The 60948-nt window shown below is 38.5% G+C and overlaps 1 protein-coding gene and 2 non-coding genes across 7 annotated transcripts; all 3 read left to right on the top strand.

Moving 5' to 3' along the window:
* The first annotated feature begins 24970 nt into the window (after positions 1-24970).
* On the top strand, positions 24971-25042 carry TRNAD-GUC (transfer RNA aspartic acid (anticodon GUC)). The gene has a single exon. It is a non-coding gene; the product is annotated as a tRNA-Asp (tRNA).
* A 647-nt stretch (positions 25043-25689) lies between these two features.
* On the top strand, positions 25690-25761 carry TRNAW-CCA (transfer RNA tryptophan (anticodon CCA)). Its single transcript has one exon. It is a non-coding gene; the product is annotated as a tRNA-Trp (tRNA).
* A 7222-nt stretch (positions 25762-32983) lies between these two features.
* On the top strand, positions 32984-60395 carry TMPO (thymopoietin). Of its 5 annotated transcripts, XM_024579162.4 has the most exons (9): positions 33139-33576; positions 40366-40492; positions 43393-43551; positions 48819-48916; positions 55515-55634; positions 55734-55829; positions 56249-56359; positions 57370-57458; positions 58174-60395. In XM_024579162.4, exons 1-9 carry the CDS (start codon positions 33298-33300, stop codon positions 58454-58456), a joined length of 1362 nt encoding a protein of 453 aa, XP_024434930.2. In that variant the 5' UTR covers positions 33139-33297; the 3' UTR covers positions 58457-60395. The 5 variants fall into 5 exon arrangements, with proteins under 5 accessions (XP_045042784.2, XP_024434932.2, XP_024434930.2 ...); XM_045186850.3 differs by lacking the exon at positions 55515-55634; XM_024579163.4 differs by lacking the exons at positions 55515-55634; positions 55734-55829.
* The last annotated feature ends 553 nt before the right edge of the window (positions 60396-60948 follow it).

Genomic DNA, 60948 nt, shown 5'->3' on the forward strand with positions numbered 1-60948 from the left:
GTTTCACAAAAAAACTGCACCAGACATGGTGCATAAGTGGGCATGTTGTTGTGATGAAGCGGCCGTTCACCAGTTGCCCATAGCTATGGCCTTCTCAATCATCTGAATATTTTCTGTGAAAGAATGCTCAAGCTTAATGAAAAATTTGATGCAAATTCGTTGCTCTACTTGCTCATTTTAAATGTGACAGCCACACACTACAGGTGCTCACTCAACAGCATCTACCGCCCCCACTGTCTAGTACAGTGAAGTCATCATTGTTCATGCATGTGCATTCCAGTCCACTCTCCTTGGCTGCCAGGTTACATTCATGCTGCACAAACTGTTCTTGTTATATTAACAATGGCTGGACTTTTTCAGGACAGACTTTATATACATAGAAAATCCACAGCTATCACCTAATATCTATATGGATTAATTAAAATTTTCAGAAAGGTAGAAACAAGATTAACATAAAAATCTACAGCTTCCCTATAAGCAGCAAAAACTTATTTGAAAATATAATAAGGAAGAAAGCTATATTAAATTCCAACTAAACCTTGAATTACTTAGGAAAAAATCTTCAAAGTATGAAATTTATTAAAGATAACCATACAATTTTAATGGCCATAAAATATATTCCTAGATAAAAAGGTTCAATATCATACAGATGTTAATGCTCCCCAAATTAAATAATAAATGCAATGCAATTTTAATCAAAATCCCAACAGGATATTTTATAGAATTGGCGAGCTAATTCTAAAGTTCATCTATGAGATGTGTCGAAAAAGTCAAGATTTTTTAGAAAAAGAACAAAAAAACCCCTCACTTTACCAGATATCAAAATGTACTATTTCCCATGCATCTCACATTGCACTAAATACACCTTGTTTCCTACTCACTGGAATGCTATGATGTAGGTGTCACTGCATCCCGTTTACAGATGAGAAATCTGAGGGTCATAGCGTCTAAGTGGCTTGCCTGAGGTCAAGTAGTGGCAGAGCCAGTGTTGTAACAGACATTCCTGACTTCAAAGACCAAGTTCTTTGTCTTACATCATTTAGAGGCATTCTTCCCCTTCCTGTATTTCTACATTTTTTAACCTTTACACAAGGTAATAAAGAGATTAGGAGTGAAAGCTCTAGGGACAGGCTGCCTTGTTTGGTTTTCTGAACAAGCTACTTAATACCTACTTAAATGATCTGGGACAAGTTACTTATTTCTCCAAGCCTCAGTTTCCCCCTCCGTAAAATACGAATTTTAATAGGAACACCTACCTCAGAGATTCTGGGACTGATTAAACGAGATAGCATTTAACACAGGGCCTACCCGTTGGCTAGTGCAGAATAAACGTCAGCTGTGTTATTCCCAGTCCAGGACCCCTTGCTGGTACCAGAGCGGACTGTTTAGGAAACCATCCTAGAGTGTTTCTAGGGTCCACATCAAATTACAAAATGTCTCTGAAATTTTTTAAAGACATACTTTCTGACAGTGTCTAGAGTTTTTCCCCTCACCTTTATAAACTCCAAAATGATAAGGTTGAAAAGATGGAGAAATAAAGGCCATCATAACTCATAAAAATGTACAATAAAACGCAAAGTTGATCCGGCTATGACTCATCAGAAGCTATTTGCCTCAGTTCCTACTGCATTACCACAACTCACTCCCCATATTGCTCAGCCCTATGTATTTTTCACCCGCAATTCACACTTAGAGCACTAACTACAAAATGTTCTTTTGTACATCAACCCAGCAGCCAGCAGCTCCCACCCCAACCCCCACAAACCTGAAATTGGTTCAGATAACTAAGCTCTCCGTATTTCAGCACTGAGGGAAAAGGAACTCATCGTCCCACATAATTTCTGTGAGATATTTACTACTGTTCCCATTTTACTGCTGAGGGAGATGGGCCACTATTTAAATTTTACGCAGTCACAGAGTTGATACGGTGTGGAGATAGGAGTTGACCCAGATCACCCACAGTGCTGCTCCAGGTGGAAGGAGCCTGTTGCAAACGCAATGCTCCCCAAACTGGTCCCCAATCCAAATGCCACCCACAGCAGTTTTGCAATATCTTTCTACCTCCTGTGGGATTATTTCCTTAATTTTTTAAAAATCAGTGTACTTTTTGCTACCAAATGAAATTAGGGAATACCAGTCTAAATAGTAACGGCTGTTAAATCACAGGCTTTGTGACTTCATGCATATTTTGTAGGATACATTTTTAAGTATATTTTATTGATTTTGCTATTACAGTGGTCCCATTTTCCCCCTTTGATCCCCTCACCCAACACCCCCCATCCCTCCAGCAATCCCCCCTTAGTTCATGTCCAGGGGTCATGCATATAAGTTTTTTGGCTTCTCTATTTCCCATACTATTCTTAACCCCGCCCCTGCCTATTTCATATCTACCTATTACACTCCTTAATCCCTACAACTTTTCCCCCATTCTCCTCCTTCCCCCTCCCAATTGATAACCTTCCAAATGATCTCCATATCTGTGATTCTGTTCTTGTTCTGGTTGTTTGCTTAGTTTGTTTTTGTTTAATTTTTTTAATTCAGTTGTTGATAGTTGTGAGTTTGTTGTCATTTTAATTGCTCATAGTATTGATCTTCTTCTTTTTCTTAAATAAGTCCCTTTAACACTTCATGTAATAATGTCTTGGTGATGATAAATTCCTTTAGTTTTACCTTGTCTGTGAAGCACTTTATCTGCCTTTCCATTCTAACTGATGGCTTTGCTGGATACAATGATCTTGGTTTTAAGTCCTTGCTTTTCATCACATTGAATACTTCTTGCCAGTCCCTTCTTGCCTGCAAAGTTTCTTTTGAGAAATCAGCTGATAGTCTTATGGGAACTCCTTTGTAAGTAACTCTCTGCTTATCTCTTCCTGCTTTTAAGATGCTCTCTTTATCTTTCACCTTTGGCATTTTAATTATGATGTGTCTTTGTGTGGTCCTCTTTGGGTTCAACTTGTTTGGGACTCTCTTGCTTCCTGGACTTGATTATTTCCTTCAACAAAATTAAGGAAGTTTTCTTTCATTATTTTTTCAAATAAGTTTTCGATTTCTTGCTCTTCCTCTTTTCTTTCTAGCATCCCTATGATTAGGATGTTAACACTTTTGGAGATGTCCCAGAGTCTTCTTATACACTCCTCATTTTTCTGAATTCTTGTTTCTTCTTTCTATTCTGTTTGAATGTTTATTTCTTCCTTATATTCCAAATTGTTGATTTGAATCCCGGCTTCCTCCCCTTCACTGTTGGTTCCCTGTGGATTTTTCTTTATTTCACTTAGTATAGCCTTCATTTCTTCCCACATGTTTTTGCCATACTCGGTGAGTTCTGTGAGCATCCTGATCACCAGTGTTTTGAACTCTGCATGGGATAGGTTGACTATCTCTGTTTCATTTAGTTCTTGTTCTGAGGTTTTGTTCTGTTCTTTCATTTGGGTCATATTTCTTTGTCTCCTCAATTTGGCAGCCTCCCTGTATTTGTTTCTGTGTGTTAGGTAGAGCTCTGTTGACTCCCTGCCTTAGTACACCTGTTAGGTTGTATGGGGCGGCACCTTAGGTATTCACCTGGGCAGGGCAACTGGCTTCATCATTTTGTGGCTCTGTGTGGTAGGAGGGGTCAGAGAGGGGACAAGCCTGGCTTCTGGAGGTTTTCCCAGCACTCGCCCCATTTCCAGTCACTTCACCCTACTTCCAGTGGGTGACTGGCACCCTCCTAACTGTTGCCCTGGTGGTGATCCCCAGACTGGGTGGGTTTGCTTTTGTTCTAAGTCTGTGCAGGCCCTTTACATGGGCTGTCTTGAGAAACTGGCAGTTTCTTCCACCACCCCAACCCCCACTGATTTTTACAGCCAGAAGTTATGAGGCTTTATCTTCCCAGCGCTGGAGCCTTGAGCCGTGCAGTCTGGCCTGGTCTGGGGCTGGGATCACTCAGTCCCACAGTATCCCTCGGTCCGACAGTATCCCTCCCAATTTTTATTCACCACTTATGGATGTGGGACCATCCATTCCACCCCCACCATCGATGCATCTCTGCACCCCAACTCCACGATTCCACCCTTCCTACCCATCTGGATGAATATGGCTTCTTTAAAACCTTGGTTGTCAGACTTCCATACAGTTCGATTTTCTGGCAGTTCTGGGTGTTTTTGTTTTGAGGTTAGTTGTAATTCTTCTTGTGGTTGCACAAGGATGTGAAGTGTGTCTACCTACGCCTCCTTCTGGACCAGAAGTTTGTAGAATACACTTTTAAGTGCATTCATTTCCTAGTGCCGCCATAACAAAATACTACAGACTGGGTAGGTTAAAACAACAGAAATTAATTGTTTCACAGTTCAGGAAGCCAGAGTTCAAAATAAAGGTGTCAGAAGGGTTGGTTCCTTCTGGAGGAAAAACTGCTCCACACCCATCTCCTACTTTCTTGATATTCCTTGGCTTCTATACATGTCATTCCAATCTCTACCTCCATATTCACATGGCCATTTTTCTCTCTATGTCTCTGTGTCCAAACCTCCCTCTCCTTTCTCTTATAAAGATACTAGTCATTGGATTCAAGGCCCACCCTAAATCGAAAATCATTTCATCTCAAGATCTTTAATCACATCTGCAAGGACCCTATTTCCAAATAAGGTCACATTCTGAGGTTCTGGGTGGACATAAATTTTGAGAGGGACACTATTCAACCCACTACAACAAGTAAATAATGATTATAATTTTTTGGAAAGTTTACCCATGCACACCCTAAAATCATCTTGCATCTGGCTAGTGATTTGCAAACCACGCTGGGAGACAGTAGTGTACACATCTAGAGGCCCTTGGTCACCTCTCCTCATTTTGAAAGGGGCAAATTTTATAGTCCAGGTGGTTATATTTCCATTACTGCATTTGAGCCAATGTATGTTTTGGTAAATCAAGGAGTTGGTTCCTTAGACAGAGCCAATTCTTTGGTTTTGAGAACTTAGAAAATGTTATTAATAATAGATTGTTTCAAGTGCTCTTTCAAGAAGGTAGACGAGTTTGGCTGGGGTAGGGGGGAGGGGTAGGGGGAAAATGCAGACAACTGTACTTGAACAACAATAAAATAATTTTTTAAAAAAGAAGGTAGATGAACACAAGCTTTTGCATGACTCATATTTTCTGAAACCAGTAGCTGTGAGAGTACAGGTCTCTGAGGGGTTGTATTTGGGAATTTATTTGTCCCCTCTCTGTAGAGACAACCGTGGATTTGCAATTGAAAGAAGCCATTAGGTAATGCTGGGCATTGTGAAACTCCATTTTGAGCACAAAGGCAGGATTCCAGAGAGCACTGTAAACAAGAACCCCGAGTAGGCCCAAATTTTCAGTTCGCAGAAGGATGAAAAGGAGAAACTTATCCTCAGCAGCCTTTGTGTGACCTAGACTTCCATGTGAACCTCAGGGTGAATAAACTTGTTTTTCCATTGAGATGATATCCAATATTTACTCTTCTAAATGCATTAGATTTCTGCTTTTTCTAAAAAGTATGCACTGGACAGTGAAAATTAAAGATCTCAGGGAAGACATTTCTATTGATCGTTCTTCTTTTTAACTTAGATGCTTTTTTTTGCTCCAAAATATGAAAGATTACCATTTATCAAAAACATAAGAGGGAAAAGTGTGATAAAAAAAAAACTGATCAGATGGTGAAGATCAATTACTGCATGGGCTCCATGCAAAATATTATAAAAGATGCATAAGCGCAGATGCTGCGCTTGGAAACATCTCAGTAAGTGCAGTTCCATAAAGACATATGGTGTGTGAGCTTTCCTATCCATACCACCTTAGTGTTTACACTGACTTAAATAATTCACGGTGGTGTAACCTCTTACAGAAATGTGACGAAACACTTTAGATAAATTGGGCCATTGCCATGACAAATAATGAAATGAAAGAAATGACAACAGCAACAAAATAAATCATTTAGACAGACATTTTGAAGGTCTCAAAACCAAAAGTTTTAGTATTTCTTGGCAAAAACTCAAAGATGTTACTAACCTGTAACTTGTGTTTCCACCAAGAAATATAACTTAAAGACCCAAGCTTTCATGTATAACTGATTTCTGGCCTTCAAACAGTATGTTTTTTAATTTTTCAATTACAGTTTATATTCCATATTATTTTGTTTTCGTTTCAGGTGTAGCACATAATGGTTAGACAATCATACCCCTTACCAAGTGGTACCCCTGATATTTCAAGTACCCACCTAGCAACATACACAGTTATTGCAATATTATTCACTATATTCCTTACGCTGTACTTGGCAGCCCCATGACTAATTCATGACTACCAATTTGTACTTCTTAATCCCTTCACCTTTTTCACCCAGCCTCCAATTCAAACAGTGTTTGTCATTATATGACTCGATATCACCCAATACCATAGCGGACATATTGAACTTTGTAAAGCTTTTCTGCAGAATCTCTTCTAAGACTGACCACTCACCTCAGCAGAAAATGTGTTTCTTCACCAAGGCACATCATAATTACATTACCCAAGATGAAACAGAAGGAGAGAATCTTAGAAGCAGCAAGAGAAAAGGACACAGTTACCTACAAAGGGGTTCCCATAAGACTGTCAGCTGATTTCTCAAAAGAGGACTTACAGGCAAGAAGGGGCTGGCAAGAAGTATTCCAAGTCATGAAAGGCAAGTGCCTACATCCAAGATTACTGTATCCAGCAAAGCTATCATTTAGAATGGAAGGGCAGATAAAGTGCGTCTCAGGTAAGGTCAAGTTAAAGGAGTTCATCATCACCAAGCCCTTATTATATGAAATGTTAAAGGGACTTACCTAAGAAAAAGAACATCAAAAATAGGAACAGTAAAAATGACAGCAAACTCACACTTATTAACAACCACACCTAAAACAAAAACAAAAGCAAACTAAGCAAACAACTAGAACAGGAACAGAACCACAGAAATGGAGATCACGTGGAGGGTTATCAACAGGGGAGTGGGAGGGGGAGAGAGGGGGGGAAGGTACGGAGAATGAGTAGCATAAATGGTAGGTAGAAAATAGACAGGGGGAGGGTAAGAATAGTGTAGGAAATGTAGAAGCCAAAGAACTTATATGTATGACCCATGGACATGAACTATAGGGGGGGAATGTGGGAGGGAGGGGGTGGGCAGGATGGAGTGGAGTGAAGAGGGGGAAATGGGACAACTGTAATAGCATAATCAATAAATATATTTTTAAAAATGTGTTCCTTTACTTTTTAATCACTCTTAGGTTTTCACGACATGCATTGCCTGAATGAACAGGAAGGCCTTGGAGGGTCAAGGTGGAGCAACTCCAAATGAAAATGTATTGTTTTGCCAGAAACACATTTTTAACAGAGACAGGCAGCTTTCTGATATGCTTTTAGAGGGAAGGAAGTGGGGGTGGGGGAAGGGGAACAGGGACCAAAAGAGGAAAAGCTGGAGAATGAAAAAGAAACTATGGTATTATTTACTTCACTCCCCTTTCAGGAATTCAAAGTAGGTATCAGCGTACTAAAAGCTGTAAGGAAACATTGTAGGGTTGGTTAACATATCCTTCCTCCAACTGACTTGACTGCAGATCCCCTTCTTCATATAACAACCTTTAACATCCCAATTCTCCAGGATGTGTTTCAGAGAATGTGGTAGCCCAAGAGAGCTCCCAGGCAGACCCCAGTGATTCTCACCTGCCGGGATTCCCCCCCTTGTGTAGCCCCCTCCCACACTGACAGAGCTGATTCGTATACAGAAAATGCTACTGAAAAAACGATGGAGCGTGACTTTTGAGGCTAGGCCATCAAAGACACTGTGACTTTCCCTTTGTACTCTTTGGGGTAGCTCCCCCTGGGAAAAGCCAGCCACCAGGTCATGAGGGCACTCCGGCCGCCTGGGGAGGAAATGAGCGCTGTGTGAGTGAGCCCACGATGTCGACGCCAACCCTGCAGCCCAGTCAGGCCCCCAGACGGTCACTGCAGCCCCAGCTGACAGCTTGACTTCAACCTCAGGAGAGGCCCTGAGCCAGAACCACCCAGCTAAGCCAGTCCTGAATTTTAACCACAGAGACCATGGGAGATCATGAGTTCTTACTGTTATTTAAGTCACTAGGTTCAGAAGTAACTTGTTATGCAGTACAGGGACTATTAAAGCATTTGGTATCAGTCATTTTGGCTGTCATTTAACCATCATAAAGCTGTAGTATAAAATGTTTTTACACCTTTCTACTTCTCTAGACACAGTTACTTGGTTAAGCGATGGACTCATACCTAAAGCCAAGCCAATTAAGGTCGTTCTTCAGGATTTTTGTAACAGAAGCTACACAAAGATATTTATTTTCTGGTGGTGAAGCCAAGAGATATGAGACTCAGGACCTGCCAAAGAAATGCAAGATTGTAAGAAAAAAAATCTGGTAGCAATCAAGTCTCTGGATCCAGTGACCCCGATACCACCTGCCCCTCACTCTTTTCAGTGTGAGCCTTCCAGTAAGTTCTCCTTTTTGCCTAAATTGCTTTATGTTGTTTTTCTAAGCCTTGCTTCCAAAAGAATCTTGACTGATCCATCCCCACATAACTCCATGCATCCCTAGCACAGCACTGGTGATGCCGGGTTATTGGCAGCTACTTTGTACCCATGAGGACAGGCAGCCTTTGGATGAAGCTCACACCATGAAAGGCACAGTTAAAAAATGGAAATGAACTAAGTTCTGGGTAACATCAACAAGCTCCTAGATCAAACTAACCCTGAAGGCCATTCTACCTCTGGACTTTGCAGTGACATAAGCCAATAAACTCTTTAACAGGTTAGATAAGTTTGAGTACAGTTTTCTGATACTGAACACCTAACAGATGTGAACCAATACACAAGGGCTAACTAGCCAGAGTGCCACACACTAGGAACTGCATGGATAAGTGTCCCCAGTGAACACCTGAAACCACAGATAGTATATACACCACACACACACACACACATTACTTCTACATGCACATCTAAGATAAAGTTTAATTTATCAATTAGGCACAGTAAGAGATTAACGACAATAATGAAATAGAACAATTGTAACAATACACTATAATAAAAGTTATATGATTGTGGTCTCTCTCTCAAAATATCTTATTTTACTTACCCTTCTTCTTGTGACAATGTGAGATGATGACACGCCAGACCTGCGTCTGAATCTGGGTAGCCATCTCTCACCTGCGGTGAATGGCTTGCTGTCACTCGTTTCGGGGGTTCCCTTGCGGAAGGCTTTGTACGGCCTCAGTGCTTTCTGGCACAACACGTAGCCATCAGTCCAAACACGTTTTCTGTTCATGTCTCCACCCACAGTTAAGTGCCTTCTCCATCTTTTCGAAGCACTTATCACGCTCTGTGGCCCTAACTTTTGCAGTCTGAGGTGTGACAACAAAATTAGCACCAATTTGCTTTTCCTTCTTCACGATTTCATGGATAGAAGATTTCTCCTTACCATAGACTTTAGCAACCTCAGTATATAATTTTTTCTTTTTCCTTATTAAGTCAAGAATTTTCACTTTTCACTTAAAGGAAGCACTTTATGGCTTCTTTGGGGCATATGGCCAGCATCACTGCTCTAGTGCTTTGGAGCCATTATTAAGTAAAATAAGGGTGACTTGACCATGAGCACTGAGATGCCACAGCAGGCGAGCTGCTAACCAGGATGGGCACAAAGTGGCAAATGGCTGGGGAGCATGTACTGAGTAGAGACACAGGACGGCCCCAGATGGTGTGAGATGTCATCACGCTACTCTGAACAGTGTGCGGTTTAAAACTTATGAGTTGTTTATTTCTGGAGTTTTCCATTTAATGTTTTCAGACATTGGTTGATCTCAGGTGACTGAAACCCAGGAAAAGGGATCCATGGATAAGGGGACACTACTGTCTGGGACAGTTTTCTACCATAGGAAAGAGTTCCCCTCAGTCCCTCAGCCCTGACCCTCGGTGGGTATAAACCAAATGGTTTTAATGGGTGGACATAGAATTGGTAGAAATTTATAAAATGACTGAAACATATGTAAGTCTAAAGCTTAGCGGCATGAAATGCCTTGTAATGAGGTCTGCATTTAAAAATTGCCCTATCTTTTATGTTTTATTTAAGTGTGGTTTACTCACAAGCAAATAAAAATTTACTAGCTTAAGTTTAAATGTCAAGAACTGACAGAGGCTACTCCCCACTACACGGAATTTAGGAATTTCTTGGGGCTTTCCAGTTTATGAGATGAGAATTTTGGCAGGGGGTGAGGGGGACTTCGGAAAGGAGGGTCGCAGGTGTTCACATGAACTCTCCCCCACAGCCCTGCATTGGATCCCCCTCGGGCATGTTCCACCTCCACTGGTCACAGTCTTTTGTAAAGCCGGCCCCATGGAAGGCTGGACCTAGGCAGGGAGCACGGGAGGGGAGTGATTCTGTACCTGTGAGCCAACGACTGGGCAAAGCTGTGGGATCCCAAACAGACCCTTAATCCCACTGGGCCCTGGTGTCAACCCCTTCGCCAGTGCCCTCCAGCCCATCTTTTCATATCCTGCTGGGACCTTGACCTGCCAGCTATCTACGATCTCCCCCATCTTCTCCAGCCTCCTCTGTTCTCCCGACTCCTCCACGTTACCTATAGACATGCTCAAATCGCTTCCCACCCTTTGAGAGACAGAGAAAGAGAAAGAGAGAGAGAGAAAGGGAGAGAGACAGAGAGAAAAAAGAAAACCTTCCTGTACTGGACCCAATAGTATCCCCCCAAATTCATGTCTACCTGGAAACTCAGAATGTTACCTTATGTGGAAATAGAATCCTTGCATATACAATTAGTTAAATTAAGATGGGATCATACCGGATTTGGGTGAGCCCTTATCTAAGGATTGGTGTCCTTACAAGAGAAAACGGAGACCCAGAGGAGAGACAGGGAGAACACCGTGTGCCCAAAGAGGCAGAGATGGGGGGGTGTCTACAGGCCTGGAACGCCAAGGATTGCCGGCAACCACCAGAGGCTAGGGAGAAGCAAGGAAGAACCCTCCCCTGGGGCAGTCAGAGAGAGCGTGGCCCTGCGAGACCTTAATTTCAGACTTTTAGCCTCTACAACTATGCAAATAAATTTCTGCCAGTTTAAGTCACCCGGTCTGTGGCAATTTGTTGCGGAAGCCCTAGGAGACTAATACACTTCCCATTTTGTTAGTTTTCTTTTTGCTCATCTGAATTTTCTAATTTTTCTCCAATGAGCATGATTATTTGGACAAGAAGAGCTTAAAAACTCTAAACCCTTCCTTGATTCGGCGTCCCCTTGCTCCTTCCCTTTCCCGCCCGGCTTCTCTCAAAGTCTGTCTACACTCACTGTCTACTCTCCCTCCTGCCAAACCCTCCTCCAACCACCCACCGCCTTCCTCGCCCACCACGCCCGTGAAACTGCCCAGCAGAGGTCACCACTGGCCTCCATGCTGCCAAACTCCCCAGACTGTAGCCTTTCTTCCTGACTCTCTCCGCCACATCTGTCAAACACTCTTGCCTTCTTAGAAAGCTCTCCCACTAAGAAGTCTTTACAGCAATTAAACACTGTGGGTTAAATGTATGTACCTCACAACAGACATGGATGGGCCTTCAAACTTAATGTTTGGTGAGAAAAGCAAGAGATGGAAAGAGGTCTCCAATACATCATTTACACAAACTAAAAATATACACACAACCATCAATACATGTTTTTAAAATACATGCAAATGCATTAGAATGGAAATGGAAGCTGGGATGGAGGCAAAAACGGAAAGAATAAATAAGCAGAGCGATACCTTACAGAGGCTGATGAGCAGTTCACAGTGTGCCAAGAACTGGAGCATACGGTCAGCTCAACCCCCTACACCTGGGCCACCTCCCCATCCCCCGAGGGGGAAAAAAACCAGCCCCATTCCCTGGGCTTCTGTGATTCCACACTCACCCATTTTCTTCTTCCCTTTTTTCTTCCCATAAATATTGCAGTTCCTCAAGGTTCCTCAGGGTTTCTTCTGTTCTTGCTCAGTCTCCCTGGGTGATATCACCCAAAATTGAGTTGGCAAACTTCATCAGAAGATGATGTCTGCCATATGTTTCCAAATCCAGTATTCTCTCCTAAGTTCCACGCCCATAAATCCAACTTACTTACGTGCCAGGAGTATATGGTCATTAAAGTATCAGAGCTAGGAGAGGCTTCATGATCAAAATGCAGTGGCTTGGATTAGAATCCAGAGTCAGTCTTTCAAGGAATTAAGAGTGTGGCGTGATGCAAGACAAGGAGTAAGGCTCTCTTTTCCTTTTTCAGCTAGCCTTTAATTGCTTACATACTACCAGGCAAGCAGGGAAGCACCGGGCTTAGTTAACTTAAACAGTAGCTGCTCTGACAGATAAATCCTAAAATCTAAGACATATTATAATAATAAAGCTAATTTCTAGCCCACATCACATATCGATGCAAGTGTAACTGGTGGGGTAATTATCCTCCATCAGTGATAGGCACACAAGTTCCTCCCTATTGCTTCATTATCTTTAGCATTTGGCACCCAAGTTCAACCCTAGAAGTTTTTTCCAAGCCAGCCATGAAGAAGGAGAAACCAGCGTTGAAGATTGCCCTGGGGAGGTTTTTATGGAATAGGCCTGAAAGTGACAATCATCCCTGCCCACATCCCACTGGACAAAACTCAACCATGTGACCATATCTCACTGGAAAATATGGTCCAGGTATATGGGCCCAGAAAGAAGAGGAAATGCTTCAAGCAGCACATAGAAATCTCTCCCTCAGTGCTCTTCGTGCATCATCTCATTTACTCTTTCTAAAACCATTGTATTATCTCTATTTTACCAGTGAGAAAACTGAGACATGGAGAAAAGTTAACAACTAGCCCAAAATGCTCAATACCTTGAAGCATTCTCTCCTGACCAGGCTGACCAGTCAGGCTGCCAGACAGACCTGCAAGATCTGATTACCAAAATAAATCCTCCTACATCGCAACTTGCTGCTGAAGTCTTCAAAGACGGCACAAATGGCAGTTAGAAGGAAAGAGTGGACAGTCCAAGAGACCCAGTCACCAATCTCCTTTCAGAGTTCAGAGTCTGGACACAGCGGCGTACAAATACACGGTACAGAACTCTCTTCTTGCGTCATAGTGCCTGTGTGCTGTTTCGATGGTCTTAGTCTGGCAGCACACTCCTTATGCAAGATGCTCAGCTGCCCTTCCTTCCAAACCTACCGAAGAAAGATAAATGACTCACCTAGCCAGCTGAGAGCTGACACCGAAGCACTGCCCTGTGCACTGACCTCAGATAAGCAGTTCTGGATTTTGAAATAATGTGCTTGATTCGTGACCCTGTTTTAACCCTAGTAATGCCAAACTCAATGAAGTTCTTTACCTCCTGCTAAAAGTCTGGGCATTATGTTGGCATCGGTTACATTATTCACAATTCTTCACAAGAGATGCTCCATCAATAATCAATTGTGAGAACAGGCCAGAAAGCCCTTGTAGAGGAAAAGGAAAAAATGTCCTATTTGTTTATTCTGTTCTCATGATCAGACATTGGAGTTAGTGGGCATCTGGAGGAGGTGGGAGTAGTCTGCCAAAAAAATAATAACTTCCATTTTCAAACTTGAAGAGACACAAACCACGTTGCCCTCCTCTCTCGGAGTCGTGTTTTGTAAAGCCTCTTTTGTAAAACTACAAAATGCGGTCATAGCTACTCCACGGCTACAGCACAGCAGAAAGGAGGCAGTCCCTCCCCCGCTGGGAAACAGGGGCTCTGTTGCAGCTAACAAAGGTGTGAGGGATCCCAGTGAAATTTCCCCTTTGGGCTACACTGTAAACATGGACACTAGACAATTGTCTCATTCAACTTTGTCTCCATAATGCACAGTATTAGAAGTGCACAGTATTAAAAACAATTGAATTATTTTAATTTTAGACCATTTTATTTTGTAATATCCAAACTTTAGAACTCTATATAAATGCAGTAGATTTATTCTGAATGTTATTCCTTTATTGCTGAGACAATAAAAATTGGATTGTCTTAGTTTCAGGAATTTGAGGTGGAAAAAATACTAACTCACTGCAGTGAAATTATTTTCATATAATTTTCTGCAGTTGATTTTTATGATAATAAAAATGTTTCAACTTTCCTCATTATTAAAACTTTTTAAAAAATCAGTGAACATAAACCTTTAGAAATCAAAATGCTATTTAAGTTTTGTTTAGACAGGCAAGTCTTAAGTTCCTGAAAAAAGCAAAATCCTGAATCAACAGATCTATTTAAGAAAAACACATCACTTCGGCTTTTTTCTATTTAAAAGGTGTACTCCTAGATGACTCCCTTGGCTAAATCCTGGTGTTGTACAGCTTTCAGCAATTTGGAAGCCTCCTCTGACCCTCCCTATTTAGGCTTTCCAAGTTGTATGACTGGCTTTAAAACACAAAAGCAAAACCACAAACACAGATGCACACATAACAATCTCCTTTCCCAGAGCTCTCCTAACAGTCTCCTTTATTTTCAAGGTGATTGGCACCTCCCGGGAGTGAGTCTTGGTTTTCTCTCTGTGCTTGGTTGTTCAGGAATGCCAGCATTCTCTCACAGATAATACCGGGCAGGCACGTTAGTCTGGCAGCAAGAGTGTGCTCTGGCTAAAGCCACTGCCAAGAGCAACAGACCCCATCTTCCCTGAGTAATCTGAACTAGGATCCAAACTTCCAGCCTAGAGCAAACCAATCACTCCAGGTCAGACAGGTTGGATTCTTCTGACCTGGGAGTGATTGGGGAGGAGGCGAGTTAAAAACCACCAACCTAAAACCTAAACCACGGCCTGCCTCCAGACTAAACCAGGGTTTACTCTTCCTCCAATGACTTCATCAGCCTCTGAAAAACTTAGTTAAGCTGGGTTATAACTCTACTCTTTTAAATATCCTCCCTAAATATCTCGTTGGCAATGTATACTAATATTTAATTGACTGCTATGGTATTATAGTAGTTAAAATTATATCCTGGGATTATTTGGTATCAAAAAATCTGTATTATGTGGCTCAAGAAATTTAATCCTGTAAGTAAAGTATACTTCTTTATAATAGTATAAAATTTAGCAATACAGATAAGCAAAAAGAAATGAAGAACTGTGAATCGTCTTTTGGGTTCTTGCTCCTAATCAGGGGCAGGCTACCCAGGATTTCCAGTCATCTGAGAAAAGTCCGTAGCACAGACACGGGAAACCAAACAAACTGAAGGGAAAAAAAACAAAGCAACTTGCAGGAAACAGAAGCGAAAGGAAAACCTCGAAAACACTCTAAAATATTCTCAAAGAGAAAAAAGAATATTTTGTTTCTATAAAACAAGAACTAAATGCTATTTTTAAAGTATAGTCTGAGTGTAAGAATGAGCACATGAAAATTTCAAAATATGCTAACAGAATTAAAAACTCAAAATAAAGGTTGGAAAATACATTTGTAGAAATCTACAAATACAAAAATACAACAAAAAGACAAAAGCTATGTAAACTAGCAATTAAATTTTTTTTAATTAGAGAACTAGCCCAGGAAGTCCATCATCCAGAAAATACGGGTTCCAGAAAGGTAAAACAAAGGGGAAAAAAACAGAAGAAAATACTCAATTTAGAAAAATATCCTAGAACTGTAGGGCATAAATCACCAGTTGAAAGGATGCTCTGGAAACCACTCACCAAGAATGAAAGAACCATTCACAGCACCTCGTTGTGGAATTACGAGACACTGAGGGTCAGAGAGATGATTCTACCAGCCCCTCTCAGGAGAGAGGAAAAAAGAGTCACATATAATGTATTAGGAATCAAATGGCTTCATATTTCCCAACAGCAATGCTGAAAGCAAAAGAACTATAACAGTTGGGGTTTGGCCAAGAAAACAAAAGCCACTCTAGGTACACAAATAGGAAGGGTTTTAACGGAGGGAACCAAAGGCTTCAACAACTAAAGGTTCAGAGTGTGAAGGTCAGAGGAGAAGCCAGTAGAAGCAGTGAATCACAGGACTTCACTTGCCAGCCACGGAAAATCTCAGCACTCTAAGGTGAGCCAGTGACTTTAATCCCAGCTGCTGAGCAAGGACCTAAAGGCCACCTGTGAGAACTGAGGGCAGTCCCGGTAACAGCCAACAAGACAATGGGGACTTCAGTCCTAAGGGGCAGGGAAATGAATTCTTCTAGCAAGTGGAGGGATCCTGGAAATGGAGAGTTTCCTAGTTGAGCATCCAGATAAGGCTTCAGCCAGTGGACACCTTGATTTCAGCATTAGGAGATCTGAGCAGGGGGCCAGCTAAAATACCCTAACTTGAGGGCACTGTAGGACAGTATAGTATGCCGTTTTGAACTGCAACATTTGTGGAAACTTGTTATGTGGCAACAGAAAACTAGCACATCCCCCATGGCCTGCTGTCTGGGTGAGCTGAAGGAATTCACTCTGTCTCATAAAAGGGGTCAGCTTTGACTTCCTCTTGAGAGTAGAAGGGAGGCCATAGAGAGCTTGAAAGCAGAGGGTAGAGAGCAGTCCACGCCTTGACTGTACTTCTGCAGATGTCCGTTGTCTGAACCAAACTACAGCTCAATCACATGTCCTAACTGTGGTATAGCCTGTGTTTCCCAGAACCTGCTCTCGATCTGGACCCCTGACTTCCCAGAAGCAGCTCTTGTATTCTCTCTGGAGCAGAGAAGCTAAACGTGACTCAGAGATCTGTTCCACTTATCTTTTGAGAGCTTGCCACAATGGTTGTGCTTGCCACTCAGTTGTCTAGAACATAAACAATATGTTATGTAAAGGTACAAATAAATGGTAAAAGTATGAAGCAAAGTAAGGAATAATTACCAAAAATCAAGAGAGTGGTTACCTGTTGCGGAAGAGGATGGAAGATATGATTAAGTAGAGTACACAGAGGAATGCCAAGTTCCTAGCAAGTTTCACTTGTTGACCTGGGAATCAAGCACATAAGTGTCAGTTCACAATTACTCTTTAAACTCTGCATCTGTGTTTTACACTGTTTTAGGTATATTATATTTAACACCTAACTGCTTAGCACAGTTAGTCTTAGACGTAAAACTTCAGACATAGTTTTCATCCAGACTGCTTGCCTTTGAATTCCTTTGATTAGAACTTCAACTAGAGTGTTAGAAGTACTGGGAAATGGACTCCCTAAAAATCAGGAACCCTTTAGAGTTACTATTAGTGGAGAAAAGGTGAAATAGTCAATAAACGATATTAGAATGGATTTATACTCCCAAACATTATGCCAAAATAAATTCTAGATGGATCAAAATTTCTATGCAAAAAATTGAAAACCTGGGAGTATGAGAAGAAAAGAAGGGAGAATTATTTTGTAATCTAGGAGTAGAGAAAGCTTTTGTGAGCATGGTACAGAACATAGAAACTATAAAAGGAAAGAAGCTAAATATATATATATATTTTTTAATTCTGCTCATAAAAAATAGCATAAACAAACACAAAAGGCAAGAAAACCTGGGTGCAAGCAAGTATTTGCATTCCTAGAAGTCAGTACGAAAAAGACCAATAACTCAATTGAAAATAGGCAAAGGATATGAGCCGACAGTTCCCAGGAAAAAATTTCAAATGGCTTCTAAATATATGAAAATATGCTCAATCTTCTCCATCATAAGAGAAATGCAAATTAAAATTACCATATTGGCAGATAAAAAATTTGATAACACCGTGTGGATGAAGGTTAGAGAAACAGACGCTCTCACACATTGCTGGTTGGGGTGTGAAGTGGCTCGAGCCCTGTGGAGAACAATTTGACAATACCTATCAAAGACTAAAATGTATATTCTGGTGGCTCCATTAGTTGTATACCCAGGATCATTCCTCCACTTTCCTTGCTAACAGTTGCTCAGGTGACCACATGCCAAACTCTTAAGCAATGAGTTTATTTATTGATTAATTTGTATTTATTAAGCATTCACTGTGGAGTAGGCACCATTCTAGGCACTGGGGATACAACAGTGAAGGAGGAAGACCAAACCTTGGTCTTTGTGATAATTCTGTGTGAACTGATTGAGATTCCAGAGCAAAATGGCAACTGGAGTATTTTAATGTATATTTCAAATAATAGATGACCATATAATTTTCATTAAAACTGAGACATTTATGAGAGTGAAGGTTAATAGAATACACCGGGACCACAGGGGCTAACTGGGATTGTCACAGGCAAACTAAGACACACAGTCGCGCCAGTAATGCTGAGATAATAACCACAGCACCATTGTCTCACTTGCTGTTCTGAACAGTGCCTTCCACCCTAAGGCGACGCTACCGGGACTCTTCCAGACCACTCTGGGGGGGAGGGGATTAGGACCCAAACTAGCTCTAGAGAAAGTACAAACGACAGATAGAAATGAAAAGATACTCAACCTCCTTATAGTGAGGAATCAAATATAGAGAAAGGCTGTGGTCAGAATACCTTCAAAACATGGGTAACTTTGATGTGAAATTTCAATGCAATATGTAACTTTCTGGGTATAACTCCAGCAATAAAACTGGTTAAAACAGCATTGTTAAATTAAGGAAAAACAGCATTATACTACCCAGATTTCCGTTTCTAAAAACAGCACAGAACACCAGAATACTAAAAACCAATATTGTAATCACTGCCATTCCCTTTTACCAGATAGTCACTTTACCAGCCTCCTTCCGAACTGAGAGTGGCCAAAGAAACACAGAGACAGGACTGACGGAGTGCTTTAGGGAAGGCTTTCTCACTGACAAAAGCATGAATTCAAAAGGAAAGTGTGCTGGAGCTGCCTGTTGCCTCGTTGCAGCATTGAAAGGGGCCACATGCCTGCACCTGCCACAGCTATCCCGTAACCGTGAAGTGACAATCGTGAAGCCAAAAGTCGGTTTCCTAAGGGTTGTCGGGAAGAAAGACCCAGAGGAAAGAGAAGAAAGAACCCAGAGCTCTAGATGACTTTGGGGAGCTGCTGGACCAGTCTGACAGAGAACTAGAGCTATGGGTAAACAATGAGGAAAAAGACTTTCTTCTTTAAGCCCTTGGGTACTTTTTAAACTTCATACCATGTGCACGTATCCCCTCTGAAGGGTGGCAGAATAGGCTACCCTGAAATATGCCACTTTGGCATAAGGGTTATTTTAAGCAAAAGACACTTGGAAAACAGTAAGTGTAAAAACAGCTCTGACCTTGCCTTTTTCTTCCAGAAAGCAGGAGATAAAACTCCCATGTGAAAAGCGTCCTGCCTCTACCAGGAGGAACAGCACATCCTTAACACCAGAGGCGAAACCTCGAGGCCAGGTGAATTCTGTGCAAACAGACCTTGTTAAAATAACTCTTGTCTTCTTCAGGTCTTCCCATGTATTTTGGTTACCTTTCCACAATTGCCTCTCTTTGTTCAACCGAGTATGAAAAAGCATTTAGGTATTGCCACTTCTTTGGGTCTTCATTTTTCTATGGGGCTCCCATGTACGTGTAAAAATCTGTATGCTTTTCTCCTGTTCATCTGCCTTATGTCGATTTAACCCTTTGGCTCAGCAAGAGACCCTCAAAGGATAGAGATAAAGTTTTGCCTTCCCAGCACCCATGTAAATAAAACTGTAATGTCTGGGAACCCATCAGTCCTTAAACATTTAAACCAAAAATGTTCTTTGTCTTTATTGGGGTGGGCATTTTTTAGTGAAAATGTAATTGCAATAAAAAAAATGTAGTCTGATGAAACTGTGATGCAAAGAAGTAAATTACAGACATAAAGGGCCTTCAGCATCAGCTCTCACATTACACTTAAAGCTCCGAGTGGCAGAAATTACTATCAGTAGACAAGCTAAAACCTACATAACCATATGTTGAAATTATGGGACAAAATTTGACCAGAGTTTTTCAGTAGAACCCAAAAACCTGTGCCAAATGCTTTGACAACTGACTTTGCTTTAAACTTTTTTGAAAGATCACTCTCCACACCTCTATAATTTCAAAGAGTAAACCTGCCAGGACCGTTGGTGTTATTCCTTCCCCTAAAATTCCAGACGTTCTCATCTCCAGGCCTCGCCGGGTGGGCAGAGCGCTGTGTGGCAGTGGCGGTAATCTTTGTGCGTTATGTCAGGTTATACCTCCCTAGGACACCAGAGGGCGCGCGGAGGGACGGCGCTTGTTTTTCTTTAAAGCCAGAATCGTTCGGTGCTGTGAACAACAAAAGAGAAACACAGGGGCCGAGAGACAAAGGGACAAGGAGAAAAACGCTGCATGCACGCCCTGTTTTACTGGAGTTGAAATTGCTTCCCCACCCCACTCCCACCTCCGCGCCTAAGAAAATGGAAATAAACAGCTTCAACTGCAAAATAATGAAATGTTTGACTAACAAGCAAAATCAGCAGGGAATAGATTACTTAATAGTCACCATAGGTCTAGGGAAGACTATCACAGGCGTGCATTTGAGCAGTTTGCTGGCCTGATATTAATAACTTTAAAAAATATTTTTACTGTTTTTCTGAGTTCAAGAATAATCCATGCACATAAGAAGAAAATTTAGAAAATAAAAGTAAAAGAACAGAGATTGTCAACATACTCTAACCCAGTTAAAACTCTTTTGAATATCTGCCCATATTTCTTTCCAGGCTTCTTTTGGTGTTTATAAATCATAGAAAAATGGGGCTTCGCACGCTATTCCGTGCTGGTTTTCTTCTCATTTATTGTGTCGTCTTCCTTTTTATCAATAAACTCTGATAACGTAACCTTGCTAATCACATCAGTCAATCACTGACGTAAAAGAAATCCCGAATGTGCTACTGGCAGCTCCCTTCCTAAGATTGCAGCAAGTTGTCAGCCCCGAGTCCTGTATTTGGAGCAGGAGTGTTTCTGTCGCCATGCATTTAGAAGATGAAACAGGTAAAGTACTAAAGAAGTAGAAACTATGTCGCCCCACCCCAAATAAGCGGAAGGAATTTGCCCTTCGGAGGAGCCTGAGGGCTGACCCCAACGGTCCAGGGCAGACAGCAGGTCACTGGGACCCAGCGGTCCTCCCAGTGGGGCCAGTGCTTGCCCTTAGGGCCATTCTCCACAGTTACTGACACCGGCAGGCCAGCAGGTGGTCAACAATCCATTTAAAAAAGTCAAAAACAGGAAAGTCACTGACTTCGATGCTTGCAGAGGAAGCGGAGCCGAGCCCAGAGGCAGATAGCCACAGGGCAGGTGATGCCAAGATCTGGTGCCCTGGAGCACCGATGGACACCTAATCGCGAAGTATGCAAGGTCCCTTACGTTACTGCGACAAATAAAGGGAAGCGTGGTGATGGTCTCGGCCCTGAGAACAGCAGAGAAATCGAGCTCTCTGGGCCTGTTTCCTTATCTGTATGATGAAAGAGCCTGAAAAGATCTTTAAGGTTCCTGCCAGCTGCTCAAAGTCTGTGATTTTTCATTACCCCCAGCTGCGCATTATAATGAACGCGAAGACGTTTCCTGCTTCCTGCAATCTTATCCCACAAGCAGCAGCACTTCTACTTGGTGTTTCCAAATCTCCACATAACGCTTTCACAATCTCTGAACCTTTATTAGTGCTTCCCTCTCCTAAAAGTGCTGGAGAACATTTCCCCCTCCTCTTTCAAAGCTCGTCATCATGTTTTGAAGGCCCAGCTGAAAAGTAGGTGTTTTTCAACCACCCCCAGCAGAACTAGTCCTTCCTTCTCTGTAGTCCAGTAGTATTTTGCACATCCATCCATCACTTTCTACTTGTGTGACTTTAACCTTCCCATGTGTCAGTTTCATCATCTGTAAATGGGGCGAAATTACAATGTTATACCAAACTCCTAGGATTATAATACAGATTCAATGGTTAATGTATGTAGTAGGCTCTCCATAAGCATGGACTATACCTTCACCACAGCACTTGACAAACTGCATTAAAACTCTCAGTTAAAGGGCCCACCTTCCCCGTAAAATCTGATTTCCTTGAATGCAGGAAGTGAGTCTTCCTCATGCCTTTGTCCCAAATGCCTACCTCTATTCCTGGCACAATGAATAAGTCAAAAAAATATTTTGGGTTATTTTTGTTTTTTTAATGAGAAGAAAAAGAGTAAAGAATTGATTGAAGTGGAAGGGGATAGACTTTGCCTCTCCATTTCAACTTAAATAAATTAAAATAGGAAATAGTGAAGTATGAACACCCTCAATAGATTATTTTCCCCTTAATAATCCAAACATGTACCCATCTAGGTCTGTCTTCCAGGTCCAAATCATAAACACTCACCTTTGAATTTTAATGTTTATGGAGGCTTAGTTCCCATATTTGCACGGGGAGTTTTGTATTTTAGTAAATGTAGGTAATGTTTCTGTGAATGAATGATTATAGAATCCAAAACTACCCAAGAGCAATTTAGGTTCTTCTTTAATTAGGGGGCAGGAGAGGAGGGGAGAAGGAAGGTTGTGTAGTGAGCTGGCCCAAGTTCATATTTACATTATGTTCAAAGGTTGGGTTGAGGAAGTGAGACTAATAGAGAAAAAAAGGGAAGAAACACAACAAATCAGGTCATGTACACTCTGATGGAAAAAAGAAGTTCTTTAAGAGAGTGAAAAGACAAGACACAGCTTGGAAGAACATATATCTCCCAAGATATCTATGTGTTGATATATTGCAAGATACGTATCAGATATGGTTTAGAAAGCATATCTGATTTTTAAAAAAGACTAGTAATAAGAATATATAAATAACTTTCAAAACTCAATAATAAGAAAACAACTTAATTTTAAAACGGGGAAAAGATTGGGATGCTTAAATAAATCCATGAAAAGATGCTCTACATCATTAACCATTAGGGAAAGGCATATTAAAACCACGGTGAGATCCCACTGTACATCTATTAGAATGGCTTGAATTAAAAAAATGTACAGCACAATACCAAGTGCTAGAAAAGATGTGGAACAACCAGAACTGTCATGTATTATTGATGGGAATGCAAAATGTTACAGCCACTGAGGAACAGTTTCCAGTTTCTTATAAAGGTAAACATACACTTGCCCTAAGACCCAGCAGTTCAACTCCTAGGCATTGACCCAAGAGAAATGAAGATAGATGTGCACACAAAAACCTGCACACTAATGTCATTCAAAACTGGAAACAACCCAAATGTCTATCAGCTACTGAATGGATAAATATCCATACAACAGAATACTAATCAACAATCTAATATAGAATCAGCAATATAATATAGAATTATATTCCTAGAATATAAGCTCTACAAGGACAAAAGTTATTCATTAAAACCTCCTATACACCTAAAACAATATCTGGCATATTGTATGTTCCATATGAATGAATCACTACAGTGCCCGCTACATATTAGAAATTAGTAAATAATACAGGAACAAGTGTGACACGTGTGTTGGCATTAGTAGTAAAGTTTTTTTCTCCATACCACATATTTATTTGTTAATATATACTTGTATGTACGTGGCTTGAGTGATACCTGGTCTCTCACCAATTCTGACCTGTACGACTCTACAAAAGATTGTCTTTATCCACCTGTAAAATAGGAGTAAAATATTTGTCCTATTGACCTCACTGGGCTGTTGAGAAAATGAATGTGAATGGTTTTGAAAGCCGTGATAAGCTATGCAAACAGTTATTTAGGTGGAGCAACATTTGAAACTTTCAGTGTCAGTTGCCATCATGCTATTTACTTCCAAAGAGAGTTTTGTGCTTTCTGTACTGCCAATCAGATTTTAACCTTTGCTTTCTCCCAGTGCTGACAGTGAGGAATCTCTCAGCTCCCTTACCCTGTGCAGGTTAATTACTCTCTTTACCTTTCCATTTTAGGAAGATGGACAGCAGGTGCTGAGTTCCCTGCTGACTCAGGACGCTTATGCATTTCCCTAGGGAGGAATAAAGACGAGCAGTAACAACACATGTATGAACATTGCCATAGCTTTACCAAAGCTTAGGTCAAAACGATGGTAAAGGGGCAAAGATTAAGACTAAGCTTCTACCAGAGCAAGGAACTACGGGGACGGGGCGAGGGTGGAGTAGGAGGACACCCGGCACACACGCAGTTCAGGAGACCTGGGGCCCACTGCCCTGTGGCTTTGACAAATGAGAAACCTGCGGCAAGTCCCTTCAAGTCTCTAATCTTACCAGGAAAAGGACATCATCACAATTACTAGAGTGCCCTTCGGAACTCACAAGTTACTTGACGATCAGAAGTAGAAGGAGGCTCCCAGACGCTGAGTTTTATTGAGGCTTTGGTGTATTTAAGAGTGAAAAAAACAGGCCAAAACAGACTTCAAAAATTGCTCTATTTTTAATGTCTACATTAAACAATCTCATTCGTTTGATAGAGAATACAATGTAACCTATGATCTACAAAAATATATTAGTTCATAGTAGACTACAAGGGATGAATTGCTTAGAGCACAGGTTTTTCTATAATGAAAACTTTCAATCACCTCAGTTTATTACTCTGAATTTGCTTATTTATAAAGACAACGTCAAAAAGTTTATATGTATGTGAGGCCCTCCTGGTCCCTGTGGGAAAAAACTTGATACTGTTATGAAAAGGTCCAAGATAATACAAATTATTCCATTAGTGCACTTTCCTAACGCTATGTTTAATCAATGGTATATTATTGTTTTGAGTTATTTAAATGTATTATTATTTAACAATTTACATGTTTACTTGTCATTTTCAAGTAACTGTAGACGCCTCCGGGAAAAAGACCGTAATACAGGAAAAATCGGCTAATAAAATTTCATTTGGCTTCAAATGCGTGAGCCCTTTGGTATCACAAAAGCTTAGTTGAAACTATTTTCAACAATATACCACCCCTAAAATTGGAAGCGCATTTTGTTTCATTTATTCTAAATCATTTACTAACTCTTTTCACCGGAGAATCCAAGGTAGGGAGAGAGGATAATTAGCAGAGCAGAGGTTTTCATATTTCCTGGTGAGGAGCGGGGGAAAAAAAAAAATCTTTTCTTCTTTTAAAAAGACACTTAGGAAACCAAGAAGCAATAGCTCCTCGTTAGTATAGTGGTTAGTATCCCCGCCTGTCACGCGGGAGACCGGGGTTCAATTCCCCGACGGGGAGGTTGTTCTCTTTTAATAACATTCTTCCCGTTTTTGTAATTTAACTGCGCAGTGTTGCTCACAGATACAATGCTAATTTTTTTTTTTTAGTACGTCTTTCCAAAAGAATGACTCTTAAGCTTAATGATCACTGTGCAATAAATATCTACATTGACAACAAACGCTTTATACTACTGGCCGAGGGAGAAGAGGGGATAGGAAAACGCTCAGACGATCCTCTGGGCTTCCTTCCAGCCGCTGGCCGACAAAGGCCTGCGCGTGCGCAGTCGCTCCCCGCCAAATTCCAACTGGAGGGAGGTCACGAACTCAGCGCGCAGAACCCGTGGGGGGAAGGGAGGAAGAGAGTGAAGTCTCCGCCCCTGACCGGGAGGCTAAGAACGGAAATCGCTTGCTGCAGAAAAGGACGGATTTCCTCCGAACGCCAGCACTAGACTAAACGGAAACCCTATTCTCTGGCCTCCGCTAGTTTGGTCCGAGTCTAGGTAGAAGGCTAGCTGTTAGGAAAATCTTGGAGGTAAAGGTATCAGTCTTCACCTGTGACCTATACTTCACGGAAGGGCGAAGGCAAAAATGGGAGAGTGATGGGGTTGTCCGGGACCGCCATTGTTACCCGAGTCCTAAGAAACTGCGCAAGCAACTGCCCAGCAGGACCTCGTGGCGCAACGGTAGCGCGTCTGACTCCAGATCAGAAGGCTGCGTGTTCGAATCACGTCGGGGTCATAACATCTTTTTTGCCTTATTACTCCCTATAAACCTCCGTGTATTCCCGCCATTTTTGAAAATGCGTTCAATTTTAGGACTTACTATTCCTCGTTCAAATATTATACCAGTAATCCTTAATCTGCAAAAAGACATGGCTCAATATGTAGTGTGGGGCCTTAAGACGGGTTTTTTTGTACTGTTTCCTCTTGGAAAGTGAGTTTTCTGTCATTTAACGTGCATGGTGCGTAGAAATAAGGGCTGTTACTGTTGTGCCATTAGTGGGCATATCAGTCCACCGTGGCCCTTAACAGGAAATGTATAATCTGTGCAAGATATTTTTGCAAAAATGGTTTTAGATCCCTTTGCGTTTTGAGAACAAGAAAAAATATATAATTTCTAACTTTGAGTATTATAATAGTTTACAAGTTTTAGTGTGCCAGGCACTGTAAGCCACCGTACAACATGCAATTAATATTCCACTTATAAAGGTGAAACTGTGGCACACAGAAATAGTTACCTACCATGGGTCACCCAAGATTACAATTCAGGTTACTGACTCCAGATCCCCCTCTTTACTAAATATTTTCTAATAAGGGGGGAAATAAACATGAAAGAACGTTCCAGAAGCCCTTGAATTTCAGTGATACACCATTTCATACCAGTGTTGACAAGTCAGATAACCACTTTCAACTACTTTAATGGCATGAAGCAGTTTACTCAAGCCCCTTTGTAACCTTCAGAATTCTTCATGCTACATAGTTCCATACAGATATGTGTCAAATATTTGTACAAAAAATAACAAGACTGAGAAATTAATATTTTTATTAGATTTTTATTTGACGTGTTCCATAAAAGTCCCTGGGTTTTTCTGTTAAGTATTTTGAAAATATCAAATAATAATTTCTTAGGATTCAACCTAGTACAGCAGTATAGCTGGACCCTGTATTTACACTTTGTGTAGTTTTTTCTTCGTTCCTCTCTTCGGTTAGATTGAGATTAGATCATCCATTTCAACAGATATTTATGGACCACCCAGTATGATGAGCTGCATACTGTGCTAAAGTGCTGAGGAGAAGCATACAATGAGTAAAAATGGGTTTGTGGTGGTGTTATTTTTTGTTTTGTGTTTAGCATCAGGAAACAGGTTAAGTAACAAATACCATACATGAAATGTTGGGATAAGTGCCATGAAAACAGCATGAACAGAGTGATGTGATGGTGCTGAAATAGGGACATTAACTCTGCATAGGGTAGTTCATGAAGGCCTCTTAGGGAGGATCTTGAAAAATAAGTTTGCTATGTAATTTTAAGGCATTTTTTTTATCCAATGGACATACTTGAATGCCTTCTATGAATCAAGTGCTTGTCACTTACTATCCCTGGGATCCGATTTCTTCAGCTACAAAAGTAGAGGTTTAAATTAGTTTGCTAGGGTTGCTATAGCAAAATACCACAGACTGGCTGCCTTAAACAACAGAAGTATATTGTCTTGTAGTTCTGGAGGCTGGAAGTCCAAGATCAAGGCGACAGCAGAGTTGGATTCTTCTGAGACCTGTCCTTGACTTAGAGATGGCCACCTTTTCACTGTGTCCTCACATGGTCTTTTGCTGCCTGACACATCCCTGGTATTTCTCTGTGTGTCCTCTTACAAGGACACCAGTTATATTGAATTAGGGTCCACTCTAATGGCCTCATTTTACCTTAATCACCTCTAAAGGGCCTCATCTCCAAATAAGAGTCCCATTTTGAGGTTCTAGGGGGTTAGGTTTCAACATATGGATTTCAGGGGGACACAATTTAGCCTGTAACAATAGTTACGTTATTTCTCCCCCTGGCAACCTTTGCACATACAGCATATATCTGCAGCAATACTTACTTGATCTTAGCTTGGACCAAACATGTTATCACATTTGTACAATATCATTCTCTTGTGAAGTAGACCCAGTGGGTTGTGTTACATCGTTAATCATTTTGTTTTATAGCGAGCCCTAGCAAACTAATACTGCTTTTATTGGAGAACTACTTGTTCTTCATATGGCTGGAGAGGAAGAGAGAGACAGAAAACTGTAAACAGGAGTTCAGATCACTCAAGACCTTGTGTGCCATTCTAACTAATTTAGCTTTTATTCTAACACGGAGCTATTATTCAAGAATGTGAAATGATTGACTGGCTTTACAAATAATAAAAAGAGTGGCCTAGAGCTGTTGTTTCTAGGTTTACATCCTGGGAACGAGTAAGGAATGCAAATTTTCAGGCCCCACCCTAGACCTACACACTCAGGAAACCCTAGGGATGGGGCTAGCAAATTGAGTTTTAACTAGGCCTTCCAGGTGATTCTGATGCAAACTAATGTTTAAGAATCACTGGCCTACACAGCAAGGCCAGACTGGAAGTTGAACTTAACTCACGGGGTTGCTAAAAGAATCAAATAAGATAAAACACAAAGTTGTAAAGCAGTGAATATGCATATCATTATTAATACTGCTATAATTTCACTGGTTTAATAAACTAGCTTTCTCTTTTGAGGTTATGCTTAATGAGTTACCTAAAACTGATATACTCTGGACGAACTGATAAAATGAAGCCTTTAGAAATGTAAAACTGGTAACAGTGAATTCTAAGAAGTGATTCCCTGATTTTTCACACCGTTTCCAAAAGAAGTTGTAGTTATAAAATCGTATGTGTTCATTGTAGAAATCTTGGGAAATACAGAAATATGTAAGAAAGAAAAAATCACCTGTGCCCCACCACCTAGCGGAAATTACTATAGACATTTTGGTCTATATTCATTTAGTCTTTTTTCTTTGTATATGTTTTTAAATATACACATAACCAAATGTACTTTAGGTCTTTATAGAACTGAGATCTTACCCTACTGTGGTTCTCTGTTTTTATCTATTTGGTTTTTTTAGTGATTGCTGTATTGTGAACATTCTTTCACATTATTAAAAAATTTTAAGAACATGATTTTTATGACCATGTAGTATTTTTTCATCCACTCTGTTTGAGGTGACACCCTTAAATTCACAACTGAGTTCTCTGCAAAACAGAAATGTTATTTTTATATGTAATGTTTTGATAATGAACAAAAATGTGAGCTGTATATTATTACAATTAAGAACTTCAAAAATAGAGGCAGTTATCCAAGTGATTTACGAAAAAAAGTTTGAAAGAGTTTTCTGACAAAGTAATTGCATCAACTTTTTTTTCTTTTTAAAGCTGTGTCTTCACATAGAAATATCTTTCCATTGTTTGTTAAAGTTTTAGGTACCAATGATGTAACAAGATTTAGCCGTGGCCAGGTAGATTAGTTGGTCACAGCATTGTTCCAATACATCAAAGTTGTGGGTTCAATCTCTGGTCAGGGCACATATAAGAAGCAACCAGTGACTGCATAAATAAGTGGAACAACAAGTCAATGTTTCTTCCTCTCTCTAAAATCAATAAATAAAAAATTTAAAAAACCCAATACCTGTTCCAACATAAAAGATAACTTAATTTTTTTTATATTGGATAAGTGTAACACAAAATAAAACACCAGTCTTTTTAATTTGGCAATTTCACAGGAGATGACTGAAAGAATCAAATTCTTGAGAAAGAAAGGGGTAAGATCCAGAGTGTAAGTGGTAGAATTCACTCTGATAGAGGGATACCTCTTCCATTGGAACAAGAAAGATGCAAGGGAAAATGAGTGCAGATTTGACCATCTGAAAGTGAAGAATTCCCCACAGATGGTTTCTGTTTTCTCAAGTTTGAGGCAAGGTCACCAGGTGAAAATGGGGAGTAGTGGGGGGAAAGCAATGTGAGTGATTTTCCGGGACAAGTGAAGGTGTGAATGGTTAATCCAGATGAATAGCTTTTCCAGCCAGTGTTGAGTGCTCCTATGAGATCTGACATCATAAAGTAAAACCAGCCAGGCCTGTCCTACAATTTTTCTTCAGTAATATCTGCTTGGTTGCAAGCATTGAGAAAGTTTGTTCCAGCAGGGTTCAGTCCAAGCAAGGTTGAGTTTCTTCCAAGTAAGAAAGATAAAGAGAGACATTGGGGTAACAGAGTTGAAACCTCATAAAGTACTGACTATAAGAATTGATCAGGGAATCTAAGTCAGGTGAGTTGGAAATGATTTATGATGGCAGAAGCAGGATAGTAGATTTTTTTTTAAGTGTTGGGGTTAATGGACTGGAGGTCTCAATTAGGTCTAGTACAATAAATGAGCCAAGTGGAAAAGGATAGGGATTGACAATTGGGATGCTTGAAATTGAGATTTAGAGCTGAAAAGAGTTATTGATGACAAGGTTCAGATTTTTACCACTGGAATGGATGGATGTGATAGAATAGAGGAACAAGTTGTTGGAGATGGAGAGGTCAAATATCTAAGAGGCCAAATGTTGGTGTTGCATTGGACAGCTGTAAGAATATTGAATTTACACAGAATGTAGACAAGAGGGATGATGAGAAAAACCTAGAGCAAGAAGCAACAGTCTATATATAATTTCTGAGGGAGAGTAACCAGGAGTTTGATAAATGATAGCAGTAAAGATGGTAGAGGGTGATTTAGCCAGATGATATGAACTTCGAATGTTTTTGAAGGAGGAAAGAGAAGAAATGGTAATCAGAAACAAAGAGGCCACCCAAACTGTAGACCCAACCTCTTGGCCTCTTAGTACATAGAGTATGAGAAAAAATAGCCTTTACTTTAGAGCTCTACAGCAGAGTCAAAAGCAAAAATTAACTTCATTAAAAATAGCAGTGCTAGGGATATACCTGGTGTTAGCTAGGATGATACCAATCTGAATTTGATAACTCATGAGTTTGTGGATGCAGAAAGGCAATCTGTTTTTATGACATCAACCATGTCTCCTGAGAAGTGTAGAATCTGCAAGTAACTCCTGCTGATATTGTCCCTGGAAAAGAAAGAGATGATCAATGAAAGGGAATGAAAATGTTTTTGCTCAGGGAACATTTACTTCAGGCATCTAGAATGCAGTTATTTGTGAATTATTTTTAATGTTGGTCTGTAGGGCATAGTACTGTGTCTATTTAAAATAATTTTCAGATGCAACAGGTGATTTTTTTTTTTTTGCTTGTGTTAAAAGTAGGATGAATTATTGCCCCTAAGATTACACTGCCTGGAAAATTTCTGGTGCAAAGGCCCTATGAAAAAAGCAGTTCCAGTGCAGTGTCCTTGGGTGATTCTCTCAGGTGGCTCTGAGATTCCATCATTGTACTCTACCCACATTCTATTAAGGTAGAGGAGTATTACCCTCGTGTGCCAGTAACGTAACCTCCTTTGAGGATACCCTTCACGGACCTAGCTGTCCAGGAATCCTCAGACCACAGGAGCCTGGAGATGCTTCTAGTCAGATCAAATCTAGCTCTGGTACCTTGACTCTTTTCACTTAAGAGTAGCAAAACCTACCTCTTAGAACTATTAGTACAGTTAAACCAAAGCCAAACTCTGAAACTATCAAGGTAACAATTTAACAGGGTAAGTTGTAGCTACTATGCCGAGGACTTTGCTGCTCTGCCCATTATAATTTGAGACTATACTAGAAGTAACTTAAGGGTGTCAAACTTATTTTCACTGGGGGCCACATCAGCCTCACATTTGCCTTCAAAGGGCCGATTGTAATTTTAGGACTGTATAAATGTAACTACTCCTTAACTAGGGGCAAGGAGCTGGGTGCTGCCACCGGGGAGAAACAAGGTGCCAGGACAGAAAAAACAAGGTGGAGAGCTGGATCTGGCCCACAGGCCTTTTTTGCCACCTGGGAAGTAATTGAACTGTGGCAGGCACATTGGGACCATCCCACATGCATGAATTACATTTGTGGGGTTACAAGTACTGCAAAAGAATGGTCCTTTGCCACTCAGCTCAGTCCTCCCTATGAAGATAAACACACTTGCCTATGTGTTCAGCAAAGCTTGCTAATTGAAATACAATTTTTAATTTGTATTATTGCGTTTAATGCTATTGTTTAAATATATGTAAATCTGAGGTTTTTAGAAAAATATAAAATTGCTTCTATGAAAATATTTCATCATTAAGAGAAATGTCTCCTCCATTTGAACAAAATAAAATGGTATAATTCACAGGAGACATTGTTAGTGAGGGCATTTTTAATTTACTGGAACTTAAACAACCATGCAGAAATCAGATGTTTAAAAATCATTTTTAAGCAGCTTATAGTTTGGAGATCAGAACTGGGGGATTGGTTAAGACACCCAGGATGCAAGGTCAGCTTCTTTCTTTTCTTGGAAGAAAGCATAGTAAAACAAATTCCTAAGAAATACAAATATTTGTTATCAATGGCATCTTTCTCCGGAAGACATTGCAGCAAATTTCTGAGATTCTACCAGGTTGTACTATGAGTCATTACTTAGTGTGATTCCCAGCCTAATTATAGGCCAATAGGTTTTCTGCATGGTTAAAATCTAGTATGTACTTTCCTCAGTTATCTCAATTTGCCCATTAAGGTATTTCTAAATGTTTCATTTTGTTGTATTGAACATTAGGTTTGGTTAAATATGGTAAGATACAAAGGGAGGGATCTAACTCTGTGAGACAGCTTCCAACAAAAACGCCGTTGAACCCCAACTAACTATTCAAACATAATAATTTAGAAATGCCCCCAGCCTGTAGGGTAAAAAGCAAATGGAATATTTGACGATACAATTTTGTTACAAATTCAGGACAGTTTGAAGTGCCCAGCAGTGGAGGTCCGGCTTTTTCTGAATTTCGGGAACAAAAGAAGCGTTTCCAAGCCAAGACGTGAAGGCGTTTGTTTTAAATGTATTTTGAAGTAAATCAAATCAAGGACGATGAGTGTCTGCAAACACGTCTCGCTTCTTTTTCCCTCCTTTCAGATATAACGGTTGGGGAAGGGAACGTTGCGGCCACTCTCCTGTGGATCAGTGTCCTGAGGTGGAGAGAGGCCCAGCCCGGGTCTTCGAAGCTGGTCCGCCGCCGACCCGGGGGAGAAAGGCTCCTTTCCCAGCAAGGAGAGGGAGAGGAAATCGCACACAAAAGCAGTACAACTTGTCCCTTATCAGCGTCTAAGGGGAAGGGTGGAGAAAAGGGAAACAGAAACGGACCAGCCGCGGTGGATCCCGCCCGAGCGGCTTTTAAACTGCGTTTCCACAACCTCTCGCAGGGCGCCTCGGCTAATGGAACCCGCGCGAGGCGTCGGGCCAATCACCGCCGCGTTTCCTCCGGCCGCCGGCCAATGGCGGCGCGCGTTCTTGGTGCGTGGGCGAAGCAGGCTGCTCTCCTTGGCTGTCGTGTGTGGGCTGTGGTTGGTGCGAGCTCCTATTTGGGCTGCACTTGGTTTGCAGTTCTGCTCCGGGGCTTTTGTGTCCAGCTTTTGCGTTCCTTTCCGTGTGCGAGTTTTTTTTTTCTTCTTTTTTTTGTTTTTTGCTCCGCGCGCTGCTCCGGGTTGGGAGCCTTGAGGCTCGGAGGCGGCAACGCGTCCCCCCCCCCTTCCAGACGAGGAGCGAGCGCGCCGGCGTGAGCGCGGGTGTGACGGCTGCGGGGAAGGGGATTCGCCGCCGAAATGCCGGAGTTTCTGGAAGACCCCTCGGTCCTGACGAAGGAGAAGTTGAAGAGTGAGTTGGTGGCCAACAACGTGACGCTCCCGCCGGGGGAGCAGCGCAAAGACGTGTACGTGCAGCTCTACCTGCAGCACCTCACGGCGCGCAACCGGCCGCCGCTCGCCGCCGGCGCCAACAGCAAGGGGCCCCCGGACTTCTCCAGCGACGAAGAGCGCGAGCCCACCCCAGTCCTCGGCTCCGGGGCCTCCGCCGCGGGCCGCAGCCGAGCCTCCGTCGGCAGGGTAAGGACGCCCGGCGCCGGCCACAAAGGCGGCTGGCTGTTTGGCGGTCGTCGCTCCCCGTGCGTTTGCGGTCCTCCCTCCTAGGCGCCCCTTCGGGCCTCCTTGGCGGCGGGGCTGGACTCGGGCTCTTCGCCGCGGGCGTGCGGGCCGTGGAAGGGGAGGGCGCTGGAGAGGAGAGTCCGAAGTCGGGGCCGCGGGGCTGGCGTCTTGGGCGAATGTGTCTGGGAGACGTGAAGTTAGCGTGTGCTCAGGCGGCGCGTGGGCGACGCGCGCGAGCGGGCGGCCCGGTGTGCCGCGACCACCGGCCGCCGGGCCTGGGTGTTCGCACAGGTGCCCTTTTCGGAAGCGCTAAGGAGGGGCCAGCCCGAAACTGCTTGGGTTACGTTCGAGCGTTTTCCCGCTTTCTCAACTGCAATGAAGAGTAACTGGGTCTCGGAGCGCTCCCTGGAGGGCAATTTGTGCATCCTAATTTCTAATCAGAATTTGAAATAAATTCCCGCCTTTTTATGGGTTTTTTTACCCCCCCCCCCCTCATCTGGAGGGCCTTTTGAACCGTTTATGTTTTTCTTGTGTTACTCTCTTCCAGCAACAGGCCATATTTGAGCGGGGGACCATTACTCTAAAATGGTTATTTAAAAATACATCACTAAGCGATTATCATAGACGCTTAAACAGTAGAAAAATTCCGGTTAAGGGCTTGAGGTTGGGTGTTTTTTTGTTGTTGGGTTTTTTTTTCGGGTTTTTTGTACATTTTGCAGGAGGAAAGCAAAGACTTCGGAATCAGGAGAAATGTTTATTTCATGACATTCTGATGTGTCAGTATCAGTTTGGAATATCTAAATCCCCGGTAAATCTCAGATTGGCTCCAGCAAATGGATATTTTGTTGGAGAACAGTTTGGTTTTTTGTTCAGTGGGTTTCTATACACTGTTTTGCTGGTAAGAAGTCTTACCACTTACCAAGACTAAATATCCTAACAGAATGTAGTGAAAAGTAGTGATCGGTGTAAGGGACAATGCATTGTAAGACTGGGACTATGGAGTTTGGACTTGTTGGTACTAATTACTACTAGAAGTCGAAAATAATTTCAAAGTTAGGTTGCTTAATTTTTAAAAATTTATCTGATGTGCTTTCTGGACTACCAAAATAGAAATGAGAGAAAAATGTAATAGATATATGTCAATTTAATTGAAAACCTTAGCTTGGGCTTTAGAGATTTGAAAATCTTGTATTTTAAGTCAATGCCTGGCAAATAATAGTACCAGATAAATATTTGTTCAATAAATATAAAAGACCAACCGCACCATATTGTTTCTGATGTATTCTTTTTGTGGATTAGAGGAAAGCCATTGGACTCTTCCATAAAAAACAGAAACTTACTTTTAAAATTAAAGCATTTCTCTTATCTGTTTTTCCCCAGCCCCTCTGAAGAAGAAAGCAATACTCAAACTATTTCAGTAAAGATTTGGTTGAAAATGAAATACTTTCCATTTAAAGCAGCACACTTTTTAAAAATAAGATAGGTGTTCTATAGAACCCTATCTTGATCTGTACAGACATTATTCTTGAGCCATGAAAGTATTTGGTTGTGTGTTTTATAATGGGATTATTGTTCTTACTTTGATGATTCATTTTCTACATAAATAGTCATCTTTTTATATTTTTCCCTTAGTTTTTAAAAGAGAGTATGCCCCAACCTATCCTGTGTTCTTTGGGTTGTAAGAAGACCTGAATGTGAAAAAGTTTAAATAATCAGTTTAATTATTCAGTGTTTTTTTAGTTTCTGCCATATGCTCTTAAGTTCTGGAGATAGGTTTCTGCTGACCCCACCCACCACAATAATTTAATTTTTTGAATTTTTTGTATGATAACCGATCATGTTTGTTCTCATCTCAACAGATATCCCATATTGTTCAGCACTATGAAAAAAAGTTCTGGGTGGAAGGCATTAACATTTTAAGAGAACCTGTTATATCCAGGGGCACGCTGAGCCCTTTTTATATCATTTAATGTTTTGAGACATACAGAGAAAAACTATTTCACAGCCATAGATTTGGGGCCTCTGCTGGAGTACTTAAAACTCAAAAAATATGTGCCCTTGGCTAGGCTTGATAGTGTGAACAACCTGAAGAAGTTAATAATGAATAGTTGGTCAGTAGCATCATTATCTGTTTTAAAGTACATTCAGTAAAAGTGAGTTATAATTTAACTTAGGAGTTTAATAGACAGTTTATCAGGCATAGGAAAAATATCTTGAATATACAGAGGACCTTCCTTTTACGTATACAACATTTTATGTTCTAGTCATTGTTAGCCCCATGTATAGTAACAACATAGACTCGATTTCTTAAAAAATATTTCCAATCTAGGAGAAAGCCAAATTATGTTTGAGAATTGCAGAAAAGGCAAGTCTTTTAGATGGTGAATTTTTAACATTTTAAAACAAATCAAACATTAATGTGGATTTGGCTAAAGTCATAGTGTATACCTTCTATCTAAACATGGGTTTATGAGGAATATTTTTAATTAAAAGAGAAATTGTTTCATTTCAGTCATTGCCTCAGACTCTTAGACATGTTTCACATGTCCAAAAGTTGGTTTTGGTTGTTAGTTTTTATATTTCTAAGCTTTTATATTGTGCATCTTGGTGATATCAGCATTTTTAGATGTTGAGATTATAGTCAAGGGTGTCCAGCATATGGGCCGCATGTGGCCCAGGATGGCTATGAATGAGACCCAACATAAAATTGTAAACTTACTTAAAATTTTTTTTTTCCCCTCATCAGTTTTCGTTAGTATTTGTGAATTTAATGTCTTGCCCAAGACAACTCTCCCATTGTGGTGCAGAGACACCAAAAGGTTGAACACCCAGTGTCAACACAAAAATAAAATTTACAGAGTTGGTGATCTGCCTTTTCCTTCCAAGAGGCTAAGGAGAGTAGTTATTTCAAATTATTTTTTGGAATTGGGTGAGGTAAGTTTGTGAAAATGATGTTTACATTAAGTCTGTTCAAATGTTACTATACAGCATAATATGCAGATTGCCTGAGTTAGCCAGGCAACTTTGAACTTAAGTATCCTCTGTTGTAAAATGAGGATCTTAGTATCTGTCTCATACTAACCCCTAGGATCAATGAACCCTAGGGTTTTTAGGGTTTATTGGTTTCATACATATAAAGTACCTAGAATATAACATGGTACATAATAAGCACCAAAGTCTATTTCATAACAATAATTGTTATTTTTCAGCATCTTTGCTGCTAATGATAGAAATTTAAAAGTTAGTAACTCATTGGTTATTCCATACAACTGTTGAATTTTAAAGTTGAAAAAGATATTAGAGATCACCTGACAGTTGGGAAGAAACTAGAGAGCAGTGCCTGGCACATAGTAAGTACTGACTATTTTTACCGAATAAAACTAAGAGATTATATGATTTACTTAAAGGAACAGAGTTTTCTAGAGGCAGAAATTAGTACAACTAATGGTTCCCTGTTGAAACTGCTCACTTGATAATTATGCCACACTGTCTTCCAATTTTTATTCTTATTAAATCGGATATTTCATTAAATGGCATTATTTTTCTGGAATTTTTCTCCCTACAAATTAAAAACCAAGCAGCCTTTATGAAATCCTGCTCTATTTAACTTATTCCAATTGATTGACCTCTTAATATTTCTTTGTACATCTGTAGTTTTTCATTGTTTTAAGAAAATATAAGGGTGTTGGTTTCCTGCTTCAGTTTGATAAAGCTTTATTATTTCTTAACAAGAAACAGATTTTTAAGATATAAGTGACTTTTTCCTCCCCAGATGGTACTTTGACTCATTCATTCATTCAACAAAACAGCTTATTATTTGCCTATTCTGGTGTCAGACACTCTATGTTAGATGCTTGGGATACAAATGTGAATATGATAGGGCCCCTGCTTTCTGCTACCTTATTAAATGCTGCATCCAAAATTACCCAAGATACTCATTAAAATACAAATTCTTCGGCCTAAGATTAGGATTCAATACTGGATGGAATAAGACTTTTTCAAAGAAGTAACTTTTCCAAAACTTTTGAGGTTTTGATAACAAACCAGACTTAGGGACTGTACTCAAGTGGTTTACCATCTGGAGAAGATGAAACATTTATACAAATAACTAATAAAAAGTAGGTTGAATGTGGTGAATGCCAAAGAAAGATTTCTTTAAAACCTCAGGCTGTTACAAGAAGTTGAAATTCCTGGATGTTTTTGTTGGTAGTAGAGTTTGAACATTCTTATGGTGGGAGGGATTATCTACAAGTAATCTGTACCTGATTGGTTTCCTTTAATTTAAGGTATTTATATTCTACAGTGGAGTTTTTCTTTCCAGCCTATCCACACATTTTGGAAAATTCAGGTAGATCATTAACATGAGATTAGGTCTGTTTGATTTAAATTTTTTAAAAAAGTAGTTTCTCTAAACAATTCTAGTCTTTAATATAGAACTCTTAGATTCTAGGCAACTATTTGATACCAAGGTGTGGGTTGCTTCAAGATTTGAGCCTGAAGATCTTAGATAAGTGCAGTATTGCAGGGGTGGACAAATGTATGTTTACAATTGTATTATTACTTATTCTTGTATGTATGTATTTATTTATTTTTTAAAGATTTTATTTACTTATTTCCAGACAGAGGAGAAGGGAAGGAGATAGAGAGGGAGAGAAACATCAATGTGTGGTTGCCTCTTGCACATCCCCCACTGGGGATCTGGCCAGCAACTCAGGCATGTGCCCTGACTGGGAACCGAACCGGTAACCATTTGGTTTGCAGGCCTGTACTCAATCCAGAGCCACACCAGCCACGGCATATTTATTAATTATTAATTTGTATTACTGTTGTAAGCCTGTTTTTGCCCATTCCTGTATATATGTCTCATAATCTTATGAACTACTTAAATTTTTATTTGGTTAAGAAACAAAAATTCTAATCCATGGCCAAATAATGGGACCCTCCCTTTCCCCCCAGCATCATTGGAAAGTAAGCATTTCATACAACTTTATGACTTTTGTCCTTTTGCATAAAATATGTATTGTATTAACTGTTCTGCCTTAATATTTGGGCCTAATTGACTTTGGTATTTGTAGTCATGACTTAAACAGCCATTTTTTTCAGTGTTGTAATGCTTCCTAGGATTACTGAGGCATTTGTAGTATTATCTGCCACAACCCTGAAAGGTACCCTCACTTTTGCTCCATTCTCCTGTTTACCTTGAAAGTTAATGTGGTTTTATCAGTAGATACCGCCATTGCTTAAATTATTTTAAAAACTTCCTTTGTAATTTCTCTCAAAGCTTGTTCCATGGTCTTTCAGCTACAGTATTGCCCCCCATATCTGTAGTTTCGGTTACCCTTGGTCAACTGGTCTGACAACATTAAATGAAAAATTCTAGAAGTAAACAATTCATACATAAGTTTTAAATTGTGTGCTGTTTTGAGTAATGTGACAAAATCTTGCACGAGCCCATCTAGGATGTGAATTGCCCCATTCTTAGTTACTGTTAATCTCTTACTGTGACTAATTTATAAATAAAACTTCATCATAGGTGTGTGGGGGGGAACATGGTCTATATAGGTAGGGTGCAGTGCTGTCTGTAGTTTCAGTTGTCCACTGGGGGGGGGGTCTTGGAACATAACACCCTTGGATAGGGGCAGACCTACCATATTCTAATGAAATGGTCATATATTAGTTTGGCCAAACTGTCCGTTACATTTTTTCCATAAAATAAGACACATTTTTTCATTTTCACCAATAACTTTATTAATTTGGATATTTTAAGTATGTCGGTTATCTTCCACTATTAAGTGCCAGCCAGAGAACCAAAAGGTCGCCGATTTGATTCCCAGCCAGGGCAATATACCTGGGTTGCAAGCCAGGTCCCCAGTTAGGGGCATGTGAGAGACAACCAATAAATGTATCTCTCACACATTGATGTTTCTCTCCCTTTCTCCTTCCCTTCCCCTCTCTGTAAAAGTAAATAAATAAAATCTTTAAATGTACACTGATATGACAGGTATCACGGTACAGTCTAACAAAATTGTTCCAAATGAAGTTAAAGACTACTAAGCACTGCTAGAGCCATTAGTTTTTAGAAGAAACTAAACAAACTTTTTGGCCAACCCAATAGAACTAAGTGCTGCAACAAAACTGTGTCAGAGGTGATACATATGACTTTGTTCTCGGGTCAAAAACTGGCTACCAAAGTCCACTGTATTATGAAAATACTCATTTGGGCTTTGTAAATTCTCATGTTCTTGTTTAAAGGAAATCATTTTTATACATCTTTGTGGTAAAGTCTTAAAATCCTAGATTATTTTAAACTTTTAAATATTATTAAAAGGGGCCAGTAATGAATAGTATTTATAGTTATCTGGATGAAAATATTTAAAACAATCTATTTGCTCATTTGAAATTTTTATCCATCACCTCCTCTTTAGACAGGTTAGCCAAAACTGAATATTTTAACAATAATGTCTTTTTTTTTTATTTAAGATTTTATTTATTTATTTTTAGAGAGAGGGGAAGGGAAGGAGAAAGAGGGAGAGAAACCGATGTGTGGTTGCCTCTCACATGCCCACTACTGAGGACATGACCTGCAACCCAGGCATGTGCCCTAGACTGGGAATCAGACCGTGACCCTTTGGTTCGCAGGCGTGCACTCAATCCACCAGCCAGGGCAACAATGATGTCTTTAAAATTTGAGTTACTTTTTTGTGTATAGTAAATGAACATTAATTCATGTGGAAATGACTTTGTTTACAGAAAGCTACAAAGAAAACTGATAAACACAGACTGGAAGATAAAGATGATTTAGATGTAACAGAACTCACTAATGAAGATCTTCAGGATCAGCTTGTGAAATACGGGGTGAATCCTGGCCCTATTGTGGGTAAGGTGATAAAATTGCAAATATCTTTTCTATGAAGCAGTGCTCCCACTTAACTTTTCCCTCTTGTTTGTCTAGCAGTTGTTTGGGTTCTAAGGCTCAGTATGTTGTTAATCATTTATATATATGACCAGGACATTAGTTTCCTTAACTATAAATGAGGGAAATAAAACGAAGGAATTGAACTAGATAATCTCCAAGATTCCCTCTGTTGTTGAGATTGCTTCATATGGTGCTCGCATTATACTACCTGATGAGACACGTGGATCTTACATGTCAGTTGAGGAAAATCCGAGGTAACGTGGCTGGCCAAATTTATTCAAATCAATAATTTAGTGACAGACTTGTTAATATAACTCAAGTTTTTCAGTTCCCAGCATTTTCAGTTACCATTATATGTGCATGGGAGAATCGTAAGTGATGCTTAGATCATAAAATGAAGCTCCTTAGTACCTTTTTTATTAAAAGTCTTATTTTGGTTGGAATTCAAGAATGATACCCTGAAGAATAAACTGAAAAGAAGAAACTTGGAACTAAATATACTGGAATTTCACCCCTTGCTTACTTTTGGTGATTTTGCAAGGTTATTTATGCCTTAGTTTTGTAGGGTCTTGGTGATAAATGTCAGGATGAAGAAGATCTACTATTTTGATCTTCTGAGTTATTTGAAAGTTTGAACACTGGAGAGTTGTGGGTTTGTTTTCTCCCAAGTGTAGTTGCAAACAAATTTTGGAATATTCTTTTGCATTATTAATTAATAACTGCTTCTAAACAGATAGTATTTGCTTATTACTATAATTACCAACAGACATTTGACGCCCTTTTATAAATTTAAATATTTAAAATTCCAAAAGGGAGATGTTGAAGAATGTGTATTGCTATCAACATACATTAAATTGAGTGTTTGTATACTAGCTGTTCATTTTTTCCCTGACTATGTTGAGGTATAGTTGATAAAATTGTGTATATTTAAGATGTACAACTTAATGTTTTGATAATACATAATCATGGTGAAATAGCCATAATCAAACTAATTAACATATCCATCATTTCACATAGTTTTCTTTTGTGTGTATGGTGAGAGTGCTTAAGGTCAACCTTCTTACCAAATTTCATGGATTTGTCCAGAAAATATCCAGCCATGCAATGTGGGAAATAGAAACATTTATTGAAGAACATATAAGAAACATTGTACATGGGACAATGATGCCTCAGTCCTGTTCAAAAGTAGGCACCTTGGGACCTCACACAGTTCTCTCAATTGCCATCAGCTGCCCCATCGTATTTTCCTGAATCTCATCTATGGTCTGAAACCTCTTCCCTTTCAAAGGTGATTTTAGTTTTGGGAAAAGCCAGAAGTCCAGGGCATCAAATCTGGGCTGTAGGGGGCCTGAGTCACCTGGGTGATTTGATGTTTCACCAAAAAACTCTGCACAAGACAGGATGCATGAACAGGCACGATGTTGTGATGAAGCTGCCAATCACCAGTTAGTTGCCCATAGTTGTGGCCTTCTGAGTCATGGAAGTGGTTTCTATGTTGGAATGTTCAAGCTTAACACAAAATTTATGCAGATTCTTTACTCAGTCGTTTTGAATATGACGGCCACACAATACACATGCTCACTCAATAGTGTCTACTGCCCCCACTGACTAACATAGTGAAATTGTCATTATTCACGTATGCACATTCCAATACACTCTCCTTGGCTGCCAGGTTACATCCATGTTGCGTAAGCGTTCTTGTTATATTAGCAATGCTGAACTTTTCCAGGACAGACCTCATATAGTGCAGTATCATTAACTATGATTCATGTTATACATAGATTTCCAGAACTTACTCATCTCACATAACTGATATTTTGTACCCTCTGACTGACATCTCCCCATATCTCCATCCCTACCTGTTCATCTTAAGACTACTTACATAAAATTTTGAGTTGTGGATTTTTAAAAATGTTTATTTTATTCATCTTACAGAAGTTAGAAGACATACAGCTAGTATAAAACAAAATAAAAGTTACTTTTTGGTTTTAAACTGTCATTGATGTTGAAATGGGTTAAGAATTTGTTTATATTCAATTTTACTTTGCCATCTAATTTTTGTGTAATTTCTGGTTTTTATATTTTTTATAAAAGGTCTTTTAGCTGCAAAGTATAAATGTAATTTAACACCTTAAAATGTGCATAATATTTATACATTTGATTTCCAGAACTTATTGTATGACTGAATTTTGTTTCTTCTGACCAATATCATGTCAAATATATTTAAATTGTAAAAATGTGATTTATAGTACTTTTCCCATAACTGGATAGCTATTTATTGGTATATTAATCTCTTAGAGTTGTTGAGGTTTTTTGGTTGGGGGGGGGTTGGTTTTTTTTTTATTTTTAGAGAGAGGGGGAGGAAGGGAGAGAAACATCATTGTGTTTCTCAACGCACGCCCTACCTGGTACCTGTCCTCCAACCCAAGCATGTGCCTTGACTGGGATTGAACCAGGGACCCTTTGGTTTGTAGGTTGGCACTCAGTCCACTGAGCCACACGAGCCCGGGCTAGAGTTGTGGGGTTTTAATCACAGTAATTGAGAGGAGTACAGTCTGTTAATAAAAATAGTTGTCTGTTTTAACAAAGACAAGTACTGTTATATATAGTACTAGAGAGAAAATATAAAGTCCAGAACTTTTCAGGCAAAAATACTCAGTTGTACATGATAACTCTTCAGTATGTTATCTAATAAGACCTATATCAACCTACCACCAATTCCATGCCATAAAAGAAACATTGTTGTAATTATTGCCCTGGCTTTTTTTTACTGAAAATAATATTTTAACATTGCTAAAGCTAATGTCTGAGCTGGATCTTAAGTAAGACAAAGTACTAAAGCCAGTCCTGCCTTAAAACAGGAACAACCAGAAAGCTCTATGAGAAAAAGCTGTTGAAACTGAGAGAACAAGGAACAGAATCAAGATCTTCTACTCCTTTGCCAACAATTTCTTCTTCAGCAGAAAATACAAGACAGAACGGAAGTAATGACTCTGACAGATACAGTGACAACGAGGAAGGTAAAAATTTATATGATGTTAATCAAATAGATGTGATTTTTTCCCCCAGACTCATAATATACAGTAACCATGAAGAAGATAAAATTTAATACTACCAAGACATGAAATTTTTGTTCATATCCTTAATTTTCCAAGTAATTCGATCTAACTAGCTTTTGTTGAGAACTGAAACAGAAAAGTACAAATGTCTGATATTCTGTCACCTAAAATTACCAAAGTGCCTGTGTCTTTTGTGCTTCAAATTCATTTTTCTAAGAAAATAAAATATTACCAATAAAGACAAAGTTCCTCCACTTACCCCTTTCCAAGTATCATCTCCATAGAAGCCCATTTTTAAAATACTTTTTATATGCATCTATTTAATACATGGTATTATTTTGTACTTTGAAAGATCCATATAAATGATATACTAAATCCTGTCACATCTTTACTCTGTTACATTATCAAGATCTCATTGATTTATTGCGTTTGTTTTATTCCTTGTAGTTCATATATAATGGTAGTATTGACATGTGGCGTGTTTTGTGTTCTCTATTGATAGGCTCTTAAATTTACAGTTTTTGCTAGATAATCTTATTTCAAGGCAACTTTAGAGCAAATATTTTGACATATTTTAGTAGACTATTGTAAGAAAATTTGACCATATTTAAATATTTGTGAAAATAGTACAAATATAAATGACCTTTTAAAATTTATTGTAAAAGCAGGTTGATATTTAGAAACATGTAGTTTGTTTATATGACATGTTTGTTGATTTCATGATTATTTAATTTGACTTAAATTGCTTATATTTCCATAAGCATTGCCTGCCAGGGCGTAGTCTATCAAATTTGGTTGTTCAGAATATGAAATATAGAGTCTTTCCTTCAACAGCACTATGTTAGCAAAGAGGCAAAGAATAAAATCAGCTTAAACACAAGTAATGCTTAAACTTCCTGCCTCTTTTGCCTCTACAGGAAAGAAGAAAGAACACAAGAAAGTGAAGTCCACTAGGGATTTTGTTCCTTTTTCTGAACTTCCAACTACTCCCTCTGGTGGATTTTTTCAGGGTATTTCTTTTCCTGAAATCTCCCCCGGTCCTCCTTTGGGCAGGACTGGACTACAGGCAGCTAAGAAAGTACATACTTCTAAGGGAGACCCACCTAGGGAACCTCTTATTGCCACAACCTTGCCTGGCAGGGAACAGTTGCAGAAGTTAGCCTCTGGAGGGAATTTGTGTATGTCCTCCATTTCTAGCCATGATAGATGTTTAGAGAAAAGTTCTTCGACATCTTCTCAGCATGAACTCGTTGCCATGTTGGTCTCTGCTGCAGCTTCTCCTTCACTGAGTAAAGAAACCACCACTACTTGCTATAAAGACATAGTAAGAAATATTAACTGTGGACAGGAAAGTGGAATTCAACCATTATGTACTGAGAGGTCCCATGGTTCAAGTCAGTCGATTCTCTCCAGTTCAAGGAAAATACTAGAAGAGTCTGAGAGATCACAAGTAATTTCTCCACCACTTGCTCAGGCAATCAGAGATTATGTCAATTCTCTGTTGGTCCAGAGTGGGGTAGGTAGTTTGCCTGGGACTTCTAACTCTACACCCTCACTGGATGTAGAAACCATATGGAAGAGAATTGATCAATCTAATTTTCAAGAAACTGAATCCCTGTCTCCTCCACAAAAATTGCCTAGACTCAGTAAAAAGTCAGAGGAAAAGGATTCAGGTTCCTGTGTGGCATTTCAAAATATACATGGATCTGAACTGATGTCTTCTTCTGCCAAAACTGTTGTTTCTCACTCACTTGCTACCTTAGGCATAGAAATGTCTAAGCAATCGCAGCATGATAAAGTAGATGCCCCAGAGCTGTCTTTTCCTTTACATGAGTCTATTTTAAAAGTAATTGAAGAGGAGTGGCAGCTAATTGATAGGCAGCCGCCTTCATTGGCATGCAAGTATCCAGTTTCTTCCAAAGAGGCAACCCAGCTATTATCAGTTCCAAAAGTAGATGATGAAATCCTGGGGCTTATTTCTGAAGCCACTCCACCAGCAGGTATTCAGGTAGCTTCAAGTGATAAACAGGTGGACTTAGCCCTTTGTAGAGCATATGAAGCTGCAGCATCAGCATTGCAGATTGCAACCCATACTGCCTTTGTAGCTCGGGCTGTGCAGGCTGACATTAGTCAGGCTGCACAAATTCTTAGCTCCGATCCTAGTCATATCCACCAGGCACTTAGGATTCTGAGTAAAACATATGATGCAACTTCATTTCTTTGCGAAGCTGCATTTGATGAAATAAAGATGTCTGCCCATACCATGGGGTCTTCCACTTTAGGTCGCCGTTTTCTCTGGCTAAAGGATTGCAAAATTAATCCAGCTTCTAAGAATAAACTGGTTGTTACTCCCTTTAAAGGTGGAACATTATTTGGAGGAGAAGTATGCAAAGTAGTTAAAAAGCGTGGAAATAAACACTAACATTTAAAATAAAGGTATCCATTTTATCTTTGAAACAGGGAACTTAGCAGATTTTCTAGGAAATTTTAATTACTACTTTTAAAGCCAAAAAATTTTTAAGGTCTTTTTAAAAAAGTTTCTAGATGGGGCTAATTTCAAAGCATCAAGCTTCTGCCCGTTGAATTATAATTTAAAAGTAGTTGCCCACATAAAACTGCCTTTTTAAAAAAGTTGCACAGATAGAAAGCCTCATAAACTTTAAAGCTTTGCAGATCACATTTTTCTCTCAAGTAGTCCACTCCTTTCATTTTACCTAAGATTTTACAATTCTTCAAAACTAAGAAAATTCTTTCAACTGGAATATAAGTAGAATCTTCACTAGTCTTTGTATCTTTCTGTTTTCTATGACTTATCTACATTTTTTCTTTTCTCATGTTTGTTTTTTACTTATGTCTACAGTATCATTCATAATATTCTACATCATTGCAAATCAGTGTTCCAGTCTGAATTGTTACTGATCCGCAGATAAGATAAGCATTCACCAGAATTTGAACCTAGAGACATCTTTTAGATTAATGACAGGGGTTTTTTGTTTGTTTTGTTTTTCGTTTTGGTGAAAATTTATTGATAGAGAAAACAGTGCTGACTTACATTTTGTCATTAAGTGCCTCTTTGTGGATTGGTGGCAAATAGTTCGTGGACCACACTTAGAAAAATACTGCTCTCGACCATAATTCTCTAGGATAGTGCATTCTCACCATCACTGATTTTAGGTGAACTAGGCACTGGAAAGATGGGGCTTTTCATGTAACACTTTCAAGGTATGTTGTAGTTCATAGGTTTAATCTAAATTCTGAAAGCAAATTTAAGGTTTAAGTTAGTCGGAGGTTTTTTTAAAGTCATAAGAAATAATACTGTATCCTAGTGTTTTTGTGTCTATATAAAACAGTAAATTCTCTTGTGTTTCCATTTCTGTGATTGTAAGATGAGAGAGTCGAACTATAGAGGCATTTGATAATGGAATTTCTTTGTATTTTTATGGAAATAGTAGTATTAAGCAAAAAATGGGCCCTTAGTTATTCCTAGCTATATTCTTAGACTATACATGTCCATCTTTGCAGCTTTCTGGGAGTAATTTTATTTGTTATTTTTCTTCGGTAATGTACATGTATACATGTACCTACTAAGTGCTATGTGACTTTAAAAATGTATTACTGTAGAATGCTTCTGCAAATTCAATAAAGTTGTTAATTTTGAACAGTTTTGTGTGGTCTCCGGCAACATGTTTTATGTGTGTTTTATTCTTGGAGTTAAAATAAGTTAGATGTTTGTGGATGAACATTCCTTTATCATTTCATCATTGAAACTCACTTGACATTACAACGGTGTAGTTGAAAATATTCTAAATATTGTTTTATTGTATTTGAGGACCATGTTTTTTATTGGCTATTGGAATTTAAAATTTGTAAGAGGAATTAAACTGTAACCAGATACCTTATTTGTGTAAATCAATTTCTATTCAACTGCTATCAGGTTCTTTGGATGCTTTCTAATTCTTAGAATCTGAGTTAACAAAACTTAAGATTTTATAATACTAAGGATTGTCCCAGATACAGATATATTGATAGATCTATTAATAGGAGCCTTGGGAGGTAGGGGATAGAGTTGCTTAATCCTAAATAAAGTAATCCTAAATAGAGTACCTTAATCCTAAATAAAGATCAGACTAATTGAACTATCATGCCAAAGATAAAAATTCACTGTTTATTTTTGGGAAACTTGCAAGTAGATGCTGGACTGACTAGTGCTAGGTACCTGGCAAGACGTGCGGCTATCTTGATTACTTTTCGGTACAACTGCATTGAGTTCATGCAAATTTGAGCTTTTAACAATTGACTTCGTTTCTGTCTCTGGAGAAAATAAAGTTTTTGGTAACAGAAGTTAGAAGTAACAACTGACATTTTGCAATGTGATGATAAATGGTCACAAAATGTGGAAGTTAGCTAAAAATTTTATCAGTCTTTTAATAAATCCAGCTCTTCAAATGGTGATATAACCAAGACTAGGGGGATGGAATATTGAAGCCTATAAAAATAATACATATTTGAGTTGTTAATAATTATTATGGTGGTATGCTAAGTCATATACCCTAGCTTTTCTTCAAGGAAATGTTAGCTGTATTATGGGGAGGAGAAGTGGCCGGTGATTGGTTGTACTTTTCTGCCAATGAGATTCCTCCTTACCTTCTCGACTGTACCTAGGTTTTTTATAATCACATCAGAAAGAAAGGAGGAGAGACTTAAACTGCACTTTCGTATTAACATCATTGCACTTACTATTATGGGAGGCTTGGTACCATACATCTTAAAACTCCCTATAGCATTTTTCTTTTCATATTCCAAATTCCAATTTGATAAAAAAAAAAACCTTTGTGCTGTATGGACAAAAGAATGGTAACAACTATGTATTTTAGTGGTTTTTTCCCCACATCTAAATTGTTTTTAGTGAAAAGCCTCCTTGGGAGCATTTTGAATTCACTTTGTTTCAGGCTGTTAGTCCTAGAAAAAGGGGAGGAGAATAAGAAGCCCTGATCAGATTAGAGAGTGGGGGAGATAAACAGAAATGTAATAAAATAAAAATGGCAAAGAAAAAAAAAATTTAAGCCAGAAATTGTAGTTAAACAGTATTTGGTCTTTTAAGATAATACCAATAGACAACTTGCTTTAAATATTGATGCGGCTAAACCCAGCATTCCAAACTGGTGTTAAGATGGTTGTAGTTTATTGTATGTTTCAGAGAGTAATGGTTTCTCTAATGTTATTTCCAGACTCTAAAATAGAGCTCAAGCTTGAGAAGAGAGAACCACTAAAGGGCAGAGCAAAGACTCCAGTAACACTCAAGCAAAGAAGAGTTGAGCACAATCAGGTATCTTTAGTTTTATGATCGCTATATTCAGGTATAAGTAATCTCCAAGCAGCACTCATTTGCCTGTGTCCCAGGCCTTTCGCTAATAGTTGACACTCAGATTCCAGTGCACTAAATAAAGTGTTCATTCCATCATTCATTCATTAAATGGCATTAGAAACGTAGATTTTGTGTTTTGTCAATAGTGTGGCCTGTGCTTACTGCAAAAGCCAGTGTTTAATGTCTCATTTGTGTTTGATTCTGTGCGCTAAGCACAGTTAAAAGTCAGTCACACTGCTTTTTAGGATAATTTTTTTTGTTTGTTTTTATCTTTAATTTGTGTTTCTCAATTACAGCTGACATTCAATGTCCTATTAGTTTCAGGGGTACAGCATAGTGGTTAGACATTATATAATTTACAAAGTGATGCTCTCGACAAGACTAGTACCCACCTGGCACTATACATAGTTATTACAATATTACTGACACTAATACCCAGTGCTGTACTTTACATCCTCATGACTATTTTGTAACTGCCCGTTTGTATTTCTTAATCCCTGCACCTCTTTCACACAGCCCCTGAAGCCTCCTCTCATCTGGCAACCATCAGTTTGTTCTTTGCATCTATGATATGAGTCTGTTTCTGTTTTGTTGATCTTGTTTTTTAGATTCCACCTAAAAGTGAAATTATATGGTATTTGTCCAAGGGAAATATTTTAACAGGTGGAAATGCCTAAGCAATTCTGAAATAATTTCTTTAAAAGGCAGGGGAATGGTTTTTTATTTGTGTATGTGTGTCTAGATTTCTGATTTTGCTTTAATTTTGCCTGTCTTGTGTGACTTTCCCCTCCACTCTGAAGTTAGTCTGGTTGTAAGACCACACTATTTTCTTTCCTTGTTCTAGATGAAAATTTACCTTTTTTTTTTTTTTACTATGGGTGAGGCAAGATGCATTTAATGCCGATGCAGAAACTAGGAAAATCTGGAGGAGGACACTGACATAGACCAGCATGGAGAGTTGTGGTGCAGAGTATTAACACAAGATGGTATAGTGCTACCAAGGATGTGGGACTGGTCAGATAATAAGCTAAAAGGAGGAGGAAGGGTGGGGTTAAAGATGGTTTAACAGGTAATTGTTTCAGTTGGGGAAGTTAAACTGAAGGACAGCATAAATAGTCAGCAATAGGGAGAATTAGACACAGGCCTTTATATACAAAATTTAAAACATAGAAACGTGGAGGGAAGAGTTTAATGACCCTCCAGTCACAGAACCTCAACAGCTGTCAACATTTTATCAGTTTTATGCCGTCTTCACCCGCACCATTTAGCCTTTCTAAGTCTTTTGTTTTCTGATTTTTGTTGGAGTATACAAAAGCAAATCTCTGACACAGTAAAATTTTGGTATATACACACTCAATGCTATCTCACATGTAATAAAGTTACTCTTCATAATTCTTCAAGTTTCAGAAATGTCTCATGGTTAAATTGTTGAATCAGGATCCAAACAAACTCCACATACTATTGTTTGTTTTTTAAATCTATAGCTATTTCCACTGTATGAGTATTGCCCCTCCCTCCATTTATTTGGTAAAGAAACCAGGTTGGTTTGGTACAGAATTTCCTACATTCTGAATTTGGCAGATTGCGCTCTTCTATGCCCTGTATTTCCTGTGGTCTGGGAGTTAAGACTTACAGTAAGTCAATGTGATAGAACTTTCTGTGATGATGGAAGTATTTGTATCTGCTGTCTGTTATGGTAGCCTCAAGCCACATGTGTGTATTGAATACTTGGAATGTGACTAGTGTGGCTGAGAAACTAAAATTTTAATTTAAATTGCTACATGAGGCTAGTAACTAACTACCATATTGGACAGCACAGATTGTAGTGTTGATTAGATTCAAGTTCAGTTTCTTTGACAAGAAATGGTGTTATATAGCCTTTGTAATGGTTCAAATGCTGAAAATGTAATCCATCCATGATAAAGTTGCATATTGTCTTTTCATTTAATGATTATAGCAGCCATTTATGATTATAGTCAGATCCATTCATTTGAGGTTGTAAGATGGTTTTTTTTCATTATCTCGTTCCTTTATATCTATAGGTGGAATACTTTTTAAAGATTTTAATTATTTATTTTTAGAGGGAGGAAGGAAGGGAGGGGAACATCGATGTGAGAAAGAAAGAACCATCAGTTGCCTCTCGCACTCTCCCAAATGGGAACCTGGCCAGCAGCCCAGGCCCGTGCCCTTACTGTGAATTGAACTGGTGACTTTTCAGTTTGCAGACCGGCACTCAATCCACTGAGCCACACCAGCCAGGATTATTAAGTGGAATTTTTTTTTAATCAAGCACTTTTTTACCTCATGAACTGCTTAGTTACCTTAAAATAAAACTTATATAGGAGAGCCAGGAAAATGTTTGCTTTTTTTTTTATTTTCCATTTTTCAAATCAAAGTGCCCTGGTCACTTTGAAAGGTGATCAGTAAGTTTTTTAATCGTATGTTTTTTTATGTATTTCATGACCAGTTGCAGTTCTTTTCTGCATGTTCAAATTATGCCATCTTTAGCCCACGGCAATTACTGAGTTAGTTCCTGTTTCCCTTTATTGCCCTTGTTTGTCTACGATAGTTTCTTGGGTTTTGGCACATTAAGAGACCCATGCTCATTATTTCCTGGCTCTTTTACCAGTCATTTTTCTAAAGAACCCTAATCCTTTTGTTTTTAATCCTCACTCACTATGTTTATTGATTTTAGAGAGAGGAAGGGGGGAGAGAGAGAAACATTGATGTGAGAGAGAAGCATCAATCAGTTGTTCGATGCCCTGATGGGATCAAACCCACAACGTTTTGGTGTACGAGACAACACTCCAACCAACTGAGCTCCCAACCAGGGCAAACCCTAATCCTTTTAATATAAAATATTACTTGGAGGCTACCATCCATCTGTATGCTAGGGTGTTCGTTCCTACTGGTTTGTCATTGCTTCTAGGTGTTTTCAGTGGGTAGAGCTAGAAGTACTTGTTTTTTAGAAAATAAATCAAGAATTCATCAAATTAATGAATGCAGGCCTATCTGGTATTGCATTTACTGGATGTACTGTAATTTATTTAGCCACTCTTCTTTCGGTGACTATTTGAATCATTTTCACTTATATGCTGTTTTCAATAATGCAAAGAAGAACCAGTTAATAGCCTTTTACATGTATCATTTAATATTTTAGCTAATTTATCTTCTGGAAACCTAAAAGTGAAATTGCTGGGTGATTCTACAAGATGTTACCAAATTGCCTTACATAATAGTTAAAGCATTTTGTATTCTTACCAGTCATGTATGAGTATCTATCTCTTATGGAGAGATATGCTGCTGCTTTATCTGCTTCTGCTTTTTAAAAAAGTTAATATGAATAACCTTATTGATCCTGATTTACTTAAATCATTCTTTAGAGAAAGATCGCTTTTAATTAACCTGATTATTTTTCTTTTTTTAATTTTTATTTATTGTTGTTCAAGTACAGTTGTCTCCATTTTCCTACCATGATCATTTATTTTTATAACCTAGTTTTGTGTAAATTTTGTGTAGCTTTTTACTCACTGGGACTTACAGTCTTTAGGTACGCAGCTTCCTCTTCATCATATGATTCAACTGCCTAGTGTCTTCTAAATAACTTTTTACCTAATAGCTTATTGCGTGGCACTGTGAGAAGGTTTTTATTTCTTCCCCATGTTGTCTCCTTGGTAAATTCAGTCAAGGCTTTTATAGAATGCCTTGCTGAAAAATAGACGGCAGCACAATTCTTATTTTGGCCACAGAGCATATAGCAAGCACATTAACTACTAATTTTATATAGCGGTGAGTTTCTTTTCAATCAGTAATTGCTTAGTCCATTTTCTATGTAGTTATAACACTGAATTACAATTTTATTACTTTTTAATTCTATTTTTTAATTTTGTTTTCTTAAAGTTAGTTTATAGTGGGTTCTGGTAGAGAAAAATTCTTTTTAATTTTCAGAGTATCTTTTCTGGTTGTGTAAAGGGTTTTCAGTCATTTTTCTCTGAAGATGATCAATTCTAAATTAGATTATGATGGTTAAGAATAAAATTGATTGATAGTCTTCAGTTAAAGAATTTAACAAACCTGAACAAAGGAAAGCATAAATAACTTATTGGGGAAAGTGTCTGTCCCACCCCTGTTCTCAACTGTTCCCACAGGTGACCAAATAAGTTTCTTGTGGTTCCTTCTATAGAAGAAAAGAATCATTAAATGGAGCTTGGCTTTTTGTTTTTTTAATTAACCACAGTAGTTTTAATAGGTGTGCGATGAAATTTTTAATGAAGGGATTATTTCAGTTTATTTAATTCAAAATAAAACAACACGGAAGGTCCTGGAATTTGGTAGATAACTAATTCTAAAGGAAAAAGTCATCTTCTCCCCAACCCATCTTCCTTCATGGACATGGGTAAAATATTTGGTGTTTATATTGTATCAGTTGCATAAATGGAAACTTTATTAGAGCTTTTAAGCAATGTAGTTCCAAAATTATTTAAAGAGTTTTAAAATACTGAACGTATAGCAAGCATATATAGCAAGTATATAGCAGTACTGAGTATATTACATTGATAATGCCAGATAGACTATTTTAAGCTAGAGTCTTTTAAAAATACTTCTAATTATTTTTATTGGCATTGAGAAGTTGATTATTAAAGAGAAAACAGTGTTGAAAGTAGTTTTAAAAAATACTTGGCTTTGAGATGCATCATAAGTCGATTATATTGTCTTAAACTAGTAGCTCTCAACTCTGCACATTAGAATCCCTTCAGGAGCTGTAAAAATTGACTATGCACAGACCTTTCTAGATTCTGACTTGATTGATCTGTCTTGGGTTGGGGAATTTTCTTTTTTTTAAGATTATTTTTAGAGAGAGGGGGGATGGAGGGAGAGAGAGAGGGAGAAAAACATTGATCCATTCCTTCTTACATGTCCCCAACCTGGGACCTGGTCCTCAGGCCTGCACTTAATTTGCTGAGCCACACCAGCCAAGGCTTGGTATTTTTTTCAAAGCTCCCAGATGATGCTGTGCTGCAACATTGAGATTAAAACTATTGTTTCCTTCTAGTCAAATAATCAGGAACTTAACTGTTAATAAGCATTTATTATAATTCAGCAAAAATTTCCTAACTGATAGCAGGAAAAGGAACTCAGTAGTTCAGATTGTGAGTCAGGGAAACTACCAATCAGTTCAGTGATACTTATGTCTACATGTACCTTCTGGGGTTTGGTACTGATACTTCCAGCCAAATAAGCATACATATTGGATGACCAGTCTTACCCCACGGTAGGAGTAAAATATATCTGTCTTTAAAATCAATAAACACTGACTTGGATATAAAAACATCTGCTATCTAGATAAAATACTAGCTTGAAAGCAAAAGTGACAGTGTAAGTGCACTCTAATATACTAATCATGGATCGCTGTTTTCTAATTAAAAGAATTTAAAAGGATCCTCTGGTAATAGTGGCTTCAAAGTTGAATAACTTGGTACTTGGGATGTAGAATCTCAGGCCTCACCCTAGGGTTGCTGTATCAGAATCTACTTTTTTTTTTTAATTTCTTTTGGTGGAGGGAAGGGAGGAGAGGGAGAGAAACATCAATGTCTGGTTGCCTCTGGTACGCCCCCTACTGGGGACCTGGCCCATAACCCAGGCAGGTGCCCTGACTGGGAATGAAACTGGCAACCCTTTGGTTCACAGGCCCATGCTCAATCCACTGAGCCACACCAGCCAGGGCAGACTCTACATTTTAATAAAAGCTTTGGTTGATCGATATACATGTTACAGTTTGAGAAGCACTAGTCTAATGGTTTTCAAGCTGTTTTATAAGGACTGCTAATTTGTTTTTTAAATAAGGGAGAAATAAATCATGGACTGGAAGGTAACAATGGGCTATCACTGTTACCTTTCTTTCTGTAGTGAGGAGTGGGTAGCACTGAGTGAGGTTTGACAGTGACACTAGGCGTGCATGTTCATGAAAGAGGTAACACCGGGTCTCTGTTGGCTGTTGTGTTTATTGTCTTTCTAAGAAGAGTTTGACACCTGGGAAGTATGGATTATAATTTAGACTGATTCTATTTAAATAATCCTAACCACACAAAAACAATGATGATTAATCTATTTTAATAATTATAAAATTTGTGTTTTGTTGTAAAAGGAAACTGACTGGTAACTAATGACTTTCTTTATAAGTCAAATAAAGTCAGTCATGCTCAGCCTGAGCCTGCTTTTTGTTCCCACAAAGAGATGTAACTGCAATGCTAGAGCCAAATAGCAAACAGCAGTCACAGAAAGAGTCAGTGATGAATTGATGTCCTTTTTCTCCCATCTTTATTATAATTTATGAGCTCCTATAGTTGGTCTCTTGAGTGTATTTTTACCGTACTTTAAGTGTTTTCTGTTACCTACATATTAGTTCAATCAATACATATAGAAGTGTATTGAGGGCATAGCATTATTTGCACATGCTGGCATTTGGAGACTTTTCATGGCTTCTCAGTGTGCTAATATGGCCGTTATTAAGGTGTTTGATGTTAGAATATGACTTTTTAATGTGTCAATGCTTGATTAGAGCTATTCTCAAGCTGGAATAACTGAGGCTGAATGGACAAGTGGATCTTCAAAAGGCGGACCTCTGCAGGCATTAACTAGGGAATCCACAAGAGGGTCGAGAAGAACTCCGAGGAAAAGGGTGATGCAAGGCTTATTGCTTAGAATTGGGTTTTCAGATTGGTAGGGTTTCAGTCATTATTTTATATTTATTGTCTTTGTTTTGTTTTCAAACTAACAGGTGGATACTTCAGAACATTTTCGTATAGATGGTGCAATAATTTCAGAGAGTACTCCCATAGCTGAAACTATAATGGCTTCAAGCAACGAAACCTTAGTAAATATGTCTCATAAACTATACACAAGTGGTATTCTTTGTAAATTACACTTTAATTAGAATTGGGGAGGTGGTGAATTTTGGCAAATCTCAAACTTACATTTTTAAACATTATATGTTAATCTTATTTTCCCCATATAATTCTGAATTTTAGGTTTTTTTTTCAATATAGCCAATTTATATATATACATTTAATTCATTGTGAAAGAATCCAGAATATTATAAGGATACTTTTTTGCTAAAGTATTTAAAGCATGATAAGGCTTCACATATGAGAACCACTGAATATGTACATTTCTGGGTCCTTTTGCCTAAAGTTTTATTAAGGGAAAGTTCATATATTACAGAAATAAATTTTTTTTTACATGTCTTTGTTATGTTTGGATAATTCTGAGTCTGAATAATTTGAATCTTGGCAGGTTGTCAATAGGGTGACTGGAAATTTCAAGCATGCAGCTCCCATTCTGCCAATCACTGAATTCTCAGACTTACCCAGAAGAACACCAAAGAAACCATTGACAAGAGCTGAAGTAAATGAATAAAATTTAGATCGATGTTATCATTGATCTTTTAAAGAGGAAATATTTCTATTTGTTTTTTGGAGTGGGTGGGAGGAGCAGAGCTTTATTGGGTGGTATGGGTATGTGGGTGTGTATATATGCATATTAATTTAAAGACATACTTTATTAATGACGATAAAAAGTAACAACATAATATGCCATGCTAATAACTATCCTCTTGCTACTGTGCCTCTTAAGTTCCAGTTTACAAGGGAGTGGTGATTTGTGTGCTGCTTATAACTTGTTCTCTTTGTTATAGATGTGAGTTGGAAGTATAACTGGGCAGTAGGGGAGGCTATACCATCTTTCACTGAAAGTTCAAATAATGGGACTTTAAAGTGACTTTGATGCTTCATTTGATTAACTCTGTTGTATAATTAAGCTTTAAAGTACTAACTGCATGATGCGTTATAGTTTTAATGAATTTTTACTAAAGGTTTCTTTGGGGCATAAAGGTAAACACAGCAAGACAATCAGGTTGTTTAAAAATAACGTGTTTTATGTTTTTTTAAGTTCAGAAGATTATATAGACTCTGTACTTAAAAATATATACTAAAATTTGTTAGAGATCCATGTTAATTTGATATCTTCTGTATTTGACCATTTATTACAACATTTTTAATGGAGGAAGAAACAATGCACTCTCAAAAAGCATGGGAAATCTGGGGTAGCTGAGGGAGTTGGGGGAGACTTATTCTGCCATATTAGTTGCACTGAATGTCTGGGGTTTTTGACTTCAGTTTATTTTTAATGTGAGGTGGTTTTATTCTCTACCATTGTCACATTAACTTATCTTCACTTTGAAGAAATTTGAAGAGAGCCTTGGAAATGTGTGGATACTTAGGTGATAATTTAGAAATGGCATTTAAAAGCTAGGATAGATTTAAGTGCATTTTCTTCTCTGAAACATCTATTTAAGGTATATTTTAATAGTTGTACATTTACACCAAATTTTTAACTGGTGGTTTGTTTTTTATTAGGTGGGAGAAAAAACAGAGGAAAGAAGAATAGAAAGGGATATTCTTAAGGAAATGTTTCCCTTTGAAGCATCTACACCAACAGGAATTAGGTATTCTGATACATTGAAACAAGTATATGTATATTCTACCGGGGTGTTTTTTTATTCATTTATTTCCACCTTTTCTGAGGTATAATGGACACGGTTATATGTATTTATGGTATATAACATGGTTATATGATATACATAAATGGAAATTTTAATTTTTAATTCTTCACAAAGTTATTATTACCTGTGTTCTTAGAATTAAACTGTTCTTTTGGGAGCTGTTTAATTCTTCTAAGCTACCAGTCCATATTCTGGAAAGTTGAGTCAGTTTAAAAATTAACTTGATTACACTGAAGGATTGTAAATAAATCATTTACCTACTATTTAATTTCTATTTTTAAATCTAAATGGAAACCTGGTAAGAAGGAAATGAAGGTTGCTGTATATTTAGGTATCTTTTTAGTTGTTTTCTGGCTAAAGGAATCACAACCAAACTACCCTTATTTCTTTCCTCTTATCTCCTAATAATATATACTTCGAAAAGCCTTTAAGGCAAGTTTAGTGAATATTTATCAGTGTTATGAATGTTTTCTAATGAAATATAAGTATTTAACTTTTTAAATGGAAACTATATAGATGTTTTAAGTAGCTTGACTGACCTCACTCTTACCTCAAAGAAAGTTTGGAATTAGGAGTGGTAATGACATTTTATATTATTTGTTTAACTCATGGCTTTATCTAAAATTTATTTTTCTCTTTGTCTTTGCATTCCCAACAGTGCTAGTTGCCGCAGACCAATCAAAGGGGCTGCAGGCCGGCCATTAGAACTCAGTGATTTCAGGATGGAGGAATCTTTTTCATCTAAATATATTCCTAAGTATGTTCCCTTGGCAGATGTCAAGTCAGAAAAGACAAAAAAGGGACGCTCCATTCCCATGTGGATAAAAATTTTGCTATTTGTTATTGTGGTCATTTTTATGTTTTTGGTCTACCAAGCTATGGAAACCAACCAAGTAAATCCGTTTTCTCCGCCTGTTGATGACTCTGGAAATTCCAACTGAACGATATCTCTTTGGCACAACTCAACTTGGTCTCCTATTTTTAATAACTGTGTAAAAAAAACATTTGTGTATACTTGTTGACTCAAGAGCTAAAATAATGTGATTTCACCTCAATAAATGTAATGTTCCATTGAAAAGCAAACAAGATACTATATAAATGGACTTCATTTAAATGTTTTGGACTTTGGACTAATAGGAGATCACTCCGTGCCATATGAATAATCTTTTTTAGCTCTGGAACTTTTTTGTAGGCTTTATTTTTTTAATGTGGACATCTTATTTCATTTTTGAGAAAAATGTATATTGTTTCTGTGTATTTGGGAAACAAGAAGGGCAAAATGCATAATGTGAACCTACACATTTAAATACTTTGAATTCTTACAGAAAAGATTTAAGAATTATTCTCTGCTGGATAAAAACTTTAGAGATACGTGAAACTGAAATTGTAAGAAAAAGTAACTCGGGGTTGTACTTTTTGTAAGAGCAAAAAGTTTCATGATGTTTATGGGGGAAAGTACAGCAATAATCTCTTCTGTAACTTTTATTAATTGTAATGCTATTATTGTAGCCCTACTGTACTCACTTTTTAAAAGATTTCTAGTATCATGAATGTCCTATTTCAGTAAGGCCCATTTAAATACAGTTGGATTTTAGCAGGGATCTTAGAGTGTAACATATGTACATGTTTTAGAGGACTGTTAGCTGGCTGTACATGTTTTTAAAAGCTGTTTAGCTAGCTATAAGGCTGTAATTTGAAAACTGTACTTTTTATTTACAGCAAAAAATATTGTCAATTCAATTAGCTACCAAAATATTTTTTAGATAAATAGATGTGTGTCTGTTTAGAAGTTAGAAACTTTACACACTGGTCTTAGCTTCCATTTGGAGTCCTTATTGCATTGTCTTCTGTTACAAAAAACAAATTTTGCCAAGTTTTTATGCCCCCTATTCCCAACATAATTTGATTTAAAAGTGCAGAAGGTATTTGCTTTTAAATTACATAGTAAACTTTTCTTGGGTCTACAGTAGTTAATACATGATTTTGTAAACTCTGAATATGAGGCGGGCATTATAATTTTTGTGTATTCTTGAAGTTGGTTAACTTTATTCTTTGTGGGTTTTTTTTTTTTCTTTTGCTAAAACTTACCTCATGTATAACTTGGTTAAGTAATTGAAATTTCAACAGAATCAAGTAAAACATAAATTTTAAACTTACTCGTTCGAGTTACTAATTTTACAGTCTTTGACCAGAAAGCACACTAAAAATGTAAGTTATTTTTAAATATCATCTGAAATTAAAAGAGACTTTGAAAGGGGGAAAAAGCAGATGTGTATTTAGATCACAAAACTTTGATTGGAATTAACCCCGTTCCAATACTTAGCTTTTAGATATTTTGTAGACACTTTTCACTTGGCAATTAACTAGAAATGTTCATAGGCCCGGTACTGCAGAGGGAGTGAGAAACATACTCCTCTATCAGAAAAGCATGCCTCTCTGAGTAAAAGTGTTTCTTTGAGATGAGCCACACAGAGGGCACGTTTTACTCAACTTTTCTGCTGTAAGGTAATAGCGGTCTACTTTCACTTGCTTTGATTTTAAACTGTTTCCCATTTTGTTTTCAATCTTTTGTTTATGAATAGAAATTGTGAGAAGCTGCATTTAATGTTTAAAAATGTGGGATGATAAATCAGACTTAATATGTATGTAAGATCAATTTTCTAATAGGAAAGGTATGGTCCAAAATAGCAAAAGTAGGGCCAGATAAAACATGTAGTCTTTTTTTTTTTTTTTTTTAATGTGTACCTGGTCTTTTGTCTGTGTCTGTTTTATTCCACTAGAATATGTGTCCTTGATGTAAATGCAAAGCATTTTTTCCTGATTAAACTGTAGATGTAGATTTGACAATATAATTCAACAATAAAAAGTAATTAACCTCTAGTTTTGTCATTGCAGTAAATGCTTTTCAGGTAGCACAAACAATAAGGTATCCTTAAAACATTCCTTACGTGATATTTATGGATTGTTGAGTTTTAGTTCTCATTTTAGTCAACTCCTTTATGTTTTACTTCTATTCATTGTAGTAATCAGGTCTTTGTTTATTCATAGATAAGTAATGTATAGCCCTTACGCTTGGAGGATGATACAGGGAAGCTTACAGAGGCACCTCTCCCACTCTACAATATACATAGTAATGGCTTTTCAATTATCTCCCCTCCAACCCCCACTTCACTGTCTTAGTACTTTTCTGTGGCGCTCATAATTTAGTCTTGCTTTGAGACTAAACAGAGATGTTGCTGTGTATATTTATTGTGGTGCTGTGTTCACAAGGATCAAAGTGCCTTTCTGTCTTCATTGTTCATGAGTTCCCCAAAGGTGATTTTATTTAAATTAGTTGTTCTCACAGTAATAGATACACTGTAATTAATTAGAAAGAAAACAGCATCAAAGACTTAAAATAACAAAGTATGCTTTATTGCATGCTTAATGTGCA

The sequence above is a fragment of the Desmodus rotundus genome, chromosome 3 (assembly GCF_022682495.2).
Source record: "Desmodus rotundus isolate HL8 chromosome 3, HLdesRot8A.1, whole genome shotgun sequence".
In the NCBI taxonomy this organism is placed as follows: Eukaryota; Metazoa; Chordata; class Mammalia; order Chiroptera; family Phyllostomidae; genus Desmodus; species Desmodus rotundus.

Excerpts from the sequence above, each read along its gene's own strand:
- TMPO (XM_024579164.3), top strand. The coding sequence starts at position 33,298 with ATGCCGGAGTTTCTGGAAGACCCCTCGGTCCTGACGAAGGAGAAGTTG. Across the intron at positions 33,577-40,365 it reads GCCGAGCCTCCGTCGGCAGG|AAAGCTACAAAGAAAACTGA; the intron begins GTAAGGACGCCC and ends CTTTGTTTACAG. Across the intron at positions 40,493-43,392 it reads GAATCCTGGCCCTATTGTGG|GAACAACCAGAAAGCTCTAT; the intron begins GTAAGGTGATAA and ends GCCTTAAAACAG.